The sequence below is a fragment of the Callospermophilus lateralis genome, chromosome 13 (assembly GCF_048772815.1).
Source record: "Callospermophilus lateralis isolate mCalLat2 chromosome 13, mCalLat2.hap1, whole genome shotgun sequence".
Classification (NCBI taxonomy): Eukaryota; Metazoa; Chordata; class Mammalia; order Rodentia; family Sciuridae; genus Callospermophilus; species Callospermophilus lateralis.
Genome location: NC_135317.1, coordinates 22,853,758 through 22,925,846, shown reverse-complemented (window position 1 = coordinate 22,925,846; position 72,089 = coordinate 22,853,758). Strand labels below are relative to the sequence as shown.

General features: G+C 45.3%; 1 long non-coding RNA gene across 3 annotated transcripts; it reads left to right on the top strand.

Annotated features, from left to right (window-relative positions):
* The first annotated feature begins 24,066 nt into the window (after window positions 1–24,066).
* On the top strand, window positions 24,067–62,034 carry LOC143379300 (uncharacterized). Of its 3 annotated transcripts, XR_013154500.1 has the most exons (8): window positions 25,950–26,467; window positions 27,366–27,431; window positions 28,506–28,583; window positions 58,113–58,229; window positions 58,324–58,402; window positions 59,343–59,506; window positions 60,779–60,979; window positions 61,773–62,034. It is a non-coding gene; the product is annotated as an uncharacterized LOC143379300 (long non-coding RNA). The 3 variants fall into 3 exon arrangements; XR_013154501.1 differs by lacking the exon at window positions 25,950–26,467 and adding an exon at window positions 24,067–24,903 and having other exon boundaries at window positions 58,113–58,402; XR_013154499.1 differs by having other exon boundaries at window positions 58,113–58,402.
* Window positions 62,035–72,089: the final 10,055 nt, after the last annotated feature.

Here is a 72,089-nt window from a genome sequence, read left to right as displayed (position 1 = left end):
ATGACTTCATGGCTGCAGCATGCTTGATGGCTAGGAAAGTTTCTGTACAAAAGTACAGAATGCCTAGCAGCTGGGAAATTTTCTCTGCAAAGTCACACAATGTCTAGCTGCTAGGAAAATTTCTGTGCAAAGACACGGATGCCTAGCTTTTGTAGCAATGCCCTTAATGAGGAGTTCTGTGCTAGAGTTTTATCAGCCTAGACCTTGATCTCAGGTACAAAAAAACTCTCTTGTTAGACAACCACAATATTTTACCAAGCTCTGCTTGTCCAGAATCTGTCCACAGAACAGTAACAATGGACTTTCTTGAGAGCTACACAAAGCCCCTAACATTGCACATTCAAACTACAGCATGTAGTCGACTAATAAGCTGCATAATGTTGCTAACTCTGTAACTGCCTAGTGACACATGGACAATAATGTACTATTGATGCCAGTGACCCAATGTAACCTATTGATATAAATAAAACTGGCAGCTGGGACAAGGAGCCTTTCTGCCATTCTACCTCTGCACCTTGCTTCTGTCTCCTTTTGTTTTATTTACACTCATTTGCATATATACCAAGAAACCATATATCAGTGTCAAATGATGGTTCCATTCTTTTTTTTTTTTTTGAGGAATCTCTACAGTGCTTTCCAGAATGGATGCATGGGTTTGAAGTTCCACTAGAACTGGGTTTTGCCTCACACTGGAACGGCACCAGACATGTTCCTCAGAGCAGCAGACATGGGGTGATTAGAAAGCAAAAGGTGAAACTCCAAAAAAAGAGAGCGAATCTTCACAGAGAGGAGAGGCATGGCATGCCCATCTTGCTTTCCAGTCTTGTTGGGTGTACCATGGAAGTTTTAAGAGTTCTTTCCAGGTTCACCTCTTGAGTGTTGACTGACACTAAGGTTTTTGTTCAGATTTTTCAAGTCTCCACTATGCATGTTACTGCCCTGAGGGGAGATTTTCAGGTCAGGTCCCTTTGTCCCACACTGACTGGTTCAAATTGGGACTTGTTAATAGAGATTATGGTTGGGGTTCAAACCAAGGAAATGAATGAAATCATTATAGAAAACTTTCCAGAAATAAAAAAGTAAACGGATGTACAAATTGTAGATGCATACAGGACACCAAGCATACAAAATCACAGTAGACCAACGCCAAGACACATTGTTATGAAGATATCCAATATACAGAACAAAGAGAAAATATTAAAAGCTACAAAAGAAAGGAGGCAGATTACATTCAGGGGTAAACCATTAAGGTTAACAAAGAATTTTTCATCACAGACACTGAAAGCGAGAGGATCCTGGAACAACCTATTTCAAACACTGAAAGACAATAGATGCCAACCAAGAATTTTGTATCCAGCAAAATTAAGCTTCAGGTATGACAATGAAATAAAAAACTTTCATGATAAACAAAAGTTAAAAGAATTTGCAGCCAGAAAACCAGCATTGCAAAGCATCTTGAGCAAAACACTACATGAGGAAGAAATGAAAATCACTTACCAAAACCAACAGTGGGAAGTACCTCAGTAAAGACAGAGGGTGGGGGAGGGGGGGAAAGCTAATCATGGAGAAACAAACCAAATTAAAAAAAAAAAGATATATAATCAAACATGGCTGGAAGTACAAACCATATATCAATAGTAACTCTAAACATTAATGGCATAAACTCTCCAATAAAGCGACATAGGCTGGTAACATGGATTAAAAAAACAAATGCAACAATATGCTGCCTCCAGGAGACACATCTGATTGGAAAAGACATACACAGGCTGAAGGTGAAAGGTTGGAAAAAAAATATACCACGCACATGGTCCTCGTAAGCAAGCAGGTGTGGCCATCCTCATATCAAATAAAATTCGACTTGAAGACTAAGTTAATCAAAAGGGATAAGGAAGGACATTATATACTGTTAAAAGGAACCATTCACCAGCAAGACATAACAATCATCAATATTTATGCACCAAATAAAGGTGCTGGGACATTCATATAACAAACTCTCCTCAAGTTCAAGAATCAAATAGACCACAACACAATAATTATGGGTGACTTCAACACATCTCTCTCACCATTGGACAGATCCTCGACACAAAATTTGAATAAATAAACCATAGATCTCAATATCACAATCAATAACCTAGACTTAACTGACATATATAGAATATATCAACCATCATCAAGTGGATATACTTTCAGTAGCACATGGATCCTTCTCAAAAATAGACCATATATTATGCCATAGGGCAACCCTCAGTAAATATAAAGGGGTGGAGATAATACCATGCATTTTATCTGAACATAATGGAATGAAACTGGAAATCAATGATAAAAGAAGGAAGGAAAAATCCTACATCACATGGAAAATGAACAATATGTTACTGAATGATCAATGGGTTACAGAAGACATAAAGGAGGAAATCAAAAATTCTTAGAGATAAATGAAAATACAGACACAACATATCAGAATCTATGGGACACAATGAAAGCAGTTTTAAGAGGGAAATTCATTGCCTGGAGGTCATTCCTCAAAAAAAGAAAAAACCAACAAATAAATGAGCTCACACTTCATCTCAAAGCCATAGAAAAGGAAGAGCAAAACAACAGCAAATGTAGCAGAAGGCAAGAAATAATTAAAATCAGAGCGGAAATCAACAAAATTGAAACAAAAGAAACTATTGAAAAAATTGACAAAACTAAAAGTTGGTTCTTCCAAAGAATAAATAAGATCCACAGACCCTTAGCCATGCTAACGAAGAGGAGAGAGAACTCAAATTGCTAACATACAGGATGAAAAAGGAAATATCAAAACAGATGCTACAGAAATACAGAAGACAATTACAAGTTATTTTGAAACCCTATATTCCAATAAAATAGAAGATAGTGAAGACATTGATAAATTTCTTAAGTCATATGATTTGCCCAGACTGAGTCAGGAGGATACACACAATTTGAACAGACCAATATCAATGGATGAAATAGAAGAAGCAATCAAAAGACTACCAACCAAGAAAAGGCCCCCAGGACCGGATGGGTATACAGCGGAGTTTTACAAAACCTTTAAAGAAGAATTAATACCAATACTTTTCAAGTTATTTCAGGAAATAGAAAAAGAGGGAGTGCTGCCAAATTCATTCTATGAGGCCAACATCACCCTGATTCTGAAACCAGACAAAGATACCTCAAAGAAAGAAAACTACAGACCAATATCTCTAATGAACCTAGATGCAAAAATGCTCAATAAAATTCTGGCGAATCGGATGCAAAAACACATCAAAAAAATTGTGCACCTTGACCAAGTAGGATTCATCCATGGGATGCAAGGATGGTTCAATATTCAGAAATCAAAAAACGTTATTCACCACATCAATAGACTTAAAGATAAGAACCATATGATCATCTCGATAGACGCAGAAAAAACATTTGACAAAGTACAGCATCCCTTTATGTTCAAAACATTAGAAAAACTAGGGATAACAGAAACTTACCTGAACATTGTGAAAGCTATCTATGCTAAGCCTCAGGCTAGCATCATTCTGAATGGAGAAAAATTGAAGGCATTCCCTCTAAAATGTGGAACAAGACAAGGATGCTCTCTATCACCACTTCTATTCAATATACTCCTTGAAACACTGTCCAGAGCAATTAGACAGATGAAAGAAATTAAAGGCATAAAAATAGGAAAAGAAGAACTTAAATTATCACTATTTGTAGGTGTCATGATTCTATACCTAGAAGACCCAAAAGGGTCTACAAAAAAACTACTAGAACTAATAATGAATTCAGCAAAGTGGCAGGATATAAAATCAACACGCATAAATCAAAGGCATTCCTGTATATCAGTGACAAAACTTCTGAAATGAAAATAAGGAAAACCACCTCATTCACAATATCCTCAAAAAAAATAAAATGCTTGGGAATCAACCTAACAAAAGAGGTGAAAGATTTATATAATGAAAACTACAGAACCCTAAAGGGAGAAATAGAAGAAGATCTTAGATGATGGAAAAATATACCCTGTTCATGGATAGGCAGAACTAACATCATCAAAATGGCGATATTACTGAAAGTTCTATATAGGTTTAATGCAATGCCAATCAAAATCCCAATGGCATTTCTTATAGAAATAGATAAACCAATAATGAAATTTATATAGAAAAATAAAAGACCCAGAATAGCAAAAGCAACTCTAAGTAAGAAGTGTGAATCAGATGGTATAGCGATACCAGATTTCAAACTATACTACAGAGCAATAGTAACAAAAACAGCATGGTACTGGAACTAAAACAGGTGGGGGGATAAATGGTACAGAATAGAGGACACAGAGACTAATCCACAAAGGTACAACTATCTTATATTTGATAAAGGGGCTAAAAGCATGCAATGAAGGAAGGATAGCATCTTCAACAAATGGTGCTGGGAAAACTGGAAATCCATATGCAACAAAATGAAAATGAATCCCTTTCTCTAGCCATGCACAAAAGTTAACTCAAAATGGATCAAGGAGATTGATATCAAATCAGAGACTCTGCATCTGATAGAAGAAAAAGTTGGCTCCAATCTACATATTGTGGGGTCAGGCTCCAAATTCCTTACCATAGCACAAGAATTAATAACAAGAATCAACAAATGGGACTTACTTAAACTAAAAAGTTTTTTCTCAGCAAGAGAAACAATAAGAGAGGTAAATAGGAAGCCTACATCATGGTAACAAATTTTTACTTCTCACACTTCAGATAGAGTCCTAATGTCCAGAGTATACAAAGAACTCAAAAAATTAAAAAATAAGAAAATGAATAACCCAATCAACAAATGGGCCAAGAACCTAAACAGACACTTCTCAGAGGAGGCCATACAATCAATCAACAAGTACATGAAAAAATGCTCACCATCTCTAGCAGTCAGAGAAACGCAAATCAAATCCACCCTAAGATATCATCTCACTCCAGTAAGATTGGCAGTCATTATGAAGTCAAACAACAACAAGTGCTGGTGAGGATGTGGGGAAGAGAGTACACTTGTACATTGCTGGTGGGACTGCCAATTGGTGTGGCCAATTTGGACAGCAATATGGAGATTCCTGGGAATGCTGGGAATGGAACCACCATTTGACCCAGCTATTCCCCTTCTTGGACTATTCCCTGAAAACCTTAAAAGAGTGTACTATAGGGATACTGCTACAATGATGTTCATAGGAGCACAATTCACAATAGCTAGACTGTGGAACCAACCTAGATGCCCTTCAATAGATGAATGGATAAAAAAGTGGCATTCATACACAATGGAGTATTACTCTGCACAAAAAAATGACAAAATCATAGAATTTGCAGGGAAATGGATGGCACTAGAGTAGATTATGCTAAGTGAAGCTAGCCAATCCCTAAAAAAACAAATGCCAAATGTCATCTTTGATATAAGTAGAGCAACTAAGAGCAGAATAGGGAGGAAGAGCATGAGAAAAAGATCACCATTAAACAGGGTCGAGAGGGGGGAGGGAAAAAGAGACAGAAGGGAAATTGCATGGTAAAGGAAAGAGACCCTCATTTTTAGACAAAATTACATATAAGAGCAAGTGAGGGGAAAGGGGAAAAATAAGAGAGAGAAATAAATTACAGTAGATGGGGTAGAGAGAGAAGATGGGAGGAGAGGGGAGGGGAGGGGAGGGGGGATAGTAGAGGATAGGAAGGGCAGCAGAATACAACATACACTAGTACCAGCAGTATGTAAAAAAGTGGACGTGGAACCGATGTGAATCTGCAATATGTATATGGGGTAAAAATGGGAGTTCATAATCTGCTTGAATCAAATGTATGAAATATGATATGTCAAGAGCTTTGTAATGTTTTGAATAAGTAATAATAAAAAAAGAAAAAAAATAAAATCTCTAGTTTTCCCATGGGAACATCAAAAAAATCATTGAAGTTTGGTGAATTATCACTATACAAGTTGTATAAAAAGTGAATTACCTAAAGCACCAGTGAAAGCATACAATGGAGAAAACCAGGATTCAAAATTATAGAAAATTTCAGTGTGTTTTTTCCCACCATTGCAAAAGTTGCCTCGCACAATGTGGTCTTGGTCTATGGGTAGTGTACAAGAACTATCAATTTCTTTCTGCAAATTAAAGTAACTGTATTAAAAGTTACATAAAAAACAAATAACTTAATCAGGAAGTGGGCTAAAAAACTGAACAGACACTTTACAGAAGAAGAAATGTAATTGGTCAACAAATATATGAAAAAATGTTCAACATCTCTAGCAATTAGAGAAATGCACATCAATACTACACTAAGATTTCATCTCATTCCATTGAGAATGACAATAATTAAAAATATAGGCAACAATAATTGTTGGCCAGGATGTGGTGAAAAAGGTACTTTTTCCATAGTGGATGCTTGTGGGACTGCATACACTATGGAAAGTTGTATGGAGATTCCTCAGAAAACTTGAAATGTAACCACCATTTGACCTAGTTATCTCACTCTTAAGTTTATACCAAAAGGACTTAAACATCAATGTTTATAGCAGCTCATGTCACAGTAGCTAAATTATGGAATCAACCTAGGTGTCCCTCAATAGATGATGGATAAAGAAAATGTGGTTTATATATTAAATGGAATATTAGTCAGCTTTAAAGAAGAATGAAATTATGGCATTTGCTATTAAATGAATGGAGCTAGAGAATATCATGTAAGCAAAATAGGCCAATCCCCCAAAATCAAAGGCAGAATGTTTCCTATAATATGTGGATGCTAATTCAAAATTGGGGTGGGAGGCACTAGAAAAGAATAAAGTTACCTTAGGTTAGGTAGAGGGGAATGAAGGGAGGGGAAGGGAAGGGATGTGGGGATAGGAAAGATAGTAGAATGAAACAGACATTATTACTATATATATATATATATATATATATATATATATATATATATATATATATATGACAGCATGACCAATGTGATTTAACAACATGTACACTGTGAGAAATGAAAAATTATACCCCATCAATATATGATATACCCAAAGCGCATAAATAAATTCTACTGTCATATATAACTAACTAAAACAAATAAAAAATTTAAAAAATATCACTGAATCTTATGTGGTCACAAACCTTAGAAGATATCAGGTAACAAGTATGTGCTTATCATCTCTAAGACACCTTGTTCATCCTCCCAGCCAGGCAGGCAGCTGAACTTCTTAGATAGTTGCTGAAATTAGATGACAGCCCTCAGCAGATCAGAGAGGCAGCTTGATACCCATAGTCCAGCAAACCCCAGATTTCATGGCACATGAATAGACAGAAAACAAATTCTAGGGTATATAAAAATGATGCCATTTTGGTTAGGTGACACTTTTATGTTCCTTTGAAAATGGAATGAAATCTTTCCTTGCAATAGAAAATAGAAGTATCATTTTTTTCTTTTCATTTTTTAAGAAAGTAGTTGAACACCAGTAGTCTTTTCTAAATCATGGAAAATGGACCATGGCTCTGGAAGAGTAGAGGAGAAAATTGAGTCCCTTTGTGACATTGCTGCTACTTCTGTGCATACCATGGTCAGCCTTTAGAAACCAAGGGGGTACACTTATGCTCTACAGGAGAAATCAGCAGTTTTCAAAGATTCTGCATGGTCTTGTATGGAGGCAAATGCAGTTAGTTCAGAGGTTTCAGGGAGAAACTTGTTATCTTCAGTGGTTGCTGTCATTTGGCTATAACAGGTCATCAAACCTTACAAAAATATTATATTGGCTGAACGCACACAGACAGGTTTACTCCCGAAACTCAAAGCTCAGAGAAAGAATGAACTCTGGGTATAGTCCATGTGAGTCTAGAAATTATCCCGTTTGCTCCTGGCTCTTCTCTCCTCTGTGTTTTGACATCATTTGCAGCTGGGGGCAGACAGCCCAGCACAGCAGCACAATATCCAGATTAGGATGAGGAGTCAACTCTGTTAAAATAATCTTCTTAGAAAAGAGAGATACTTACACAGAATCCCCCTGCAGTAATATTCTCATATGGCATTGGCTAGGACTGGACCACAGCTCCTTTTTCACAGTGACCACACACTAATTTCAGTGAAATTAATAGGAATGACTACTGCCCCTGACCAGCGTGGGCAGCTGAACTAAGATCATTCGTGTGAATTTGCAGGGACACAAAATAAAACACAGCCATAATTTTCCTTTACACAAGCTTCAGGACAGCTTTTCTGGTGATCAGCCTCAGGCTCCCCGAAAGGAAGAGCAAGAGAAAGTCATGAGAGTCTGAGAAAAGAGAGGGAACACATTCAGAAGTGAGTTTTTATTGGGGGGACTCTTGTTCTTAGAAAGCTGTATCCAAAAAGGTCAGAAGGGGCAGGACTACAAGGGAACAGATGAGTGTAACTCAACCCTAGGGGTATGCCCCACAAAGAGAACCTTCTTATTATCTGAGCAGGGGAAAAGACAGAATCATGAGTCATGACACTACTGTGCCAGACTACAGTGACCAGGCCGATCCCCATGGTGCATCAGGGCTAGAAGGTGTGGTTACTCAATGTGGCTCCCCACATATTCCCCCTTCTTTCTTTGAAAAAGCAGGTGATGAATCATTATCTTGAGTTACCGAATTCTTGTTCAGAAGGCATTACATCATATAATCACAACACAAGAAAGAATTAGTAGCAATGAGAACAATACAAGGATATACCATGCAGAATGTTCAAGAATGTTACAGGGGTTAAAGCCATTTAACTCTTAAAGTATTTGATCAGCTAAAGAAGTAGAATCTGAAAAAAATCAATCTTACTTTTTTTTTTGTATATCTTGGATATGATGATGTAACTCCAAAAGATCTAAGCTGTTATCATTATTCTGACAAATACCTAGCAAATGGTTTTTAACCTTCTCTCAATCCCATTGGGAAGCATTGTATTTGGCAGCAGTAACACGTACATATTTATAATCAGCATGACACTTAAGTCTTTCTTTGAATTTTTAAGCTAAAAGTTCATTAGCAATATTTATGACAGTAGCTTCTAAGGCATTTAGCTTAGTCTCAATCCTTCCTTCAATATTTATTTGATTATGAAGAGTGGTGGAAGTGTACTTAGCCATATTATTAGGAAAATATGCCTGTTGAATATTTTGAGATATGACCACAGAAGCTGTGACTGTGGAAGAAATAAATGAAACTAAGTTAACTACTGAAAATACTATGAGTCCAAGAGCATAATAGTTCTCACTAGCTGGGCATGTATTTGTTATGAGGGTTGAAAACCAGCATCAGCATACCATGGCTCTGAAATACTAGCTGGCAATAAGAAAAAAGAGTGCTAATGAAGTACTAGTGTTGCTTTCCCTCTATGATATCTGATGGTAAAATTACATTTATTACATGCTACAAGATATCTGTCATCTTATAACATTTACATTTCTGGTAATTAAAATGTAAGGAGATTAAACACAGACCTGTAGGACATAATAGGAAGCCTCCTTACAATTTTTCCCTACAAAGTCTAGTAAAGGCTAGTCAATAAAATATAAGAATTCTGAGGCATCAATTAAGCACCAGACATCTTTCTGAATGCCATCTTCACTGAGGGTCAAGATGTTACTAACAAATCCTCCAGGGGTCATGGCAGCACCCTTGCATAATTGTTTTTTGTCAGTTCTTGGAGACCAGTTCAAAATGTACCCACTATTTGTAGATACCTTATGCTGTACTGGGAAAGTATTTACACAATCCGTCCACTTAGGAAAGGTGCCAATTTCTGTCACAGAATGGTTAGGACAATGAGGTATTAGTGGATGTTCTGCTGAAATGACTGGCTTGTTATGAGAAAGTCCCATTCTAATAACTAATCTGCTATATGGCTTTGAGTCTCCAGGAACACTACGATTAGCTGGTCTAGGTCCCCCTACTGCTGTCTTTTCCTCAAAAGGCACTTTTAGATATCCAGCATGTTTATCATTGGGACCAACACAAAGGTAATTCATCACTATGACCAGAATAATTAAATCCAACCCCATGAATGTGAGTAATATGGATGTCTGTAAATCCTCCCATCATATATGAGTCATTAGTAAATACTGGATAGATTTCCCAGTCCACACTGCTGGGTGTACTAAAAGTGGATCTGGAAAATATGTCCAATAGGTTTCTCCCTGATTCCCCTTTACCTTACAGCTCAATAGAGCTAGTATCACCACAAATATCATCCTTGGAGATTTAATTTTTCCTTGCTGTCAATCATTTGTTCAGCCTGCAGCATCAGATTCTTCAGCTGCTTCCATGAGGATAGCTTCACAAATGGGTCTCTCTGCACCATCTATTTTCACCTCTTCCTTAGAGAGTTCTTCTTGACAGTGGGAGTCATATCTGGCATCTCTGGATCAGTCCTCAGTCCTTTGAATTTTGGTTTTAGGTTCTCCATGTCTGATGGCATGTTCAGGTTACCCAAACAGGATAAAAAGCACCTTCTGGAAAAATATAAGCATGACCTCTGCCCCACATAATCAATGGATCTGGTCCTCTCCATTGGCCAGTCTGAAAATATTTTCCCCAAAATCGTCATAAAGTGCCTGTTGCTGTGGAAGAAATGTGTTGCTCAGCTGCAGTTTGACCTTCTGAGTCACTGTTTAGAAAATTTAAAATGAACAGAGAATGATGAGGTTGTTTTGGAGGATCCTATATCCCCTTTTTTTGTTTTTATAATTGTAGCTTAATAGATAAATAAGCTCGTTCATCAATAACTTGACCTTAAGGGTTGTAAAGAATACCTGTTTTATGGTCAATACAAAACTCTTTGCAAAATTGCTGAAAAGAAGAGCTAACAAATATAAGCTAATGCATTATCAGTTTTAATCTGTGAAGTACATCCTAATACAACAAAGGCAGCTAAACTTATGAGAAATGACATGTTGAATATTTTTTTGTATGGACTGTAGCAAAGGTAAATCTAGAATAAGTATTTACTTATTCTGGAGGCAGAGACATAAAAATTTGACGGTCTTGCTCTCTAGTAATATTAAATTTTTTATGCAAACTAGAAGCATTTTAATGATGCGAAGAATGCGAACCGTGCGCACAGTCATACAAGACGTTTGCTGACTAACAGCAACCAATTTATCAATCTTATTATTACCTGATGTTAAAGGCCCTGGAAGATTAGTGTGGGCCAGCATGTGGCCTATAAATCATGGGTGTTGTTGCATTTGCACCGTTTTTTGAAGGATATGAAATGCATTGAATAACTCTTGTGATGATGTATACCCAATAGTAGAAGTTTCAGTATTCTTAGTAACTCCAACTGCATATAAGCTATCAATTTGCAAAATGACTTAAAGCACTAATGAGAGCTTGAAGTTCTGCTCATTAAGCAGAAGTATATGAGGTTTGTATTACCTCTGTACGAGTGTGAATATAAAAACCTGCTTTACGTGAGCTTGAGCCATCAGTGAATACCATTAGTGCTCTACTTATTGGCTGTGTATGTACAATTTTGGAAAAATAAAAGCAGTCACCAAGGCAAATTGAATAATTCTATCATGAGGATAATGACTTTCTATCTGATCAGGAAAATTAGCAAAAGCTATTTGCCAAGTATTAGAAGTTTGGAAAAGCCAATCATACTATTGAGCAGAAAATTGGGTTGATTATAATATTAGGTTCTGATCCAACCAGCTGTAAAACTCATGTTCTGCCCTTGATAACTAATTGAGCAACAAAATTATGAAAAGGAGTTAATGAATTTTGAGGAGAGTGGGCTAAATGAATCTACTCAATAACTGCCAATTCTTTCCATATTGTAGGAGCATAATCAGTGGGGAATATCAATAAATATATAGATTCTTGTGGATTAATTCTAGTAAGTTGAGCATTTATAATAGCAAATTCATCTTCTCTCAAAGCTGTTCTCACTTCTGTTGTGAACTGATGAGAAGAAGTTGGAGAAGGATCTCCCTGTAATATTTGAAATAAAGGACTTAAATCTGTGACTCAGTACTTAGCTTTAAAGATGGCATCAGCCAATTTATATCACATAATAGTTTTTGAAAACCATTAAGGGTATGCAATTCCTTGACTCTTATTTTTAAATTTTGAGGACAGATTGTGCGTCCTTCAATTACATGACCTAGATATAGAAAAGGAGATGTTCTCTGCACCTTTTCAAGTGCAATGCATAAACCCATTGCTGAGTGAAGTCTGTAATCGGGCAAAGATTTCTAAGAGTACGTCTGGATTAGCATCAACTAAAAGTATATCATCCATCAAATGAATAATATATGCATCAGGATATTTTCCCCTCACAGGCATGATGGCCTGTGCCACAAAATTTTGACATAGGGTAGGACTTTTACCCATTCCCTGAGGCAGCACTTTCCAGGAATATCTTTTACCTGGTTCTTTAAAATTTATTGCCAGGACACTAAAGGCAAACTTTTTACAGTCGTCTGGCTTCAAAGGTATAGAAAAGAAACAATCTTTTAAAGCCATTACTATTAAATGATAATCCAAGGGGATAGCTATAGGAGAAAGACATCCTGGCTCCCATGGGCTCCATAACAGGATTAACTGCCCTGAGATTTTGTAATAATCTCCATTTGCCAGATTTTTTTCTTGATTACAAAGATGGGTGTGTTCCAAGGACTGAGCATGGGTTGTAAATGGCCAGCCTGATGTTGTTCTTGAACTAGCATGTGGGATATTTTTTTCCCTGTTAAGAGCCTTTGACTAACCCAGATTGGCTCTTCTGTGAGACAATTAATTTCTTCTGCTGTTCTCTGGGCTGAGATAAAGTCAGGCCCCTTACCAAAAATTTTGGCTGGGTGTATTAATTAATCTCTGTTGGGAAGATTGGGTTATAGGCAAATACCCTTCTAGTAAATTTCCCTCAATTTCTCTAGGAATACATTTTTGATTAAGTCTCTTAGATGACATAATAGAATTTGGAGTTTTGAATAACAAACCTAGGCTGCTTAGAATATTTCAGCCCCACAAATTTCCAGGCAAAGTGTCTAAGACAAAAATCTTGAAAATCCTAGAGTTACTATCTTTTTCTTCCCAGTGAGGATACTGAGCACTTTGTGCAGGCTGAGGGATCTGACCTATCCCCTCCAAGTTGGCAGGTGTAATATGCAAAGGGCAGCTCTTAGGCCAGAATCTTCTAGATAGAACAGATATCTATCAGTCCCAGTATCTATGATACCCCAAAAGTTATGATTGATTTTAAGATCCAGTAGAGGGCACTCCTGCCAAGCTCATTGAGGCCAGGACACTTGTTCTGGGGACCAGGAAGTTGAGCTCTCACCTGGGCGTCCTGGAGCCACAAGGCAGGAGTACCAGTTGTGCCTATACATCTCTTGAAAGAGAGTTGAGTGGCGTGGTTGGACTGAACACTAATCTCAATTTCATCTCTAAAATTTGAGTCAATCACTCCTGGCAGCATCTGAATTCCCTCTTGAAAATTGTTTTGCCCCCAAATTAGACCTATGGTATTTGGTGGTAAAGGCCCAAAAACCCCAGTAGGGATCTGTTTTGGCCACATTAGACATTAGGTTACTCCCAAGGTTGGCTATAAGTGTACTTACTCAGTTTGTTTATCTTGAGATGGTTCATTCTTCACCTAATATTTGTCAAACATTATCAAAGTTGCAATAGTCTCGATATAATTGCTTGTAACAAAATAAAGAGCTGGGATTACCTGAATTTATGGATGTAAATTAATATATAGAATATTCTTATTCATCTCCAAATCTGAGAGAGAAATCAGGCCTGTATTAGTCAATCTTTCTTCATAAAAGACTAATATGAAAATTTAAGCCCCTTTCAGCATCTGCTGAAGTTGAGAATCCACGCTATATCCCAGCTGTGTCTACTGTTGAAGAAGCCATCAACAATACCAAGTATCCTTTTCTCCCTTTTGACCATTCCTCCTGTGTGTGTGTGTGTGGTGGGGGTGGTTGTGTTTGGGTGTCGGTGTGTGTGTGTGTGCGTTTTAGAAGGCACTACATAAAAAAAAATAAAGATGTTGTGTCCAATAAAGGCTAAATAATAAATATTTTTTTAAAAAAGAATTTAAAATGTCCATAAATGTTATACAAACTGTGAAATTAGATGCTTTCGCATCTAGTGACTTTTATAACTAGGACAAAGAATTAAATGTAGTTCTGCTGTGTATAAAATGATCAAAATAAATCACCAATATCATAAAGAAAGTTAAGTCTTGCCTATGTGGAAGCGATTGTTAAAAGTCATGAGGATGGAGGATTTCACTGAGAAATAAGGCACAGGGAGGAAAAGGAAGCTTCAGTTTTTCAATTGCTTATTATGTTTCAGCATTGGTTTGTTCTTTCCTAGACAGTATTTTATTTATATAGTATAAAAATTTGGAGGGAATATCTAGTAGAAGAACTGAAAGAAAAAAAAGAGGAGAAGGATTTGAAGAAGAAAGAACATGAGAGGAGAAATGGATAAAGAAAAATCATGATATTGTTTGTGATTAAGGCAAAAGGAAAGAGGGTGGGGGCAAAGGTTGGTGTACATGCTCAGATGCTGCATGAGGGGCACATTGAGGATGAAACCTGACGAAGTTGGTTATGGATGATCTTTGTGGTTCATGGGGAGTGAAAGTGGGATTTCAAGGTAGTCAGGATGAGCTGCTCAAATGTTCAAGTCAGCATTCAACAAAGATAGTGCCTTTTCCTTCATATCCCCTTCACGCTACAGAACAAGACCTACTTCCCCTCATACTTTATCTCTTGTAACTTTCTCCTTGTGGTCTTCTGTCTCATTTCCTTCCATGTTTCTCTCTCTGAAAAAGAGGACCCTTGGATCCTGGATCCTCATTAAGCACATATTTATAAAATCCATTCATATACTGAATGCTGAAAAGGGAACAATGAAGTATTTTCCTTTCTAGTAGTTCTGAATATTTTCTTTATGTCAGAGACTCTTCCCTTTATATATGTATAAATTGGTGATTTTGAAAAAAAAATGTCATTTAAATTTAATCTGTGAAAAATCACTAGTTCAAGACAAGTGTTAATTCTTACCTTGAGAGTTTTTGTTGATGTACATTAAGGTAGTCAGTAATTGATATATGGTTGGGTTATCTCCTGTTTTGCATTGATTTCATGGGTTTATCATGGAACTTTTTCTTAGGCAGATATACTTTATACTGATGCATTACATTTTCTTTGATTTTTCTTTCCTAATATTTATAATCTAGTGGGTGCTAGGTTTTTATATCATTTCTTTCTTGCTTCTATTGCCAAACTGCTTATTAAAATACAGGCTAAAAAAATAATGTTATAATAAGAGTGGAATGAGTCTATTGTTTTTCTGAAAATCTTTCTAAGTTGTTCTCTTGGTTTCTGTTTCAATTTACAGCCACAGAAACTAAACAAACAACACCTCTCTAGGGAAGACAGGGATGTAACACACACAATGCTTATGGCCCTGTGAGACACATTTAGATTATTAGACAGGTGAAGAAAGGTCTTAAAGGGAAAGGTTGATTTTTTTTCCCATTTCTGTCTTGCACAGTAAGACAATGACAGCTCTTTGTGTGATTTTATAGTGTACAAATGTTCCAGTAGACTAGTCACCGATTTAATCAAGCATCCAGATGTTTAATCAAACATTCAGATATTTTTGTCAACTCTATGTGAAATAATTTAATGCCCCAAAGTGACTTGTTATTATAATGTATAGAAGAATTGAACTATGGAAAGTATTGAATAGAACCCTTCCATACAACCTTAACAAAGAAATAGAAACTAACACTCACACACCCATCAATTCTTATGGTCATGCTTATTTACAGTGATAATTTGAACTCAACAAAATTTGTTTTGTTCACAGAATCTAAGGCTTTAGTATAAGGTGATATTTTGAATATTTCTTCAGTTGTATAAATTGGAAAAATAATGTGAATTAGTAATTATATTTTATGTCTGTCTTACTGTAAATCAAGTTCAAAGCATGAAATGTCACTTTAATTTCCGTAAAACAAATTACTTGTAAAACTTGTAAAAATGTTAATAGTATTTCTTAGATCAACAGATGTTGCATACAATACAGGATAGTAGTGCAAAGAAAAGGGAGGTCTTAGAAATAAAACGTCTAGTTTTGAATCTTGACTAAGTTATTATTCATAACTTGATCTTGGGTAGATTTCTTGACTTCCCTAATCTGGAGTTAATTCATCTGTAGAGCTCAGTGTCATTGTAAAAATTAACTATAGTGAATATAAAATGGCTAGCACTTTATAGCTTGTAGCTCTTATGCTTTTTCTAAGTTCTCACAATAGGTACAGTGCTTTAAAATCATGTGTTATATTTATCTGGAAAATAAGCCTCATAGTGTTCCTTTGCTCTCCTAAAGTATACATAGAATGTGCAACTATATACGGCCAATATAATTACCTCACTCTAAAAGTATACTTTTAACACTGACAACGTTCTTGGTACTATCTCAGCAAAGGAATTCGTGAGGAACAAACAGACATAAGTTCTGTCCAATTAGAAAACTAATTTAGAAGAAAGAATAAATAAGTGAATAACTAGATGAATAAGTACATATTTTAAAATATACTCTACTCAAAATGTACAATTATTGCAAGAAAGCAGAACTGAAATGCTTGCTTTGCAATAGACTGTCCAAAAAGAGTCTGAGTAAATGAAATATCATCTGTTTCTTGCAGCATTAAGTATGCTTAGCAGGTAAATTATGAAGAAATTTGCAGTTCTAGGCAAAGAAAACTGATGTGTGAACTGTATCAGGAAAGAGTTTTTTCTGCATTGACAAACTGAAACAAGACGGGTGGATTGGAACGTCAGAATAAAGGGAGGCAGATCTGAGATCCCAGTGGAGGCTGGGGGAGTGGAAAAGACAAGGCATCAAAGGCATTTAGAATAGCTCAGGTTGAATTTTTTTTTTTCTGGTATATAGGATTGAACCTAGGGGCATTAAACACTGAGTCACATTCGCAACCCTTTTTTAACTTTTTCTTTTGAGACAGGGTCTTTCTAACTTGTATAAAGACTCACAAAATCGCTGAGGCTTTCTTTGAACTCCTGATGATCCTGTCTCTAAATAAAATACCAAACAGTGAGATCCTGTCTCTAAATAAAATACCAAACAGGGCTGGGGATGTGGGTCCAGAGTCCCTGATTCAATCCCTAATAGCCACTCCCCCCCCAAAAAAAGACATCTGCTCTCTTATCTATTATGTAAATGCTTAGTATATTATAGTGACATAAATATTATCTGTTGTTGTTTAAACAGTATAACGGATACATAAATTTTGGCTTCTATCTCAGAGGTGAGAGTGTTAATCTGTAATCCAAATAGAAAGGTGGACAAAAGACAGGTGAAGTGTAACTTGCAGTTGGTGGCCCAGGTGGCTCCACAGAAAGATGAATTGGATCATGAGGTCTAACCTCATCAGTGGATCAATCCACTGATGGGTTTATAATTTGACAGGATTATTGGGAGTTGGTTAAAAACTGTAGGCAGTAGGGCATACATTTGTTACCAACTCCCAATGGGAGGGTAGGTCATTGGAGTTGATTCCCTAGAAGGGGACATCTCATTCCTCAGATCTTTCTTTCCCTCACTGGTTTTTTGTTGTTGTTGTTGTTGTTTTTTTTATCTCTATGAGATATGCAGCTCTGTTTTGAAGCCAGGCTCACTGCCTTGTTGATGTTCATTTTCTCCTGGTGTCTTTAAATATTCTTTCCCTTATACACATCTATATTCAAATTTCACCTTATAAGATTTCCAATCCTAGCAAATTAGAAGTCATCCTAATAATCTCGTGTTGATTTAATCCTCTCTTTAAAATGTTCTCTCCAAATACAGATACCTTCAGAGGCACTGGGGATTAGAACCCCAACATATTAATTTGGGGCAGGGACACTCTTCAGCTTATCCCAGAAGAATTTTTCTGATTATCATATCTCAAATGGGAAATGAAAAAAAGAAAAGTACTATAAAGGTAACTGATAAAACCATTATGTGCAATGTGTGGGGCTGGTTAGTTATTAAGTAACAAAGACATGCAAATACATACATACAGTACACAATAGATACAACCATTTTCATTAGCCAAAAGCACATCACCTTATTTAGAGAAAATGATAGAGCAAATGAACAAAATGTCCTGAGTAACTTTTATGTATAGACCATTGCTTTCAACTACTATCTCTCCGTCTTTCTCTTGCTTTCTCTTTTCTAGTCATGAATTTGAATTATCAAGAAAATATTTAAAATAGTTCAGAGAGTTAACCCTTCTGAACCACAGAGATCATTTCTTTTTTTTTTAATTTTTAAGGAAACATTAAGCATTTTACAATTTTGTCTCTGTCTACTCTATTTTAAGTCTCTTAAGAGCATCAAATATATTTTATGTGTCATGGACTCCAAGAGTCTTACACAGTGCTAGCTTAGTAAAGACACATGAGTGCTAGTAAATATTGGTTGGATAAAATGATGAATAATTTCAGATAAGTTAAGTGAGTCACTCAGGAGAATTATCAGGAGATTTCAAAACACAATTTTGATTGCTTTCAGGTGAGCATTTGATTCCCCTACACTGTTTACTTACATTGAATGTTTGAGTCATTAGTTTTCTTTGTGTTATGAACTAAAAGTGAAATGGAGAATAAAGAGAAGTCACTTGAACAATTAATCCTATATAAAGACATGTGCTTAGTCATCTTTTGTTACTTTCCGACTCTAATTATTATGATATTATTATTATTATTATTATTATTATTATTATTACTGGTGCTGGGCATTGAACCCAGGGCCTTGTGCATGATAGGCAAGCACTGTACCAGCTGAGCTATATCCCCAGCCACTTTCTGATTATTATAATTATAATTACCTCCACCCCACTGATCCCCGCACCCCCACAAAGACCCCCGCTTCACCATACTTGAGAGAGACGCTACATGCTTGTAAAGCAAGAGACTAGTGAGTGGCATCTTAACTTCTTTTATAGCATTCGGTGTCAGAAGTGACTTGCCCAGCGTAGACCGTCTGTGGAATACGTGCATTGGTAGAATCAACATTATCATGATGGCATTATTATTAAAAAGTAGTACGATTATTAAATAACATGAGCAATAAAATGTTAATGAGTCCCAAACAAAGCCACTAGGCTCTTAATTGTAATGCTGTTCTTTTGCCCTTGAAGCAACAGCGACACCTTCTGGAAACATCAGGGAACTACTACATAGCCAAGAGCTATAGGTTGTAGGAAGGGAGAGGTAAGGGCAGGCCCAGGAATCCTAGCATGGGCCTGAGGAAGTGTTGGAAGTATCTGTTCCTGACCTTAAAAGCTAGTGCCTAGAAGGGGAGAAGGGTCACATTCAAGCGACGATGCTGGCATCTTGGAGAGAGCAAGGGCATATTGAGGCTGGTAATGGGAAATAGGGAACTGAAGTGGCGGAGGGAACATGTCAAAATTAGTTTGGAACCCCAGGTCAAGGTGTAACATGTTCCCCTCCAGGTACTGGAAGTGCTACTGCCACTCAGCCCAGCTGCCACCCCTACTGGGTCTTGCCTAACTGAAGACCTGGGGGATTTGTCCACATCATGTCCCCTTCCTGGGGCAGCCTGAAGCCAGCTATAGGTCACCAAAGAGATGAAAAGGCCCAGACCTGAGCCCAGATCTGGACAGCTCCGCAGGGTCACCCAACTTCAGATCTCCCTGTAAGGGGGCTGGAGCATCTTCTGCCCAGTTCTGCTTTCCCTTCCCTTCACTTGCTGACCCCAGCAGCTCAACCTGGTCAAGGTCTGTGCCCTAGGACAGTCCTCCTCCCGTGGACCTGACACCTTAGTGAAGAGCCAGAGGGAAACAAGGCAGTCAGCATGGTCATCCCTCGATTTCCATGGGTTCCGCATCCCGGGGCCAGCCAACAATGGACTGAAAACATTCAGGGAATAAACCTACCCGTACTGAATTGGTACAGACCTTGTTATTTTCATTATCCACTAAACAATATTGCAGAACCATTAAGGCTTAGCCTTTGTATTGTATTAGGTATTGTAAATAATCTAGAGATGATTGAAGTATATGGGAGGATGCGCCCAGGCTCTGTGTAAATTCCACACCATTCTACACGGGGGGCTCGAGGGCCCTCAAATCCAAGCATCTGGGAGGGGGATCCTGGAACCAATCCTTCAGGGATGCTGAGGAAAAACTTATACTAGGAGGAACATAAACTAAGGTAAATTATTGAGCTCTAACAAGAATTGGATCAAGTGGTCAGGAAGGCCTCTCTGAGAAGACCTTGGGACTAATCACTGAGTGACAGGAGGCTGCCCACTGCAGGAGAGAAAGCCAAGCTGAGTGTGGCATAAGGTGAAGTTAGACGGGGGCCTGTTAGGTTCTGGATGTGAGGTGTCCCCCAAAAGCTCATGTTAGGCAGTGCAGGGATGTTCAGAGGGTGAAATGATTAGATTTTGAGAGCTGTAACTTAATCAGTGGATTAATTCATCCTCTCTCTCTCTCTCTCTCTCCTTCTATGAGCTGAGCAGATACACCCTTCCACTAGGTTATTCTTACCTCGGGCCCCAGAGTGAAGTTGGCCAACCATGAACTGAGACCTCAGACACTGTGAGCCAAAATAAACTTCTCCTCTAAATTGTTATTTTCAAATATTTTGGTCACAGGAACAAAAACGGGACTAACAGTATCTTTCCATGAATGAGCTTTCAGGCCATGGTCAAGAGTTTGAGCTTTACTCTAAGTGGGCTGGAAGGCTTTAAGTGCTGAGAGACCTGATCTAATTTAGGTTGTGAAGATCGCCCTTGCCATTGAGCAGAAAGTGACTGGAGAGAAGTTAAGAGGAGATGTAAGATCTCTGCCTTAATCCCCAACACTGCTTCTCTGAGTGTAAGCTGCAGCCTCTTATAGGCAGTAAATCAAATTTTATTTTTTATCATTTGTAAGTTGTAAGTCCGGCTGCAGCAAAATAACCCGGGGGTGACCAGCAACTTGTGTACTTTGATACAGCAGGAGTGGGAGCCGTTTATTGTAGGACAGGAGGGGTATATATACTTTCCACACAGCTTATCTTAATTAACATAAACTAGATACAGCAGTCAACCAGTAAGGAATCTCCACACTTAATGGCTCACTGGCGTTACTTCACAAACCACTCCCTCTGGCAAAATGCCAGGCACCATCTTGACTTATTTACAGACCCTAACATTTCCCCCTTTTGTTTAATTTAAATAACGACCATAATGGTTTTTACACAAACAATCTGCTACAAGCAGAAGGGGAGGATATAAAATGCCACAATACCAAGTCAATTGATGGCTCCATGCAAGAAGCCCTTGGAAAAATTATACCAGCAATGACACCGTTAGCAAAGATACCGAGTTACAATTTGTTGTGGATTACAGTTTGTTGTCTCAGTCCAGGTAAATCACAGTCCAGGTAAGTTCTGCAGGCAGCTAGCTTAAATCACAGTCCAGGTAAGTTCTGTAGGCAGCTAGCTTGATCCGAAGTCTCGTCCGGTTCTCAGCAACACTGGAAATTCTTCCACCCTCATCCTCATGGGCACTGGGACAAAGACAGGAACTCCGGCAATGCTGGCTAAAGAAAATCCTGTAGCATTCCACTAAGAAAACAACCTTCTGAACAATTTAGTACATTATCTCAAGGTTTTTTTACATTTGAAATAAGCCTTAATGGTGCTCATTATTCATCAGCCTCCAGGTGTGGGAGAACCATTGTAGCTTAGTTATTGGCATTGAAAATGACCAAACATCAGGGACACCGGTAGCGTCTTCTGCCAGCTGTAGTAAGTGAAATAGCCAGATGAGAATAGAATAAAATAGAAAAAAAAATTTTGGACCTGGCACTCTGTAAGAATAAATACTGTTTCATGCCACTTAATGTAGCTTAAACTATTTTTGTATATATTCCAGATTAAAAGCAGACTTCTTCCTATAATTTTTTCTCACCAAAGTTTGAAAGCCACTGGTCTTGTGGTGATTGGTTAGGTGTCAGGACCAGAAAAAGGTGTCTCAAGAAGGAGCTAAGAGCAGCACAGAACAGAGGGAGTGTAATGCCCCAGAGTGTTCAGTGGGTCAGAGACACCCCTAGTTGCAGGACAGAACAGGCTAGACTTTGAGAGACCAGTATGGAGGTTGGAGCATGCTCAGAAGGACAGAGAGCAACTAGAGTCAAGAGCTACCTCAGATAGTTTGGGCTTTGATGCAACATCAACCTCAGCGGAGGTAACATGCTCTGTTTTGCTTTAAAACAACAAACAAAAAGAAAAATCCAGACCCTACCACAAGATGGCAGACTCACATCTAGAGAGGATCCCAGGAGTTGGCAAGCTCAGCAGGAGCATTTCCATGCTTGGCAAGTGCCATGGTTCCCCAGGAAGTTGAAATGCACCATAATAATGTCAGAGCCTTGGAGACCTGGAGGCAGCGTTGGTGCTAACATTCTGGGGAAATCTGAGCCTGCATGGCAGCGGCCATGCAGTCCACGGGGCAGGAGTGCCGCCGCATTCTTTTAAAAAATCTTTTCTTAGTTGTAGATGGACACAACACCTTCATTTTAGTTGTTTATTTGTTTGTTTGTTTGTTTAATGTGATGCCATGGATGGAACCCAGTGCCTCTTGCATGCTAGGCAAGCCCTCTACCACTGAGCCACAACCCTGAGCCCTGCATTTTCTTTGAACTGAAAGTTCTCTGGACACCAGGTGGGGTGACACAGGCCTCTAATCCCAGATTGGGAGGCTGAGGCACAGGAATTACAAATTCAAAGCCAGACTCAGCATCTTAGCAAAGCTCTAAGCAACTCAGTGAGGCCCTGTCTCCAAATAAAATATAAAAAAGGGCTGGGGATATGGCTCAGTGGTTAAGCACCCCTGAATTCAAAAAAAAAAAAAAAAAAAAAAAAAGAAAGAAAGAAAGAAGGAAAGAAAAAGAAAGTTCTCTGGACATACTGGACATATAAGTCCAGGAAACTTTGGATTCTGTAATCTCTTTTATTATGATTTAAACTCTGTTCCTTAAAAAGGTATGCTGAAGTCCGAGCCCCCAATACCTCAGAATATGCCTTTATGTTGAAACAGGGCCATTGAAGATGTAATTAGATTAAGATTACGCTGTAATCTTAACCAGCAGTGGTGGTTCCAACCCATCGGGCTCTCCCACCTGTCCCAATATGCCAATCAAAGTGAGGAGCCGTGGGAAAGTGCAGGAGAGGAGATGGAGTCAGCCTGGCCACGTTGGAAACAATGGACAAATGGGTCCAGTGACCTGCCTGAAAGGGGCTGAGAGAAACTTTGAAGTTTTATGAAAAGAGGGACATGCCCGGACAAGACCTGGGGGCTTGCATACCTGGGGATTTGCATGGTTGGAAGAGCAAGTCATTGTTATCTCAGGTGGCTCTGGACAAGTCCTTGTCATGTGAGGGACAATCTGGTTCCCAGGAGACCACTGCTCCTGCTTAGGGGGGCAGCTCAGTTCCTGCCGTGGGGTCGGTGCTTCCCTTTAGTGGAGTGAGCGCATCATGGGGTAATCTGTCTGCTCCTGAAATCCAAAATGAAGACAGATGCCAAGCTCTAGCCTGCTTTCAGTTACCCACTGGGCATGTGCACGCCTCAATGATGAGTCAGCGCCTTAGCAAAAGCAGTTTCTAGTTCTCTGTCCTAGGGTCATGTGAGGGCAGAGGCAGAGATTACGGTGGTACAGATAGAAGCCAAGGACCATCCAAAGATTGCCAGTTGTCACCAAAACTGGACAAGGCAAGGTTCTCCTTTACAAGTTTTAGAGGGAACATGGCCCTGTCGATGTCTCGATTTTAGACTTCCAGCTTCCAGAAATGTGAGACAATAATTTTTTTTTTCATTTTAAGCCACCCAACTTGTGGTACTTTGTTATAGTAGCCCCAAGAAATAAATATACATCTCAAGAGTCACTCTGAAAGTCAGAGGTCAGAGTCAAATGTTTCCTCTTCTATGCAGAAGCTAGAGAGAAATGAGGAATTTAAAAAAAAAAAAAAGATATGTGTAATATGAATTGTAGTGCATTCTGCTGTCACATATAACAAATTAAAATTTTTAAAAAAAGAAAAAAAATGGGCCTGGAGGAATCTCATGACCACAGAAGGGAGATCAAATGGAGTAGAGGAAGAAGCAGGTGGCGGAGGGAGAGAGATGACAAAGGGAAGAGGAGCAGAGTAAGATTCACCAAGCTGTATCATGTGCATGTCTGAACATATCACAAGGGATTCCACTTTTATGTATAAATATAATACACCAATTAAAAATCATATCATAAAAAATTAATATCCTGTTTGCAAAATGTTATCAATTGTGGGAAGTGGGTAAAGGGTAGATGGGATTTCTCTCTATTATTTCAAATAACTGTATATGAATCTATAATTATCTCAAAATTAATACAACTTTTTTTTTAAAGGCTAAAATTAAGATTTCAAAGGCTAAAAGAAAAAAAAAAATAAAAGAATAACAATTTCCCTAAAGTGTCCCAAAGGCCTAAGAAATCAATGGTTGGAGACTCACTGACCTAGAATATTACTTAGAAGAAGTGATCCTAACAAAAATATGTGCTGGTCCCTTTTCTACCCTATTCTTTTGTGTCTACTTATTCCAGTCTACATTCAGGTATCCCTGAAGAAAGGAAGAAGTTGAACACTCAGATCATATTTCAGAGAAAAACCTCTGTAGGGCTCAGACGAAATTAAAATTCCCAAATTGTTTGTTTGTTTGTTTGTTCGTTTGCTTCTCTTTTCCTAATTGCCTGTTTTTCTAGATCCCGATTCCTCCTGCTGAGAATAGAAACTAAGAAACTGCATGGGCAGGCACCAGCCGGGGTAGAAAACCAGAATTCGTGCGTGATTCTCTATCCCAGCCTGGCTGGATCTCCATAGGCATGTTTCCTGCCTTTTGTCCCTCTGTGCCCTCTTTCCTCTCACAAAAGTTGTTCACACCCCAAAGAGCCCCTGAAGTAGAGATTTGGGGCATAAGTCTCCTGTCTTCCTCGGCTGGCTTGAGTACACCTGTTTTCTTCCACCAACTTCCCTCTCCTGAGTGTTGGTTGGAGGGTGAGCAGTGGAACCTTTGATTCTGGCTGGGTACCATCTAAGGTTTAGTTGTCTGTGACGACTTCTTCCTCTCTCTCTCGTCACCTGCCAGTCAGTCAGGCTGACCACCCATTTGTCTGGCAACAGAGAACTCCTCAGACCCTCACCTCACCACCTAATCTGCGTGGAACAAAGGGCCCGAGGGCAGTCTTCTCTCTTTTCTGGAGAGTGTACCCTTGTGAATGGCAGCAGAGAATCCAGAGCTGTCATCCCTTGGATTCCAGCAGAATGAAATTAAGTGGGAGGGCAGCAGCGGGTTCCAACACACCTGACAGAACTGAACTGTCTTTCAACTAAAATGCCTCTGGCTCATCCTTCTGTCAGCTGAATAGGGCATTAACACCAATTGCCACCAGTAAAACTAGGAAGAACAGCGGATGCTAAAAGCATGGTAGTCCCAGGAGAAGAGGAGGGTGTTGCTGAGGACAGGTGGCACTCAGGACTCCAGGGAATGGAGGATGGTGGCTGCCTCACCCAAACAAATCCATTTCTTCACCCAGGTTTGATAAACAGCTTAGATGCTGAGAGTGTATTTCTTTCTTTCTTTGTCCCTTCTTGGTGGATGGGTGGGTTACCATGAAAATTCAGTAATTCAGGAAGCTGAATCTCATTACTGATGGGGAACAGGTCCATTTGTAGGATCAGAAATTTTGCCAGGAAGGTTACCAAAAGAAATGTGGAGGTGGCTTCAGGTGGTGACGTGAAGTCCAAAGTATCTACAACACCCAGTGTTCAGCCTTTGGAACACCAGCTCTTTGCCCACACTCTGAAATGAATCGCAGGTAAAGCTCGCAGTTCCATAAGACATAAGGAGATCCCCATCGTCTTGTAATTAGGAACCTTGCCAACAGCCCAGAACAAAGCCAGAGCTTAATTTTGGATTTAAGCAGCACAAATTGCTTAAGGAGGTTTGGGAATACTGAGGGACTTTGATAATTCCCTTATATTGTACTTATGTCTGTAGTTACAGGAAAGAAATGAAAGCTCACTGGAAATTACTAACCTGTAGTCCTAATTCCCATACCTTGAGACATTGGGAGGTGGTGATGGACAGACACACATCCCACCATCAGAGAGCAGCACAGAACTTCAGGGACCTCTCAGGGAAGCCAACTTCCTACTTCCAGTTGACAAGTGGACTTCACCAGCTGCCCAGGCAGATCTAAAACACTGACCATGTCTCTGGACCCCAAGTCAGTGTTCTTCAACTAAATTTCTGTTAGCCACCTTCAGGCTGCATGACCTTGGGCAAATCACGGAACCTCTCCAATCTTTGTTTTCTTATTCAAAAATGAAGATGAGGACAGAAGCTCAGCGTGAGATCCCTCTCCGTAGACAGGACTTCCTTTCTGTGAGTGGGACCCCCTCTGCAGAGAATAAAGACATGACGTAGGCCCCAGCATTCCTGAGTTCCTGATAGAAAGACAGTAGCCAAAATACACAAACTTTGGGTCTTTTTTTAAAAGACCTTACCTTGCCGAGTGTGACATGGTTAGGAATGCCAGGCTGCTGGGCAGCAGATACATCAGAATTGATTCCATCAGTTTTGCTATCAAACTTCCTGAGAAGAAACTTGGCACCACTTCCCTTTCCCCACCTCCAGGAAGCTCCACCCGCCACTAGCACCTGCCTAAAGGCAAAAGAGAAAGCATGGCGGACACAAGGCACCCCCCCCACCACTGTTCCCATTGCTCATCTTCTAGCCAGACTTGCACCTTAACCTAAAATGTAGGAGCAAGGAGAGTTACTTGCTCCTCCTCAGTTCATTTCCCTCTGTAAAATAATCCCAATAGTAGCTTCCATTTAAAACACTTAACAATAAAGAAGCATTATTGCTGGGTCATCTTTTATCCCAAAGCCAGACTGAGAGTGGATTCCCCTTAAACAGAGGAGCTGGGAGTCCCCTGGCGTAGTGCCTGCCACAATAGGCATCAGCAAGTGTTTATCGACAGAATAAATGAATGAATAGGGAGCATTCATGATTCAAATTATTTAGCAATGTAATCATTTATTTAAAAAAATCTTACTTGAAGCCCAAATGAATTACATAGCCAATCTGGTATCTCTCATTTTACTAGAGATTCTTGAGGTCCCTCTTTGGAGCCTAAGAACAGATAGAAAAACCACAGATATAGAACTATATAGAAGTATGAATTAAATCCAGGGGCACTTTACCGCTGAGTTACATCCCCAATCATTTTCTTTTCTTTTCTCTCTTTTTTTTTTTTTTTTTTTTTTTTTTGAGACAGGGTCTTACCAAATTGCCAAAGATGACCTCCAACTTGCAATCCTCCTGCCTCAGCCTCCAGAGTGCTGTGAGTACATGAATGTGCCACTGTACTGGCAATATTTTTATTCTTATATTTTGCCTTCTATTCTATATGAAAACATCTATTTTTTTTTTAGGCAGGGAAAAAAGGTCAATTGAGTTTGCTCAAAGAATATTATCTTGTTTATACCTCATACATTTACATCAAATTGGAATGTCATTTCCAGAAATTACCATGCAATCACACACATTTGTATATTTTATCATTCCTTGAAGCTATTCCACCTACTTGCTTGTTAGTGGAAGTAGTTGCAAAAACAAGCCTGAAGGCAAAAGGATCCTATAATGGATCCTGACTGTACCAAGATGGTATAATACTGTATCGATCTAAACCGGGAACAACCTTATGGATCCCATAGATTCCAGGTGCAGCCAGGACTCTCAAGTAGTTTCTTAGTTGGATAAAAATAATTATGTATTTTTGTGTGTATGAGTAGGAAGGTAAAAATATATTCTTGTGCTACTTACTGCATTAGGAAAGGGGTTTCTACAACCAATGAATTTTAGTGTTGGAAGGTGTATGAGTCTGTCAGAGCTGCTATAACAAAATACCACTGCCTGGATATTGCAGAAATTTATTTCACAGTCCTAGAAGCTAGAAATCCAAGACTGAGGTACCAGCAGGGTTTGTTCTGAGGTTTCTCTCCTTGGCTCTTAGAAGGTCATCTTCTCATCATCTCCTCACAGGGTCCTCCCTCTGGGTATGCACATGTCTGCCCAAAATTCCCCTTCCTACAAGGACACGGGGTGTATTGGTCACCCTAATGGCCCTGCTTCAACTTAGTGACATCTTTAAAGGCCCTATCTCTAAATAGTCACATTTTGGAGTGCTGAGGGTTAGAGCTTGACTATATGAATTTGGAGGGACACAATTCAGAAATTAAAGATACTTAGTACTAAGAGAAGGGAACTTAGAGACCCTCAACTGTGTCTCATTCAATGGCACAACAGGAGATCCCTGATGTTTATGTATTTCTAAGTAACAAATTCAGTTTACAGACTATGATTTCCTTTGTAAAATGTGGTAAATTTTTATTTTATTTATTTATTTATTTTGCAGTGCTGGGGATCAAACCCAGGGCCCCATGCATGTGAGGCAAGTTGTCTACCACTGAGCTATACCCCCAGCCCTAGAATGGTAAGTTTAATAAAAAAAAGTGATCTTGTTGGATCCTTATGAATGGTTCTTTCAAGTGAGACAACGGAGGAGATCTGGGCTGGGGATATAGCTCAGTTGGGATAGTGAAGTCCGGTTGCTCCTGCACACCAGTGTCAAAGCAGACTCAGTGTGGCCACAGCCCAGTCTATATGTTGATCTGTAGCCTAATTTTTGATGTCACTTGCAAATAACTTAAATCTCTGGAGGTTATATCTGAGATGAAGGTCCATATATTTTAAATCACTTAGAATCCCACCCAAGGAGAGTCAGTCCAACCATCTCTTTATAAGACACCTTCCATCAGTCAGTGAGTAACTGAGCCACTGCAACCTCACTGTTGCTACCCCCAGAGCAAGTGACATGTTCCTCCCAGAATGATGTTCCAAGGTTCCATGACTCTTTAAAGGGCAGTGGAGCAAAACTCTGTTCCTGATGCCATGAATGTTTCTCAGCATTTTCCATTACCACGGTGCCTGTCAGTATTCTATTTTAACTGGAGAATTTGAATATGGTATAATTAAATAATTATCAAAAATAAAACATATACCATATACCATCATTACAGTAGAACTGAGAAATGAGAAAGAGCGAGAATCCCCTACTTCTTTAGAAAGATATGGAGCAGACTTTGATTCGGATGAGAATACATTTATATTTCTGGTGATGATAGAGAATGTTTTAGAAAGTTTAAATAAGATTTTATTTATTTAGTTTTTTTTCCAGTCTCTACAAAAGAATTTAAAATAGCTTACCAACAATTTAGGTACAAAGAAATAGTAAAGTCTTAAATACAGGAGGTTGCCCTGTGGTCCCCCAAATAAGGCAGCTTGGTGGCCCTTGGTGAAAACACCAGGTTCTAAGTTATTTTCTGCCAAAACAAATAAAATACCTTACCCAAAGTGTATGAATCCATCTCTACTAGTGCTAGACTTTTTTACAGTTTGCACATTTTTGAAAACAAGTAAGAGATACATGTGACTAAAATTCAAAGGACCAAGAGCCAAGAAATGTATCTACCTTGTCACATGTCCCCTCCCCAAAGGCAAGAATAGCCAACCTCCTGCCTACCCTCTGGAGCTACTCCATGGTCTATGCTCAAATAGCACAGAGGAGGAAGCTGCCTCTCCACCTCCTTTCCTGCATATTATTTTGGTTGCATTTGTAGGAACCAAATTCCAGTTAGTTTGGAGATTTCAAGCATACACACCCTGTCTCCCCTGGGCCTGAGCCTAGAGTCCACAAACACAGAGACTGTCTGGCTTGGCCATCACTCTTGCCTTGCAGAGGACTTGGCATTCACATAAATGCTGAACAGAATGACTGAACGGATGAATGTGCTACGCTCTCTTTTCTCCTCAGTTCTCTGCTCTGCTCTGTCTGTGAGCCCATCTGATTTAGCTTTCACATCTGTCATCTATCAATGAGATAATATTTTCTGCTGCATAATAAAATAACCTTCTCCTTTACCCGTCTTTAAGTTTCCCATCTTAGTTCTTGTAGGTGGCTGCACTCGGGGGTGCTATTTGCTACATTTTGATAGACCCTACAGTCAACCCACCCCTTTCAGATGATTTCCTTCCTTCTTTCTACTAAGGCTTTGTTTTACGTATGAATTATGCATTCCCACCTAGAATCTTGGCTGCTTTTTGACCTCACTTTGGGCTGAAGTCTTAGGGTCATGGGAATTGGAAATCTGAACTGCATGGAATTTCCAGCTGAAGGAAACCAACCTTAGTGTGGAGTCTTGCAGACCACGTGGCTCGACTCCATGAATGGGCTGCTTTGTTTAGTGACTGGCAGGTCTGTGAGGCCCACTAGTGTAATTAACCAGCTCACTCACCCCGTTGATGAGCACCTTGTCAAAGTGGCCGCCACCTGCCAGAGGGTTCTTCAGTCCTCCTACTAGATACCATCAGCCCTCTTCAGGGACCAAACTCACATCACAGAGCTAGCACTGGGGAGACCTTGGGCTAGCTTCTGGAAGAGGTGTAAGGCCAAGCCTAAGTGTCCATAGCCTCAGAATGTCTATTGAAGAGAATTGGATGCAGCTATTTGGTTGGAAGACAGGACCTGAGGCTGAATTTGGGGAGAAAATATCAAATGTGAACATCCTAGAATGGAGACAGGCTGACACTCTGCAGGGCAAGCGAGGTCTCCCCGTGCCCCAGCTCCTGGCCTCCACTGCTGACGCCTCCACGTAACCACCTCAAACAAACCACTGAGTTTTTTGGTTTCACCCCCTCCTGGAATAGTGGTAACTCTTAATGATGACATTGTTATTTTAAGCTTTCAGAATCAACACAATCTTCATAATTCACTTTATTTTAAATAAAGTACATAATAAACATATTTTTATCAGGTGAATATATAGTATTCTAAAGTAGTTAAAAAGTGGGATCTCTATATACATTCCTTCCCTATATATTGGGATGATATATTTTACTTTTTGTGCTGTTTCAGATTTAGCACTTTCAGAAATATTTCTGAGGGTTTTTTTGGTGTTGTTTTTTACTGCTTGTGTTTTATTAGGTTTAATTCCCCCCATCTCTCCCCTTTCCTCCTCGACCCTCTCTGGTTAGTTTGGTCCACCAAAACATGGTTGGAAAACATGAAGGAAACCCTGCTCCTTAGACATCAGTTCACTGAAATCTAAGTCCGAATGTATTCATTTTCACAATTTCAACCAAGATCGGCAGAATGCCAGGGATAGGTTGTCTGTGTTCCAAAGTGAGGAAGATGTCCCATTCAACAGTGAGTAGATAGTCCTCTAGGGCATTTGCTAACCTATCAAAATACATTAAGATTTGCAGACTCTTTTAGGAGGGCCTCTGCTGGAGAACTGATTCTGCAGTTCAAACAAATGGCCACCAGGTGGGGCAAGTGGTACAATCAGGACCAAATCAGGCTGTAACAAAGTTTCTGTGCAACCCTGAAATGTACATTTTATTTTTCCACTGTAGGATTCCCTGTTAGACAATTGACCCTAAATGGTCTTAGTACAGGCTCTCTAAGTAACCTCATTTACCAAAGCTTTGAATAAGGGAAAATAAACGTGAACTTGGAAGTGTGATTATTTGTGCACCTATCTTCCCCATCACATAGGACACCCCTGGAACATCCTTGTGTTCTGAATGGATTGGTGGCACTTAGGAGAGTGCTCACCCTGAAAGGAGCTCAACAAGTACTTGTTGGATTGAGATTTTTGAAACCAAGAATAACCATCTTGCGGCAATCAGATCCTGACTTGATGACACCCTCCCTGATTGAACTCTTTTCTGGGTCCTTCCTTTTGGGGTGTGTCTTCCTGGTCTGGCAGGAGCTGGCATGCCTCCAGGCCTTGTGCTCTGAGAACCTGCCAGCCCAGAGGAGTGGAAAGAATGTGGAGCTGGCAGGGAGAAGTCCTGCTCTGTGGGCCTAGAGCTAGCCATGTGGGCACTAGTCAAAGACAGAGGTTACACTGTGCCCCTTTGGCTTTCAGCATGAAGCCCACCTGTCCAACCAGTGCACAGAAAAAAAAAAAGAAAAGAAATCAATAATAAATAGCAGGCCCAACTGACTGACGTTGGAGGGGTTTGGATGAATTACAAGCAAGTTGAACTCCCAGCTGGGTGAAGGGGCCACAGTTTCAGTGAGGGCCTTGATTAAGAAGGAAGAGGACATTTCCAGTTGGGATGGGAATGTATGGGAAGACCCTGATGACGCTGGGGATCTCAAGCCCCTAAATTCTGATGAGTCTTTGCTGGTGGAATTATTTGCCCCACTTCCAGCAGAAGCAGCTTCCCCAACCCCTGGGACAGGACCTTCTCACCCCAAGTGGGTCAACCTTGCCAGTTCCTCTGAGAGAGCATGGTAATGACCTCTTCAGATGCCCACCTGTAAGACCCTAGGGATTCTCCTCAGGACCACTGCCATCTCTCTTGGCTTCTAGGCTTGTAACTATTTCTGGTTCCTCAAGTCCCCAGAGAAAGGTACCAAGCGTGATCCATGATGAGGTGTGCTATTCTGCAAAAGAATGACTTCCTTTTTTTTCAGAGATGGAAACCAGGGAATGAATGTGGGAATGGGCATACTTAGGGGAGGAACGTGAACTTGGATTGGCCAAGTTTACTCCTGTGGGCCCCCAAGAAGGGATTCTGGATTTAGCATCACGGCTTAGAGAGTGGGCAGAGTGCTGACAGTGTGCTTGGTTGGTTGGCTGGAACACGAATCAAAAAGACCCACTGTGAACTGAAAACACTCATCTCCTTGGGTTTCCTGTAGATGAAGGGATTTCAATGCTTTGGAAGATGGGAAGGTGTGATACCACGGAATGTATATTTAGTCTTTCTCTTGTTTCCTGGCCTGAAACTCTGAACATACTTAGACTCTCCAAAGTGATAGACTCTTTCCAAGTTAACGAGTCAATGAATGGCGGGAAGTCCCTTGGCAACTTCAGGATCATGAATGGCCAAGGATTCAATCAATCGCGCATACGAAATGAGTTCTCCATAGACGCGCAGAGAGCTTTGGATACCTGAAGTCCCTGGAGAGTGGTGAGCCAGAGTGGGTGTGGAAGCTCGGCCCCTCTTCTCCACACCTTGCCCTGTGCGGCTCTCCATCTACATCCTTTATAATAAACTGGTAAACGTGCTTTGCTGCGTTCTGTGAGTCATTCGGGCAAATTAACTGAAATTGAGGTGAGGTTGTGGGAACTTGATTGGCAGCTGTGGGTCAGAAACACATCAAAAGCAACCTGGAGCCTGGGAGCAGCAAATGAAGTGTGTATTGTGGGTGGGTGTGGGGGGGACACAGCCCTCAGCCTGTGGGATCTGATTCTATCACCAGGTAGAAGGTGTCAGAACGGGTGTCCACTGCTGCAGAACGGCTGGCTGGCTGGCTGGCGGGTGGGAGAAGGCGCCACACCAGTCAAGGTCACAGAAGTCTCCTGTGGTGATTGAGCTGGGAGAGCTGAGGAAACACGGCATGGGAGTGGATTTGTCATGTGAGACCTACTCGCCCACACTGGGAGGGTCCAGAAGGTGTACCTTTGAGAAATGAGTTGTGAGGGGAGCCCCGGCATGCTGGGAGAGCTCTGTAATAACTCTTTTCTGGAGACCAGACCTTCCAGGGGTAGCCACAACCACTCAACTGACAGTTCTAAATGTAATGGAAGTAGTAGATCCGGGTGGCAGGGACAGCACTCAGTAGCCAACAGTGAGGTGGACCTCGATGGACAGCACTCTGGAGAGTCTGACGCACCCACACTCGTGGCACTCGCTAGATGGTGGTGGTGCTGCCAGAGACGAGGTAGATCGGAAGCCTACTAAATCCTTCCTTGATCTCTACAAGCAGAAAGGTTTCAGGTCAAGGGAACCAAAACACAAATGGCACATGTGCAGTTACGACCCATTTAAATGTGTATTTATGTTTAGCAGACATCTGTGTTTTCCTTCCTTTCTTACTTCCTCATCATACAACATAGGATAAAATGACTTTATATCAAAATTTCAGTACTGTTACTTTCACATAAATGACTTGGAAACTCTCAGCGTGGCTGCTAGAGAAGTAAATCAAAGGGCTGCCTAAGCCTGAATCCAACTTAGGTCTTTAGAAGCAACAATTGAACCTCTTTCTCTTGCTCTACCAGGATAGGAAGGATACAGCACTATTTCCAACCAGTTCCCTAATTAAAATACCTTCAGAGTTGTCATTGTTTTTTAAAGTAGTTACTCAGCTGACTAAATAAGATTACATAGACTCAGCATCTCTAGGAAACCATAACAGGTAGAATATGGAGTTAGAAATGTTATTTTTAGCCCATATATTACAGCAAGAGATTAGCACTTGTGAAATTAGATTGTTGAAAAACTGCCTCATGAGGTTACTGAATTTCTTTATAGACCCGAAGATACATGAATCTCTGCACATGACAAAAAATGTGTGGACTTTCAAAAAATGTGACACATTTTTTGTCAGGACAGTCATTTTGCATTAGATTCATTGGTATCTAAAACTCAAATTCAAATTCATTATGTGTTTGTGCCACTGGTGATTTGAATGACTTTGTGATCAATCTCAATTGCATAGGTTTAAAAAAAGATTGTTTATATGATTTTTGTTTGTTTGTTTAGGTATGGGATTAAACCCAGGGATGCTTAACCACTGAGCCACATTCCCAGTTGTATTTATTTTATTTTGTTACAGAGTGTCTGTAAATTGCTGAGGCTGGCTTGGAACCCCTGGAATTAAAGGAATCTGTCACCACACCCTGCTAAGTTTACAAGATTTTTTTTTTTTTTTAATCCATGTCCTCATAAGACTAAGCCTTGATAAACAGGTAAAAAGTCCGATAGATAGGCACAAACTATTTTTAAAATAGTTTTCCTAAAGATCAGATTATTTTGAAGTTATAGAAATCATATTATTCTTTTTGTTTCTTTTAGTAACATCATTGTTTGGTGCATTACAATTGTTCAAAATAACGGCCTTTGTTATTACACATTGGTACCTTCACATAACCTAATTTGGGTTATTAGATTTCCCAGTACCTTCTCTTACTCCTCCCTCTCCTCATGTCTGGAAATCACTTATTATCATCCCTGAGAAGGACATGAAAAAAGGAAATAAATTGCTGGATGACAGTTCTTCAGTGCCAAGGATCATTCAAAGTATCACCTACAGTGCATTGCTCCAAAATTGGGGCCAGAGACGAGGAAGCTACTCTGGTTAACTGTTGCAGGGTTTGATCAGTTCAATGGATTTTGGTCTTTGTTATATTTTGCCTGTCCCAGATAAAAGTTTTTCAAATGGACAAGCTAACCAGAAAAGCTGCTCCAGTCCCTTCTGTCCAGTCTAGTCTTTCTTACTCTAAGCAAATCATCCTAATGTTCCTCCCCAGCAACTGAGGAAACAAAGACTTATGATAGACATGAAAGAAAACTCCATTTTTTTATATCATTTGATACTCACTCCATGTCCATAAACTACTAAAGTGTTAGGGTCTGTAAACAAGTCAGGATGGCGCCTGGCATTTTGCCAGAGGGAGTGGTTTGTGAAGGAACGCCAGGGAGCCTTTAAGTGTGGAGATTCCTTATTGGTTGACTGCTGTATCTAGTTTATGTTGATTAAGATAAGCTGTGTGGAATGTATATATACCCCTCCTGTCCTACAATAAACAGCTCCCACTCCTGCTGTATCAATGTACACAAGTTGCTCCTCACACCCCGGTTATTTTGCTGCAGCCGGACTGTGGCACTAAAGGTTTGCAATAAATCATCTCAAATACTATTTCATCTGTGCTCATAAAAAGTAGACACATTTTAATTGTTGGAACCTTTTACCTCTCTTGGGACCGAGGCCATTATTGGTTGGTGGCTGAGGTGGCCTCATGGGTTCTTCCAGAGCATTTCCGTATACATGACCTGGCTGGATTGGTGTTCGCAGGCTTTTAGCCTCTGCATGGGCTTTTGACCTTCGTGCTGCCTAATGGTTGAATCTGAAATCTTCCTAGGCCCCTTAGTGATAGTGACGTACCTGCCCCTTCTTCGTTCTTCCTACTGTCTCTTCCTACTCCCTCCTTCTATCACTATATAAACTTGTCCCTGACAAAATAAAGTTGAGACTGTTGCACCTTCTTGGTTGTCTCCTCTCCCGACTCAGTGTGATTGTGGGCCAGGTTGGGTGGCAGGCCAGGTTGAGATACTTACCCTCTAGCTCAGCCCAGGAGAAGCTAGTGTGCTTCACTACCTCTGTCAGAGGGTGGTTCCCACAGCTGGTGCCTTGGAGAGGACAGGCTGATCCTGCCTGCCTCCCGTGTACCCTTTGTCACAGGGAGCGACATTAATGTGAGACCAAATCAAATCCAGGGATAGACATTAATAGAATATCTCAAATAAGTATTTAATAAAAAGGCTAGCAAATTCAGGGTCTTTAATGAAACTTTAATAAAATTTATGAGACAAGGAAACTGAAAGCACAATATTTTCTTAGGAACTTTTCTGTTTGGTGTTATCTTCTTTACAACATAGAAGCTTTTCCTAAGAATGCAGGGAGTATGAAATTTCTAAGGCTCTCTTGCTGTTTTCTCCATTAAACCCCTGTCTTAAGAATCTTGAATCTATATTAATCTTTGTAATTTTCTGGCTACCTATATAACATGTTTTTCTCAAGCATGCAGTGAGGTCGCTGTTTCCAAGAGCTCTTCAATTCTGAAATATAAGAAGTGTGTTTCCAGGCATTGAAACCCAAAGGCTCACCTAGACACAATGGAGTGAGCAGAATACATAAAAATCTCTCCTGACAAATCTGAACTCTGCTTTTCCCAACCATGTGAAGTCTATTGGAAGAAGATTCCAAGTAATTTGGCACGTCGAAGCAAAATATATACTTTGATATTCTTCTCAGGAGTTAGCCATGTTATGTTGCAGGAAGGCAGATTTTAGTGCTGAATTTCTGATTGTATCCCCCCAAAAGTTGTTCCAGGCATATCATGCAAGAATGTAACCTCCAAAAAATAAATTATAAAGGGAGAAAATTAGACTTCAGAAGGCTGGATAATATTTGCATGTTCATGCATTTTACCACACATCAGACCTTCTTCCTTCTTCCTTGCTCTGATGTGAAGCATGTGCTTTCATTTTTCATTTTGGCTTAACATGTTATCATTTAATAATAATTCAGTAAATATACTTAGAACAAGAAAGTCACCTAATGACTCATGTCTTAGGGATGGTTTCAAAAAAAATTAATTGTGCATTTTGTACCATAGAGTATTCCCAGTGTTTCCTAGAATTGTTGCAACTGATGCTGGAAGCTTCGAAATAGAGCAGAAGGCATAAGGTCTGTGGCTTGTGACCCTTCCCAAAGTATGTAAGATCGGTAGACATTGAATGCAAACAAAAAACTATGCATCATTGAAGTTTTTCCTGTCACTAAAATGCTAGCAGAGCTCAAGGAATTGTGAGTCCCTTTTTCTATAGTACAGGAAAAATAAGAAATTTCAAGACTTGAGTTACCTACAATTTCTGAGAACGTACCTTGGTACTTAGAAGGTTCTCAACTTAAAAAGAAATGTCATCATTTTCCATAGCATTTGGAAACTTTCCATAGGTTGGAAACTTTACTCTCAGAGGTCATCAGTTCTCAGATATTTATATGTTTTGAATACTTAGCCAATCTGACTTTGGGATGCATCTTCCAGTTGTTGTCTCAGTGATTTTGTTCATGCCTAACAACTGATGGCATCTTAATTTTGGTAAAATAATGTAAATGTTAAGGTGAAATTTAGAAATAAGAAAGGAAAAGCTGATATGGGTAGCTACTGGGTGTTTTGTCTCCCTTTTTTTTATTTTTGTAAAGTGAAACAAAAGATAAACCAAAAGTTTCTATCTTAAGTTAGGTAAAATCAAAGAGGAGAAAAAAGAAGATAATATAGCTAATACTTCACTGCCACCTGTAATTTCTAAAACAACTAAGAGCATTTTTATTAAAATTAACTTTGTTGACATGTATATTAAATTATAGAGTAAATATTAAATAATTCAATCTATATTATATTATTTAAATTTACTTTGTTAAATTGTATTAATTTAAATGAAATTTAATGAATTTTTAAATATAAATCATACTATAATTCAAGTTAATAAACAATATCAGTTAATAAAATAAATGTAAATCAAACAATACTATTAATAAAAGAAATTTAAACAATACTAATTAATAAAGTAAATTTAAATTCGATTAATTTATATTAAATGATAATATAATTTATATTTAAAAATATATTAAATTTAATTTAAATTAATTTTAATAAAAATGTTCTGAGTGGTTTTAGAGACGACAGGTGTCAGAGAAGTATGTGCTATGCAATCTGCTTTTTCTCTTCTCTGATTTCACCTACTTAAGATAGAAACTTTTGATTCATCTTTTACCTTAATTTATCAAAAGTTTGTAACTACTACTATTTTAAGCTTTTCATCTTTCAAAAACTGTTGTTAGCTTATTTCTCTCCCCAACTTGTTTTGATCTACTGTTGTATAAAATGTGTTTATAAGAATTATTGTAGAGCCCCCAATAGTATGTAGATAAACAGTCCAGATATTTAATGATGCATTCTTACTAATTAACTTTTGCATTGGCAATGGATCATGTGATCCCACTTTGGGGTTGACTCATAAAAATACTCTTCCTTCTGGACATATTTAACATCTGGAAAACTGGATTAATGTGAAGTGACTTTTCTGTAGAAGTGGAAATAAGCAAAATGGATAGGGGTCATAGAATTGGGATTCAAAGCATCTTAGAATTTATCCACTAAGCTTCATGTTTAGGTCCTCCCCGTTGGAATTTTCCCTTGGCAGTTGTACAATGTTATCTTGGATAAAATAAATATTCTCAACTTTTTGCAACATTATATTTGGTTTTCATGTACTCTAAATCTGAGACCTCCTTCTTATGGGTTGGATTGTTCTTGTTTCCTGTAATTACATGTATCATTTTTATCTTAATGCCATTAAATTTAAGAAATATTATTCTTTTTTTAAAAAAAGAGGTTGGAACTAATGGTTCAAGAATGCTGCTCTGTACAGTTGCTCACAAAATTACATCAGAATTGATGACTGGTGATGATTAACTGCTACATTGGAACAAAATTCTATAAACAAAAAGTGCTACAAAAAACAAAACAAATTTTTAAAAAAGTACTATGGCAAAAAATCACAACAACAAGAACTCAAAAAAATAAAATAAAATGCCTAGTACCTATACACTTACATACACCCGCTTTTTTGCTTTCTCTTACTGACACCACCATGATCTTTATGCAACAACTGCTCCATTTTGTCCTTTGGAATGTCCAGAATGCTCCCCATCAACTGCAATACTTCAAGACGTTTGCCTTTTGGTGCCTTGAAATGACCGATCAAAAGGTTTCTCATGAGGACCTTGTCTAGTTTTCCTTCTGTGCCTTTGACCAAAGTGGACAATTTCTGTTGTGCATGGTCCAACATTTCTTTTCGGAGCTCGTTTTGTTTTTTCAGTTCTTCCATCTCTTCTTCCTTGAGATCTAAGTCTTCTCTCAGTTTGGAAGCAGAATCCAACATAGCATTTGCTTCATGCAAACGTCCCTGCAATGATGATACTTCTCCTTCTAGCTTTTCGGCCTTGTTCTTCCATTCAGCTACCAACTGTTTTTCTTTGGCTAGTTCAGCAGAATGCATAGCTTTCTCTTCTTCTTGGGAGTGCTCTAGGTTACTTGATGACAGGGCACACTGCCTTACTCGTTCCTGGCAGAGCGAAAGCTGCAGTGCATTCTCATCCCTCTGTTGAGAGACCAGACTCAACTGTTCCTGCAGGGACTCTATCTGCACACTGGCTTGATGACTTGCCTTAGAAGATGTAGCTAGCTTCTCCTCCAAGAGTGTGACTTTCTGTCTCAGTTGAATCTCTTTGTCTTCCGCAGCCAATATTTCCTGGGCGTAAGACTCTTCTGATTCCAAGAGCTGACTGCGTAGCCTTTCTAGCTCCCGGTTTAGGCGTAATTCTTGGTCCTGTAAGTGTTGAACCTCTTTTGTTCTTAGGATTTTTACTTTGGTCTCTTGAAAAATATCAGAATTCAATGTTTGAGCATCTCCTCTTTCTCCAGGCAACTGGGCTTTTATTTTTTCAATAGTTGTCTGCAAGTTCTTAATCTCCTCCTCTTTGTCTAAAAGTAACTGGCTATGCGCAGCATTCATCTGCTCATATTGGTACTTCAATTCATCCATTTCCTCCTTCTGCTCCTGTAAAGACTGAAGTAGTTGCATTTTACGCTGGTTTTGATTTTCAATTATATTCAGATGGTCTTCAATTTCATCTTCCAGATGATTTTTGACTATATTCAGTTGAGATACCTCCAATTCTAGTTCTGTGATAGCATCAAGAGCTTTAGGCTCAGCCACTGGTACAGCTTGATTTTGCTGTTCCCTAAGTGTTTCCAGTTCGAATTGCAGATAGTTGTTTTCTGCTTTCATGTAGGTAAGATTTCTGTCCTTTCTTTCAATGACTTGCCTTAAAGTTTCATTTTCTCTTAAGGCCTGAGAACACTTATCTAAATCCTTTTGTAGTTCTGAATTTTTTTCTTCGAGTTTTTCAATAAAAACTTCTTTCTCATTTAGGACTTGTTTCAATTGCTCCTCGTCTTCTATATAAGATGCCAAAATTTCCTCCATTTCTTTTTCATCAGCAGTCATTTGCTCAATATTCTTTTTGAGTCCTGCTATTTCAAAGTCCTTCTCTTGATTGAGTTGCACTACACACTCGTGTTTCAGCTGTAAGGCAGAGGTATTCAAATGATGTGCATTGGAGAGTTCCTGAATAGTCTGCCTGTGATTATTTGCTTCTTCCAACAGTCTTTTTTCTGCCTGGTGAAGTTTGGCTTCTATCTCTTCTTTGTCTCTTTTTAGAGTCTCCATGATAGTGTCTTTTTCTTGAGAGATTTGATTGTTAGCAGCAATAGATTCTTCCAACTTACGCCTTACATCTTCACGTGCTAAAATCAACATTTCATTTTCTGTTTTGAGATCAATAGCAACTTTCTTTAAATTTTCATTGAGCTGTTCTACTTCAGAAAGATTTTGCCTTAAGTTGCCAATTTCTGCTTCCCGTTCTTTAAGCATGTCATCCTTACAATGACTGTTAGAGTCTTCATTCAGAGAACTTCGGTACTTACTCTTAAATCCAGACAGCTCATCTTCAATTTGTCTAATGGGATCCTTAAGCCCAAGGTTTTCCTGCTGGATGTTTAAACTATTTTTTTGTGACTGATTTAGCTGATCTACTAAATCTTCTACTTTACCTTCAAGCTTCTGCTTGGTTAAATGCAAATCACTGAGGCTCTGTGCATTCCCAGTCAACTTCTCCTTCTGCACATGCAACTCTTGGGATATGTTCATTTGATCATCCTCAAGTTGATGAACTCTCTTTTTTTCATCATCTAGTTCTTGTTCCAACTTCTTGATGACAAGGTCTCCTTCATTTTGTTGTTTGGATAGCTCATCTTTTATCAAAATCATGTGCTTTGTAGCTTCCTGATTCGGATGATCCAGTTCTTCTAACTCAGCTATCAGCATTTTCTCTTCATTGATAGTCTCATTCAGTTCTTCCTCCTTTGCCTTCAAGTGAACTTGTAAGTCTAGTAATCGTACATTCAAATTCATGTCTGTTGAAGCTCTGTTTTTCATGACTTGATGGTCACAGCTCAATTTTGACAGTGACATCTGAAGTTCCTCTTTTTCTTGACTCAATGATGACTTTTCTTTTTCTAAAGCTTCAACATGCATTTTAAGTTTCAGATTGTCTTCAGCAAGACGGTTATCCTGGTTTAAGCCATTTAGTCTCATGATTTCCTTCTCAGCATCAGCCAGGGCTTGTTTTAGCCTGAACACTTCTTCCACTGCTGAACTCTGAGGAAGGATTTTTCCCTTTTCTGCCACAGTAGAACTCTGCTCCAAAACTGACATTTCATGCTGATGATCATCTATGTCTGGACTTTGGTTTGGTTGAAGAGTCTTGATAGCATTTTGTACTTTGCAGATTTCACTTGTGTCAGAATGATATTTTCCCTGAGCCTCAGCAATCTGCCTCGAGTGACCAACTTCAGGTTCATATCTTGCAACTTTAATTGACAATCTGCTTGTTTCTTGTCGTGATAAAATTATGTCACTAAAATCCATGTCATCATCACGGAAGGCGGAAAAATGACTACTGATCCCGGAACCGAATGGAGCCAGAGCAGTTGTTGTTGGTACGCCACCAGCTCCTGAAGGTACCCATTGAGCAGCTGCCTGTAGTTGAAACACTTGATTTTGCAGTACAATCTGTCTTGCTTTAAGATGGCGGCTGATCTCTACCTCTTTCTGTTGCAGTTGATATTGGTAACTTACAGACTGATGGTTTATTTGCAGCTCTGATGCTTCATGCTTTTCTTCCAGATCAGTACAATACTTTTTCAGTCTTTCATTCTCACATCTTAGTGTGGAATCAGTAGTTTCCATTTCCTCTTCCCAGCAATGATGTAATGCTGCTTCTGGGTCTCCTAAGTCATCCAGAAGTATTTCCCTGGTGAAGCTGGAGATATGGCCAGTGAGGGAAGCCAAGCTGCTCCCCACCTGACCCAAGAAGTGGCCCAAGCCTGAGACCAGGCCTCCAAACCAGGACGACATCGCCGCCACTTCAGTGATCCATGGGACCAGCTCCAAACACCGCGTCCATCACCGTCCACTTCTCTGCCCCGAACGTCCTCCAGCGTTGCTAGGGTCAATTATGACCCAAGCGCTCAGAATTCCTCACAGCGCGAGGTTCCTGGGGCTCCACCAATACCAACCATCCCTCCCTGCCTCTAAACTCAGAAGCCGGTCCTGGGCTTTGACCGGGGGCTGGCAGCCAGTAGCACACTCACCCCCTGCAGGGCCTCTGCTTCTTCCCTGCACTTGCCTGTCAGCTATTGGCTCACAGGATTGGGCAGGGTTGGCTGGGAGGAGCTAGAGATACAGGAAAGTGTCCTAGTTTGAGTCCAAAGGAACTCCCAGGAAGAATCAATGTTGTAGTTGAAATCCAAAGGTAGTTCACTGGACAGTTCCCTCTTGTCTGGGAGAGGTGGATTTTTTGTTGCTTTCAGTTGCATTCAGTTGACAAGGTGAGGTCTCGCTCCATTACAGAACGCAATCTATTTAATTAAAAGTCCCCGATTCAAAAGTAAATCTCACCCCAAAACACCAGCGTAATTACCAGAGTAATATTTGGCCAATATGTGAGCATCATAGCTAACATATACAATTAATTTTAAAATCGGAGATGGCAGAGGCATCCCACACGTTCTATAGTCTCATGTCCAACTCAGGAACAAGAGATTCCTTTCTTCCACATCATTTTCCAGGCCTGAATCGAAATGACTCTCATCGTGGGGACTGACTCCAGCCACTCCAGAACATTCTCTCTTAGAGCCCTGAGCAGCTTTTCCCAGGCCTGGTGCAGACCACGCAGAACTCCTGAATCGGGGGCTGGGGGCGGCACTGAAAAACCAGCCTCTATCTCAGAGCCAAGCCTGTCCAAGGAAGGAACATGGCCTTTGTCCTTGGAAAAACCCACAGAGCACTCCTAAGCACATCCCCACCCTGCTAAGTTGTTTATCTACAAATAACAGGAGATATCTGCTGCCCCAGGTGTCCCTGACTCAGTCAGGCTAGGAGGGACCCATAGCAACCCCCTAGCAGCCACCAATCAGCATGAGACAGGGAAATACCTGGGATGCCAGATGACCCTCCCAGTAGTTTATGGTGGTTGATAACATGTTGGGAATCCATGTAGTTCAGCACGTACACCCCTCATGGCTTAAACCAATCAGTTCAAATGAATACCCCTTTTGTACTGACCAATCACCCGACCCAACTTGTTCCCGCCAGTGAATGTGCTAATCATGTTTTAGAGTTGTTATTTGATTTTCCCGCGGTGTGTGATGATTTGCTATGATGTATGTGAAGTCCCTGTCCTCTCCAAAGAATGTATAAAACTACTGCAAACCTGGGCTCGGGGCCTCTCAGCGTCACCAGTTGCTGTGTGTGCGCGCAGAGGACCGAGCTAGCTCGCAATAAACACCTCTTTGCTGCTTACATCGATCTTGGGTCTCTGGTGGTCTTTGGGGGTCCCGAATTTGAGCATAACAGCACCTCTCCTGTTGGACTTCCTTCCCCTGGTTTAGACCCTGAGAGGGGCAGGGAATCCAGAAAGCTGCATGTCTGCTGGAAGGTGAGCCTGAAAGGAGGCCAGTCCTGAGGCCCGGGAGGACTCCACCCTGTCAGGTCCTGAGAGCCCAGACTCATTATGGTGCCCCCTGGTGGGCAGGGAGTGAACCACGGTTAACAGAAGTCTCTCAGAGAACCAGGACCTGCTGGCCCCACCCGGTGGGTTAGTTTAGTCTTGTGTGGGGGTGTTTGAGAACTGGGATAGAACCCCGGTGCACTGAACCACTGAGCTCCGTCCCAGCCCTTTTTACTTATTTATAGTTTAAATCATGAGACGGGGTCTCACCAAGTTGCCTTGGGCCTTGCTAAGTTGCCTATGCAGTCGCACAATGGCCTAGGACCAGAATGAGGGCTGAAATGCACTGTTTGCTCTGAGGTCCTGAGGTCACGTTGGCAGAGTTGGTGACCCACCTCTGAGTCCCATCCCATTTTTTATACTTTGACTAGAGCTTTAGAGAATCCCAAGGGCCTGCTTGGATCTGTTCTTCCCAAAGCATACACCCAGTTGCCCACTGGCTGAGCCCTTGAAGTCTCCCTGCTCTCATGTGTGCGCCCTCCCCAGCAGCTGGATGGTGACATCTGAGGGACCCTGAGCAGTCTTCCACGTGCCAGCAGAGGTGGCTTGGCTGACGTCAGGTGCTCAGAGGGCCTGCCTCCCAGCGGTAGGCCAGGGCGGTAGGGAGCACATCTGAGACACCCTGGGCCTCTCCTCCAAGCCCACTGCCCCACGGAGTCACTGCAAAGCCCAGAGCCACCTGATCTGGGAACCTCTGTCTGTCCTCCAACATCCCTTTGTCACTGCTGTCCTCTCTGGGGTCGGGGGACCAGGTGGCACAGACAGTGCCTCATCTTCCCAGTGTTCCTGAAGCTCCTGCCCAGGCCAACCTACTTCAAAATCCCTCTAATCTGACGCTTTTCAGACGGACCCTCCTCTCCACCTCCAGGCAGAGGGAGCGCGTCCTACCCCAGCCTTCCAGCCCCTCTGATCTGACATGGGTAGGGCGTCACGGAGTCCTTAGAGCGTCATCACAGCGAGCAGAAGCTGCTCGAGACTGGAGCCCCTTGGCGACGGGCCAGACGCAGGTCTTCCATGGCCACATGGATGTGGGAAAGTGCATGCAGTTGTGAGGGACTTCACGTGTGGTGGCAGGGCTGTGTGTGACTTCACGTGTGGTGGCAGGGCTGAGGGACTTTATGTGTGGGTCAGGGCTGAGGGACTTCACGTGTGGGGGCAGGGCTGAGGGACTTCACGTGTGGGGTGGCAGGGCTGAGGGACTTCACGTATGTGGCAGGGCTGAGGGACTTCACGTGTGGTGGCAGGGCTGTGTGTGACTTCACGTGTGGTGGCAGGGCTGAGGGACTTCACGTGTGGGGGCAGGGCTGAGGGACTTCACGTGTGGTGGCAGGGCTGCTTGTGACTTTACATGTGGTGGCAGGGCTGAGGGACTTCACGTGTGGGGGCAGGGCTGTGTGTGACTTTACATGTGGTGGCAGGGCTGAGGGACTTCACGTGTGGGGGCAGGGCTGAGGGACTTCACGTGTGGTGGCAGGGCTGTGTGTGACTTCACGTGTGGTGGCAGGGCTGAGGGACTTCATGTGTGGGGGCAGGGCTGTGTGTGACTTCACTGTGGTGGCAGGGCTGTGTGTGACTTCACGTGTGGTGGCAGGGCTGAGGGACTTCACGTGTGGGGTGGCAGGGCTGAGGGACTTCACGTGTGGGGTGGCAGGGCTGAAGGACTTCACGTGTGGTGGCAGGGCTGAGGGACTTCACATATGTGGCAGGGCTGAAGGACTTCACGTGTGGTGGCAGGGCTGTGTGTGACTTTACATGTGGTGGCAGGGCTGAGGGACTTCACGTGTGGGGCAGGGCTGTGTGTGACTCTTGCACAGGGACATTTGCCATTTGGACCCTTTCCCCATGACAGCACTGGACACTGTACTTCATGACTGTGTAGAGGACAGTGAGTCCAGGCTGGACCACGTTCCTGTTTTCTCTTTGATCTTAGAAGTTATTAAAGCATTGTCCTGGGTCCCTGTGGCATATGGACCCCGAGTGCTGGGCTTCTTGTGCCTAATGGGAAAGTCTGTCCTGGGGTTCAACCCGGATCTTCAGGGAGTAGCTCTGGGGGTTTTTACAGTGATGGTCCCGTGTAGCCAAGACTGACGGAGTATGAGGGACGTGTCAGCATGCACACAGGGTCCCCCGATCCCCATCAGTCCTCCCCGCGCTCCTCAGTGTTGCCTGTCGGAGACTTTCTAAGTGTGTGCGGGTTCGTCTGGCTCCTGTGGCTCAGCACGACACCGAGAGACTTGCCCATAGCACACGTAGCACAAGCTCTTGTTGAAAACCCTTCTGGGCCACGTTCCATTGTGTGGACACAGAGAACTTTGTGCATCCCTCCTGCTGTCAGCAGACATTTGAGTTGAGTCGGAGGGTTCTGTCAAAAAGTCTGGTGAGCGCATCCTTGTACGTGTATCTTAGTGGGCAGACATGCTCATTGCTCTTGGGCTTATACATAGAAAACACATGAAGTAGGTATTTTTGATATGTATTTTCAGAATTGGAGTTAAGATTGTTTCCAAAGCGAGGTTGAAGATATTTACTCTCCCTTTTCCTGAGATTTGATTTTTTAGGATTGTTGTGACAGGGGTAGTAATGGTCACTGAACCAGGCTCTGCAGTCTCAGAGTGTGGTCCTAGGACCATTGGTGCCATGGAAATTCGAGAAATCATGGCACTGGAAAGAGACAAGCAGATTGGGAGGCGTGGAAATGCGAGATCTATCCAGCCAGGGCAGGCTCAGGGGCGTCTTTTCCAAAGACAGAGCACTGCTCTCTGTCCTCGGGACTCTCACAGTGCGAACTCCTGGGTTTCCAGACTTTCTCGGGGGAGTCTCCTTGCCGCCCCCCCTTTTCCAGCAGCTCTGCTTCCCGCCGTAGCGGCTGAGCTGCCTGATGACAGACCACAGCCCAGGAGCTCTCAGCTATCAACACAGGTAGAGCGGGCACCTTGGGAAGGAGTTGTGCTTCCTTTCCCACCTCTTGATGCTCAGGGAACACCTGCAACCTGCAGCGGCACCGTCCTTACCACGTTGGTCTCCTCTCCTGAGTAACACGTGAGAGGCTGTCTTTTTGTTAACCACTGTTTTTAGGAAACTCCTTAGGAAGAGCAAGGAATAAGCAAGCACCTAGCAAACAGCCGCAGTCACGCCAAGTATCATCTTAATTCCTCTTACCCAGGAGAACCACCCTCCAAAAAGGGTTTCTGGATCCCATTTTTCCAAGTCTGCACAGGCACATGGGCAATGCTTACCACATGACCTCTGTGACCTTTTCTATAATCTTCCTGTATCCTCGGTTTGTAAACAATAGTTACTCAAGTTCCATGTCGTTTTCTGGTTTGATCCAGTTACTGGATACATGGGTCACACAGAGGGAGGTTTGGTCTCCTTCACCATGTGCCATCTGCCAGGAGGGGCCAGGTCTTGTTGGCCACCTGTGGCTTCCCTTGGAAGTGTTAGGGGCATCTTTCATTTTATTTACCAACTGATAAAAATGCAGATAATACTCAAATACTACCCCACAATCTCATCTATGTTTAATCCAATTTACTCGATTTTAATTGTTAATTTTAGGTTATCCATAAACCAAGACATTGGACAATTGTAGGTAACAGTTCTAGCCTCTGTTCTTCCAGAGAAAGACCTAGAAGCAGTGGATAGTACACGTCAAACATTTTATAGAAATCAACACTCTACTGACTGACCACTTAGAAAAATGTGTGGGTTAGTAATTCTAAAGACATTTTTATTCTTATCTGTTTAACCAATTTAAACTGAACCTTTTAAAAAAATGTTTAAGACATATGGACTAAAAACTATTTGGATTCATTTATCAAATTTAAGAGTGCTCATTTATCTATAAGCCAACTTTGATACTACACGTGATATATATATATAAACACAACATACACACAGATGTACACAAATATTTAAAAATGATCAGGAAACAGATTTTATAGCTTTTCTTGAATGATTGACCTCTGCACAAAGACAATAGGAAAAACAGGATTAAAAACTTCAGTTGGGCAAAACAAGACTAATTGGAACAAAATGTACTAATTTAGGCTCACAGGACCAAATGTGAGTTTACCGTAGAAACCTTGAGACTCAACAAGACAGAGGTTTTGAATAAAAAATGACATGGACATAATTATTCCCAAGTTGTTATTGCTGTCCTTCAAATCATTCCTTATTTCTCCCCCAAAATCAAATCTGAATACTCTTTGGCATTGCCCCAGTTCCTTCCGTCAGTGGCAGTGAAGGATCTGGGCGGGCGCAGGAGCGGGAGCCTTGGCACCGGCTCTGATTCCTCTCTCACCCTCCTTGTTGGCATCAGCTGGAGTCGGAAGTCCAGGAGTGTTGGCCTTCAGGCCGCCTGAAGTTTGAGTCAGAATACTTGGACCCAAATAAACAACGGTATTTTGTCATCTTTTGAGTTTTTATTTTTTTAATGCTTGTTTTAGAACAATACATGAAAGTAGAATTTTGACCCTTAATCATTTTGCTTTTAGTGAAGACCCAGAAACAAAGCAATCTTAATCTGTCTTTCCATTGACCAACAATTTAAAAAACACATTTATAAAGTATATCCCATTTATGTTAAATCTGATTTACCCATTTTTAACTTAAGTTTCCCATGAAAACCAAATTTAGTTAACATTGTAAGCCATTCTTTTCTGTTCAAGAAAAATCCTAGAAGCAATGGACATTGTACTTAAACATTTTTATAGAAAACAATACCCTTCTCTGGCTAATCCCCTGGGAAAAAATGTGTGGGTTAGTCACTTCAAAGACTTTTTATAAAATTTTTGTCTCTTTAACCACTTTAAGTCACATGAGCTAAAATGTATTTGGATCCATATTTTTAATTTTATGAGCACTCTTTAATGCCAATTTTTGGTACCAGGTGCATGATATGTAGACACAAGCACACATGTAGACACAACTTAGAATACACAAGTGTGCACACATGTACCTGAAATTAGCAGAAAACAAAGATTTTATAGTTTTGTGGGTTTTTTTGGCTAGGTATGACTTCCACAGGTAGGATACAAAAAAGCTATATGGGTTTATTATACAGACTGTCAGATTCAGTGCTTTCGAGACTAAAATAGAGCTGTGAAGTTGAACCCTGGGAATAAAGTCTTGACAGTCATGGTGGATGCCAAGGTTCAGCTGGCTTCCTGAGGCAGATTCACTGCCCCATTACCACTCTTTATTTTCCTGCTTGGGACCCTTCCTCTAGTGAAAGTTAACCCTTGAACAACTGGCTTCTGAGTAGACACAGCGTAAAGAAAAACAGAGGGCAATAAACTTCAGTTACACAAAACAAGGCTAATTGGTTCAGGAGAAAAGGTGAATTTACCATAAAAAATAAACTTGGGCTCAGAAAAATATGACGACTACAGAAAGGGCACACACACAGAACAGCTGTATCAGACCAGAGGGCACCTTCAGGTCAGATCAGGGTCAGCCCAGGTATTTAAAGAACGTGGGAGTCTGTGAAGTCCCAAGAAAAAGAAAACTTGCCCATTTGGGCATCTCTCCATTTTCCTTCCCTGGGCGGTATGGAGAGAGAGGAGGAGATCATTTAGGGAGGAACTTGCTGAAAGACAGAACCCTAGAGGACAAGAAAGGAGAAAACAGGCTTGAATGTCCCCTAGCAGCTTGGACTTCAGGTGACACCTTGTTTTTCTTCTTCTGTTCCCCCCACTTCATTGTCCCAAGGCACACAGAAGAGGAGGTCACACAAAACGCCCCCTGGCCGTGTCCCTGAGGGAAGCTTAGGAACTAAGAGGCCGAAGGCGCACCCATGTAAACCTCGGCCCAGTTAGAGGTGCCATCCCAGGGGTGAATTGCCATTTCGCTATACAAAGTCACCGGGAACTGCAGGTGAGGGCTCATTTGGACTCTAGCACACGCCGTGAAGCCGCAATAGTTTCACACTCACACACACACTCAGGACTTCTAAACACTGTCTTCCACTGGGTTCCCCATACTGATAGCTCCCTCGTGGGAGCCCCTGATACTGATGGCTCCCCAGCAGGTGGCACGGAGGTGACCAAGCTCCCCTTCCGTCCTACGGACAGGCCTGACTGAGGCCTCAGGTCCCAGGACTTATCTGTATCCTGACCACTGTGGGTGCTGGTCCAACTCTCCAGGGAGTCCCCCAGGCGAAGGAGACCCCAAAGCTATCGGGTGCCGTCATCTCATTTGATTTGAGGGGCACTGCACACTCCGGCATAAGCAGCCAGCAACACCAGTGGCGCAAGGGGCCAGGGTGATTGTCACTTCCGGTCAGGGAACCAAAACATTGCAGGAAACAGATGGCAGAGAAACACCAGCAGCGCTGGGAGAGGAGAATCCAGACTCTGTTTCCCTCCAGCAGGCCCGGAGGAGAGCAGACTCCAGCTCTGAGCCCTGACCAGGCTCTCACAACATTTATAGGTCATTTGGCGTCATCTTGGACCCGTCCTGTCACTGGGGCTTTTGTCTTTTTAAAAAGTTCCCAGTCTGTGTGGCTGAAGGCCTTGTGGGGCCCCCAACATAGAGCACTCCCAGAGACAGCAGAAGGGCCCTTCCACAGGCTCCTTAGACCTGGAGGCCTGGCCCAGGGCTGTTTGCATATCAAGAGGGAGAAGGCAGACTCCAGGGGCAGTCATTTAGGCCCCTGGAGGAAGGCTGGGCGGAGGAGAGCTGACCCTTGCCGGCCCTGGTTTCTTAGGGTGTCTGCAGTTTCCTCTCACAGCCAGGTCTGGTTTCGCCGTCACTTCACCTGTGACATGTCTCAGAGCTGGGGTGGCACAGGGGGCACAGATTGTGTGAAAGGGGAGAGACCTTCGCCCGAGAGGGTGCCTGAGCTCTCCTGGGATCAGTGAGGTGCAGGGACACTGGGTGCTGCACACAGACGTGTCTCTGCTCAGACTTCAGAGCCTGTAATGCAGCGGGAAGACTCCAGGCAGCTCTGGACCCCGACCTTCCAGGGGGTGAAGTAAAGATCTCCACTGAGCTGGGTGTGGTGCCGCAGGTCTGTCATCCCAGTGACTCTGAAGGCTGAGGCAGGAGGGTCACAAATTCGAGGCCATCCCCAGAACTTAGCAAGACTCAGTCCCATGGAAACGGGAAAGGGTCTGGGAGTCCGCCCGACAGCAGTCTCCGGTGCATGGCTCTTGGCTTAGAGGTGGTTGATCCCAGAGATGGTGACAGACCTCCGGGGTGGGAAGCAGGCCAGATGGGGGTCTGTGAAACTGGGCTTGGCAGGCAAGCAGAGGCATTTTCCACTTAAATTCCTTTGCTACCTTGTGTTTGTCAACAGATTTTCAAGATAAGTATTTCTCTTTTAAAACCTTTGCATTCATACAAATGTGCTCAAAATAGAAACATGACTCAAAAACCAAGAATATTCCAAAATATTCTAACACAATTATTCACAGACAACACGAGCCACCCCCCAAGCCCCTCAAATGTGCTCAGCACCAGTGGGAACGGATGTCCTGTGGATCCTTCCAGATCTGGGATCCTTTGCACATATGCCAGTGTGCCACAGCCGTGTGTGTGTGTGTGTGTGTGTGTGTGTGTGTGTGTGTGTCTCATGACTCCACAGCTGCTTGTCACTGGGCAGCACAACGACACCCATACCATGAGCAAGCACAAGTTATCAACTCTGCCGCTAGACGTGTGGTGGTGGCTGGTACCTTGTCCCCTACCCCTGTCACCAGCACTTTGCATTCCACACTTCCTATGCTGTGCTGCTGGTTCTTGGGCTACAGTCTCAGAAACGGAAGCCCAGGTCAGAGTTCTGCCCGTCTTTGCATCATTCATGCATATTTCTGGACCACCCTCCCCAGACGTGACAACCTGTACCCCACCTTCTCAGCAGCACTGAGCAAGGTGATCCTAAACCCTGGGGCAAGATAGGAGGCCAGGCCGAGGGCAGACTCCTGTTTTGGCTTGTTCCCCTTTAAGGGGGAGACTCAGACACTTCCACTGTTACTCATCTTTCTTCTTTGGAAATCTGCTCCTCCACTGTCTCATTTTCTCTTGTAGTGTTGACAATCTCAGGCCTGGCAGCCCCAGCTAGGCCCCTGACTCCTGGGCATACACATGTCCATGCACAGCGGTGCTTGCTGGACCTGAGAATCATGGTGGGGGTCCTCAGGCTGCCCCCTCCCAGAGTCCCCTTGGCTGTCATGAGAGAACGCACCCCGATGTGAGCAACACTCAGCTTGAAGAGGACCTTTCTATGGCTCTGCCGAGGGTCCCAGCCCGTGAGCACGCCCTCTGTAGAAGTCAGATGCTTAACAAAAATTCAGTGTCTTTCCATCCTGCTTCCTCCCAGCAGGCCTGGGTGTGGTGTGGTGTGAGCCGTGGTGTGAGGTCTGGTCATGTGAGGTACAGGGGCCAAATCCTGGGAGCAAGGGATATTGCATGGTGAACCCCAGTAAAGCTCAGCAACCCCCAGGGGCACAGGGAGACCTGAATGTTCCTGGTGAAGGTTTGTAGTGTGAATTAGGAACAGTCTCAAGGGACATCTCTGACGTCTCAGGAAATGTTCTGGGTTAGAAAATGGATCCTTCAACCCACCCCTTCAACTCCTGCAATGGAAACTGCCCAGTGGAGAATGCTCCTGCCCACTCTTCCTCTACGGGGGGGGGGGGGGGTCGAGGGCACAAGGGTCGAGGTCAGTAAGTGGACTTGGTGGCCATCGTTCCTTGCCACATCTGTCCTGGGAGGGCTGAGGCTTCTTGCTCACTTGTCATCACAGGGTGGCCACAGGACATGCCTGAGATAGGGCCACAGCAGCACCTGGCGTCACAGTGCCTGCCCCAGAGTTGGGGCTCATCTTCACCCTAGACCAGTGGCCACTTCAATCCACAGGAGATGGAGGGAACCAGGAGGGTCCCTTGGGTCTGCCCCTCCACTGGCCTGGCAGCCCAGGACCAGATGGATCCTCAGCTGTGCCTACTAGAACTTTGAAGAAGAACTAACGCCAGTCCTCAAATTATTCCACGAAACAGAAAGGGAGGGAACACTCCCGATTTCATCCTATTGTGGGAACTATAAAGTGCAGGGTCCACCTTCAGAATACAGTATTTAGGCGTAAACACAAAGGGATGCAAGAAAAGGAGGAGAAGTAGAGTGGAAAGTCACAAGCAGTCACCCTGGAGGGCAGGAGAGCCCAGCCCTGGAGGGCAGGAGGGGAGGGGGAAGGACGGCCGCCAACAAAGATAGACCCAGCAGTCAGGAAGACGCACGTCCCATGGCACTGACCCATGGGGAACCAGGGAGGGACCGGGCACTCAGGGAATGAAATCGATTGTTCCTGCTGTGGGTGTGCCTGCTCCCCAGACGCCCAGTCTCGCAAGATTGGCAGTAAAAAGCCTTGATTTGTGACCCTTGTGTCTCTCAGTCCATCCTTTGGGTTTGGGCAGGTGAGTGTGTCTAACATTATGAGGCCAATATCCTCCTGATACCCAAACCAGGCGAGGCACCTCAAGGAAAGATATCCCCAGGAAGGCATTTCAGACCATATTCAGAAACACACTAAGAAGATCATACTCTTTGATCAAGTTGGTTTCATCCCAGGGATGCAAGGTTGTTTCAACATGCATCAGTAAAGATCATTCACCACATAAATAGAATTGAGGAAAATCAAATGATCATTTCCATCGGTTCAGAAGAAGCCTTCAACAACATCCAGCACCCACTCATGTTAAAAATGCTGAGAAACTGGGGATAGAAGAAACTTAGGTCAACATTATAATGGTCTGTACGTCAAAGCCAAAGCCAACATATACTGAACAGAGAAAACTGAAAGCATTTCCTCTAGGATCAGGAGCAAGGCAAGGATGCCCACTCTCACCACTTCCATTCAACAAAGTTCTGTAAACTCTAACCACAGCAATCAGGCAAGAGAGGGCGATAAAAGTGAAATAATAGAAAAAGAAGTCAAATCATCTCTGATGACATGATCCTGTATCTAGAAGACCCAAAAATATCTCACTGGAAGTCTTTCAGAGCTGATAGATGAGTCCAGCAGTGTAGCAAGATACAAGGTCAACACCCCTGAATCAATACATTTTCTATACTCCCAGAGTAATTCTGCTGAGAACGAAATCAGGAAAATCATCCCATTCATTATAACCCCCCAAAGCAACCACAATAGCAAAGTAATAAATCTAACCAAGGAGGTGAAGTAGTCTATCCTTAAAATAAGAGAACCCTGAAAAAGAAATTGAAAAAGTTGGAAAGACCTCCCCTCCCGTGCAGGATGAGTGTCAGTGTGCCATACTACCAAAACCAACACGCAGTTCCCATCAAAGCGCCCACGACCGTCTGCACAGAACTTGATAAACAGTCCTAAAGTTGACAAGGAAGACTGAAAAGACCCAGAACAGCGGAGCCATCCTGAGGTGGGTGGCGAGGCAGGAGGCGTCTCAACACCCGATCTCAGACTGTGACCGAGAGCACAGTGACAGAACCAGCATGGCCCGACACCAAAACAGACGTGAGTCAGTGGAATGGAGTAGAAGACAGAGCACACTCACACTGGTCCAGCCCTTGACATTCAACAAAGGGCCAAAAACATACGCTGGAGAAAAGACACCCTTTTAACAAACAGTGCTGGGAAAGCTGGGCATCCACATGCAGGAAAATGAGGGGATCCCAACTTCTCACCTGCAAAAAGCCAACTCAAAGTGGACCAAAGACTTAGGATCAGACCAGAAACACTGAGAGTGCTAAAAGAAAGTGATGGGCCCAGGAACCAACTTATTAATAAGACCCCTGAAGCTCAAGGAAAAAACCCCCAAGAATCAATAAGTAGGACAGCATCAAATAAAAACCTCCTGCACAGCCAAGGGACCAAGAGCACAAGAAAGCCCAGAATAGAGAAGCTCTTTGCCCACTGCCCTTCCAGACTACATGGGTGGCTCAAAAAGCAACACACAAAACCAACAATCCAACCAATAAATGGGCAAGAGGACTAAACAGAGCTTCTCACATACAAGAAGACGTACAAATGGGCAAGAGACATGCAAATAAATAAATAAATAAATAAATAAATAAATAAATGGAAAGTTCAGCATCCCTAGCAATTAGGAAAATGCAAATGAAAAACTACACTGAGATTTTTATCTCACTCTAGCCAGAATGGCAGTCATAAAGAATACAAATGACAATAAATGATGATGGAGAAATGGGGAAGAAGGTACCCACCTACGTTGTTGGTGGCACCAAGCTATTCCACACCTCAGTACTTACCCAAAAGAACTAAAATCGGCATACTATAGAGATAACAGCCACTATAATGTCTGTATCAGAACAATCCACAATAACAGATTATGGAGCAAGCCCAGGTATCCATAGACAAACGTATAGAAACACAAATGGATAAAGAAATGGGATATATGTACACACAGTGGAGCTTTCCTCAGCCATCAAATAGAAATCACAGCATTTGCTGATAAATGGATGGAACTGGAGAAGAGCATGCTACCTGAAATGAGTCAGGCTGAGAAAGTCAAAGGTCAGACATTTTCTCTCATTGTATGGAAGCTAGAGAGAGAGGGAGAGAGAGAGAGAGAGACACAGAGAGAGAGACAGAGAGAGAGAGAGAGAGAGAAATTGAAAAGGGGGATCTCATGAAAACAGAAGGGAGACTGATAAGAGTAGATCTCAAGGGGACTGGGGGAGGGAGGGGAGGACCTGGAGTGCCGGGGAACCAACGGTCCCACATTCAGCCTGGTTGACTGTGCCCCAGTGGACCCGTTGTGTGCACCGTTACAACGTACTGTTTTAAACATAATGATACAGAGGGAGATCAGTAGAGAAGGCTCAGGGGAGGGCAGGGGAGGAAAAGGGCGGATTGGGAGGGAGACTGACGGGACTAGGTTGTGTGCGTGCACACTGCTTTGCCTCCTGTGAGCAGCGTTCAAGGGCTGCAGTCTGCCTGGAAGAATCGGAACGGAAAGCTGCTAGCACTTCACGCTCATCCCCCGCGTTCACGTAGATGGAGGGGCAGCCCAGGTGTGCACCTGCAGGTGAAGGATAAGAAACACCTGGGAGCCCGGATGGACGTCATCAGCATCAAGACGCCCTGGATCCGACCCCAGTGCAGCAGGGACGCCCAGCAGGCGTCACCTCAGTGAGGATGAGTGCTCAGGGAGTCTCAGGAGTCCTTCAGGCTGATCCAGGAGCTGAGGCTGGCTCCTGGCCTGGCGGGGACACTGCGACCTGCAGCCTGGGCTTCAGAGAGGCAGGGAGAGTAGGCTCTGGAGATCTAGCGGTGGGGCCTGCTCTTGCAGCACTGCAGCCCGTAAAACCATGCAGTGCGGGTACCAGGCACAGGAGGTGCTCTCACGCCAACAAGGAACCGGAGCAGAATGAGACAAAACCCCAAAGGCTGTGGGGTCCCTGTTTGTGCCACAGGGACTGCCTCCTCAGGGCCCGCCTGGTTTTGTTCTGCTTCGGCTTGTTTTGTCCAGCGTCCAGCAGGGGCAGCCCCGGCCTGCACACGTGCCCTGGCCTGAGCTGCAGGTCTGAGGAGGCTCCTCCTGGGGGCTGCTGTGGGCACAGGCTCTCTGCCAGGTCCCTGAGGGTCTCGGCCCGCGTCCTGCTCTAGTGAGCACCATTGCCCGGGATGCTACATGGAGCACTTTCTTGCACAGAGGACAGCACGGCTCCCGGGCCGCCTCAGTGAGTTACAGGGGAAATCCACAGGAAGTCTGCTGAAGTTATGGTCGCCTCTCCTCTTTGGCCGACGAACGTAGAGTATTCACACGGAGATATTTCTTCCAAATTATTCTGAAATAACAGTGAAAGTGTAGAAACCTCAAGGCAGGTGGGCTACTCCTTCTCTGGAGCCAGTGAAATGTCCCAGTGCTAATCTAATAAGCCTTCGTCCTACCCAGAAGTTAGGGCAGGGAAGTCACGCTCGCCCCGCCTGCCCGGCCATTGGGCAGGGTCCTGGCCTCCACCCAGGATGTGATGACCAACACAGAGGACTCTCAGAGACACGGAGGCTGCCAGCTGCTGGCCAGAGGCCCCCCCACTGTTGCCTTGGGAGCTGTTGGGTCTGGTCTCTTGGGACGGAGTCCCATCACTCGTAGGTCCGTGGAGCTTTCCAGTAGATCCCTGAAAAGCAGCACACCCTGCTATGAGAAAGGCCCCTCTGCAGCTCACAGCAGGCCCCAGAGGCTTCGCCCAGCACCCCCCCCCGCCTTCCCTCAGGGACTGAGCCACCCCCTGCACCTCCCTCCAGAGTGGGTGCTTCCTCTACTTGCCGCGTTCCCACCACGAGTGGTGAATTCTCCTACCTGTTGAAACTGGCTGTGATCCTGGTGTGTGGTTAGGGCCTGAGCCGTCTGGGAGAAGCTCCTGTTGATGCAGCAGGTAACGTGACTAGACGGTGAGAGCTGTGACCTGTCCTCCATCCCGGCTTGAGCCGGGTGGTGCTGAAGGCAGGTGGACTGGCTGGAGGTGGTGGCCCCGGGCTGTGCCCTGGAAGGGTGCGTCTCCCTTGTGCCCTTCCCCTGGGCCCCTCTGCTTCATGGCTTCCATGTCCTGAGCTGCTTTCCGCCATGATGTTCCACCTCACCTCCAGCCCAGAGCAGTGGAGTCGCCCATCCGTGGACTGAAACTCTGAAACCATGAGCCAAAATGAACTGTTCCTTTAATACTTGCTCTTGTCAGGTCCTTGGGTCGCAGTGACAAAGAGCTGACTAACACCTCTTGGGACAGTGATCACTGGGCTTTGAGCACGGCTTTCCCAGGACAGTGGCACAGTGAAGGTCCCTGGAGTGGACTCAGGTCAGCTCACGCTCCTAAGTACCCGGGGGATCTGGAGAGCCTGGTGTGAAGGAAGCGTGGCTTAGCTCAGACCGCGGCACTGTGTCCCGTGTAGGAGTGCCACCATCAGGACCCAGGTCCCTGCTGGGTGGAGGAGCCAGTCACTCTTCACGGTCTCTTTCCTCTTAGCCAAGGTAAGTGACAGGACTCTGGGGGACTTTGGTCACCCTACATGCAGCCCATGCCTCCTGAAGTCCCGGCAGTGGCTCTCAGTACCTACTGTTCCACAGCTCAGGGACGTGCATCACTGGAGCCCTGGGCTTGAGTGGCTGCCCAACCACGTGGAGGGGGACAGAGGAGGAGGCCAAAGGACACTCCGTGGAGGGTGTGCAAGCGGGTGGGAGACAGGACAGGGAGCACAGGGATCCTGTTGGGATGGGAAGGTTTGGGTACAGCTCAGGCTAGGGGGAGAACTAGGGGAGCCCACGCACAAGTGGTGACATGAGAACTGGAAATGAGTGGGGGCTTCTCAGGGTGAGAGGGGTGGGGTTGTGCCAGGCAGAGGAGGAGCAAAGCTGATGCACAGTGTGGGCCCAGGAGTCTCCTGTGGCCACTGGAGCTACCGTGGGGAAGGGCAGCTCAGATAAGGCGGTGGGCAGCTGTAGCCACATGGCGACCACTGGTGCTGTGTCCCCTGGACACCCCCGTCTAGCTATTCCAGGTTGTCTCACAGAGAGCCTTTGAGTTACAAGGACACGCGCCCCTGTCAGTGTTATGGAAATTCTTGGGGATTAACGGCTGCCCTCAGAGCCAGGGGACGGTGCATCAGCCTTACTGATTGCCAGAGGGAGTTTGCGTGAGATGAAGTCAAGAGTCTCCGTCTAGAGTCCTTAGATGTGAGGTGTCCCCCAAACTCACGTGTGAGACGATGGAAGGTTAGGCTTGGGTTCTGAGAGACTTAACCCAGTCGGTGAAAGGATCCCTGATGGGATTAGCTGAGTGGTGACTGCAGGCTGCAGGAGGTGGGTCACTGGGGGTGACCCTTGGGAATACATATTTGGGAGCTGAACCTAGTCTCTCTCTGCTTCCTGATCATGTCCTGAGCCACTTCCCTCCGCGACACTCTTCTGCCAGGATGTCCTGCCTCACCCTGAGCCCAGGAATGGAGCCAGCTGTCTGAACACCTGAACCATGAGCCCCAGGTCAACTTTTCCTTCTGGTAGCTCTTCTTGTCAGGACTTTGGGTCGTAGCAGTGAGGAGCTGACTAAGACCTCTCCAAATCTGCTACAAGCTTCAGGTAAGAACTTGCTGGAGTCATGACACGGCAACCTGCTTCTTCAGCTGTGCATGGAAATTCTCAGGGGAGAATATGGTGTACTCCTGGCTTAAGTCCCTAAAAACATCCTGCATTGGTGGCAAAAGTTCCAGGTTTCCGTGTGCCTACTGAGGGGTGAATGGCTGAGACATCTTGCTCTTGGTTCTTACTGCAGATGGGTCTCAACCGTGTCCCACGAGTTAGATTTAGCCTGAATAAGGAGTAGCTTAGAAGGCCTCAGAAGCCATTGCTGCTCCAGGGCTAATGATCTACAAATAAACAGGTGCCTAAGGAGACGCACTTAGGCGCTTTTCAACTCTACCCACTTGGGCTTTGTGGCACGTAGGGAAGGCAGGGCCATGTGTCTCTCTTGTGCCTGATTTAAGTGCTTGCTGGATATGACAGAAGGATGCCCACCTGTTTGTCCTTCTGTGAGACGAGTTGGTGACCTTACGACTGTGTTAGTCAGCTTTAAGTTGCTGTGACAGAAATACCTGACAAGAACAGCCTAGAGGGAAAGTTATTTTGGGCTCATGGTCTCAGCGGTCTCAGTCCATGGACAGCCAGCTCCAGTCCCTGGGGCTCGAGGTGAACATCATGGTGGAAGAGGGTGGTGGAGGCAAGCAGCTTAGGTCATGGCAGAGAGGAAGCAGAGAGAGACTGTGGAGCCAGAGCCAAGGTAGGGTCCCTAAGGATACCCCGCCCCCTGCTCGGTGATGGCTTCTCCCGGCCATGCCGCACCTCCTGCAGTCACTGCCCACGAGCCACTTGAATGACTGATCCACCAGATGAATCATCTGCTGCTGCGGTCCAGCCCTTGCAGTCTAGTCGTTGCCCCTCGGAGCGGCCCTGATCTTTTCAGGGGGCGCCTCATATCCAGACCCTGACCTTGGCTCGTCCTCTCACTTGGAGTCTGTAAGCTAGCTCTCTTCGGGCGCACCAGTCTGACTGACTGAAACCCCAGACATCTCTGTCGCTCACAGCTCTGAGGGGTCCTCAGAACCAGAGCCTCTGGCGCCTGCAGCCTTTGCCCCAGACCTGGGGGCTCGTGGGCCTGCCCTCACTCTGCGGCCCTCAGGCTCCCGAGCAGGGCTGCTCCCAGGGGCAGCCCTCTGCCCCGCTACCCTCCACAGGCTGACTCTCCACTTCCCTCAGTGCGGGGCCACCCCGCCCCAGGGCCTGCCGACAGCTTTGCACCCTGTGCTGATCTCGCAGGAAAGCCATGCGGCTCCAACACAGTCGCCTCCTCCACAGCAGGTGACAGGCGCTGGGAAGCGCAGGCCCCAGGGCCTGCCTGTCACTCAGGTCTTCAGGAGCCAGAGTGACCCTGGAGGTGTGGTGCGATGTCTGAAGCAACAGAAGGCCCCACCCGGGCCCTCCTCAACTTGGTGAAAATGTCACAAAGCCGTCACTGTGACATTCCTCTCTCGGTCGGCTGGGCCCTCTGACTCCCGTGTAAGTAAAGAAATCTGCAAACGCATGCAGCGCTATTGTCCCGGAGTTACTCTGTTGGCTCTGGAAGCAGCTGCACCTAAGTTAGCCATCGGCCTCAGGCAGGGAGGGACACGGGTTGGTCCCCAAGCGCAGAATCCCACAGAGCCCAGACGGAGCCTTAGGAATGGGTCAGACAGGCCTCCAGCTTCTCAGTGCTGAGGTGAGGGGCAGAACCATCCAAAGTCCCAGGGCTTCCGGAACGACACTTTTGCCCTCTGGAATTTACACATGGGCACTGACAGTTGGGCAGCCCAGCAAGCTGCCCCGGGGTTGTCGTCAAATGGTCTCCGTTTCTGATTGTCCAGCTTTCTACCCAAGGCTGCCTCCCATCATGGCTGGACCATCTTCCTGGTAAGGAGACTGGGTGGGAAATGCCAGAACTTGTTTGCTCTGCAGAGTGTCCTGTGAGGTGGGACAGAGTCTGCAAAGTGCTCAAGGCGTCAGTCCTGCTCCTTAGGCAAGAGTCCTCACCCTCACAGCAGAGTCCAGCGCTGTCTCTCAGACAGGTGACACAGCGCCCTGACTCAGCCTGAGCCATGGAAGAATCCTGTTAAATGGTCTCCTTGTGAGCAACACTGACTTTAAAAGTTGAAGTCTTAGTATATGGAAATGTCTTTCAAATGTTCACATCAAAAGATGATTTCATCTTTATAATCAATAATTTAAGAAATTGCCAGTGAAATCTCTCTCTCTCTCTCTCTCTCTCTCTCTCTCTCTCTCTCACACGCACACACACACACACATTGTCTTTTAGCTCATTGCCCTGGGGGCTGTTTGAAGACCCCATCTGAGGACCAGTGATGGGCCGTGCTGAGTCTGGCCTTGCAGGACAGAGGACTCCAGTTAAACTCAACCTGGCCACTGACCAGCTCTGAACATCAGGTGGGCTGCTAAACCTCTCTGAGCCCCAGGCTGCTTTTCAGCAGAGAGGGGTCCCTCCTCCTTTGGGTGGTGGTGAGGGTCACAGGAAGCATGGGTGGGTGCGGGGCCCATGACAGACACCCACTGAGAGCACTGCTGGCTGAGCGCTGGTGGAGCAGGATTCGGAGCCTCAGTTCTGAGATGAGCTCCGTGATCTCTAGGACTGACTGTGGCTTGGGCAATAGCTGCTTCTGGGCTGTCAGCGTGGAGTCCTTGGGCTTAGGGAGAGCCCCCAGAGGCCATGCCGCTCTCTCTGACCTGCAGGGGTGCCCCTCAAGCTCACCCAGGCTCTGCCATGCCCGAGGTCCTCCACCGAGGCTGGTCTGGCGATGCCCGTAACCCAGATGAGGCTCTGGTGGCATCCCCAGGTGCGTTTGTGCCCGAGCAGGCAGAAGCATCGACCGCCTTTCACTGCTGGTGAAAAGCTGAGTGTAGAAGAGGCAGGGCCATGTGGTCTTGCCCGTGAGTCGCCGATGGTGCCCAGAGCTTCCGGAGGCCGCTTTCCCTTCCTCCCAGCCTGCTCCTCCCCCGGCCCAGCCCAGGTCCACAGACATCTGGCAGCAGAGCTTCCCTGTGGTGTGGGTCAGAGGCAGCAGCTGACATCCAGCTCCCAGTGGCCCCTTTGCCCCATCCCTGCCCGCCCTGACCACTGAAGTCGCATCGTGCCTGGAGGAGCACGGGGGAGGATTTGCTCCTGCTGGACGGCCCTGGCCTCTGCACACTCCCTGTGAAAGCCGCTGAAGACAAGGGCCAGCAGCGGGAAGAGTTAGGGTGAGCTGCTCAGACTTGCAGGACATTCCAGAGAACTCCCTGAGTCCCGCCCGGCAGCGTGGCTTCTGGTTCCACTGCTCTGGTGAGAACAGGAACGAGGTGCTGTCTTTTCTCCGGCAGTGGAACCTCAATACCAGCGTCCTGCCACACATACACCTGCCTTCTTAATTGTCACTCCTGGTGTCCCTGCTTCTGAGGACACACCCTGCCTGTGGTGAGGGCAGCCAGCTCTCCAGGGGCAGTGGTGAGCCCACCGTGGCTTCGAGCATAATTTTACCCTCCAGAGAATTCTTTTTAAAGCCTTAAGTCCATCAAACAATGCACAAACTGGAAAAAGCTGTGGAAAATATGTTAATTGCTCTGTGGAGAAGCCCCTTCAGGTGAGAATCAAGGACAGGGACTGGTTCCGGCATGCCAGGTAACCTCCCGCTCTCGCTGCCTGAATGGCCACCACTGGAGGATAAGAAGTGCCGTTCCGAGTAGGGCCTGCTGGCTACCACTCCCATGTGTCCTGCAGAGGGAATCCTAAGGATCTCAGGCTCTGGCTCATGCGGCTGGGCTGACTACCTACACTTGCACAAGTCGGGGTGGCTGAAGCCCTGCGGTTGGTGAGCCCGGGATACTCCAGGTGCCACCAGGGAGTGGTGCCCTCCCGTGTGGCTGGGCTCAGGACACACACCAGCTTGGGGACCACGGCTCTGACTTCTTTGCATTAGTCCTCCTCTAAGGAGGACGCACTTGATGACGCCAGCGGGACTCCCGGGGACGGCCACCAAGTGCTGGCACCCACTGAGTCTCCTTGTCCCCTCACCCTGAGTGTCCTGGACAGCATCATGACAGGGCCTGTCTTCAGCCTGTCGGAGCCTCCAGCACCCCACACTCTGAGGGGATGTGCTGCGCCTGAGCTTCCCTGAGCAAAGCAGGTGGACCGTGAACCGATGTGCCCAAGGCTCAGGCACCCTGAGGGCTGGGAGCCGCTGGACGTGGTACAGGACCAAGGAGGGCGAGAGCAGGTTGCCATTGAAAACACCCCAGTCAGTCACCCAAAGAGGCCTCAGAAGAGGGGACAGAATCTTCTTTTCGGCAATTTGTGTGATTAATTTTAGCATCCTAAAATACCAGGGCCTGGTTTCTGTACCTGACTTGGGCTCCTACTTGTGCCTGAGCTTTTGGGGTTGGATTCCTAGTTGCATGAGCTGTAGACAGGGGCTATCTGGCTCACCTGGGCCAGGGACTCAGGTGAAGAGGGGGCTCTTCCAGGGTGGTCTCCAGCGGTGGTATGTCAGTGGCTCAGTCGGTAAGTGGACACCAGATCGGACAGGCCTGTTTTTTCCTGGCAGAGGGAGGGGTGGGTGGCCCTGTGCTGCTCCCTCTCCCCAGGCCTCCCGGCTCTGCTCTTGGCGGGAGTTTCAGTGACAGAGGCTCTTGCTGTGCCAGCTGGAAGCATGCTGCTCCGCTGGTTGTCTGCCATGCCTGCTGCAAGGCCACCGGCTTGGCAAACCTTGGTCAGAGGCGGATTGTGGATGCGAGGGGCCATGACTGGTGGTCCCTGTGAGGACTGAAGTGCGTTTGGAAAGCCCAGTTCATTAAGGTACCAGGACACTTTCCATCATTTCCCTTGTGTTCATGTGGGATGCGTCACCTCCAAGGTTATCTGATGGATTGCTTCCTGCCGCCCCTTCGAGGAGGGCTGGCCTTGATGGCATCTCAGTCCATGCACTGACCTCACCCTTGGTCTGCCGCCTCCCTGGGTGGGGAGCACATTTCTCCACCACCACGCCATTTTTGGAAGGAAAAACTTAAAGAATGGTTCTCATTATTTAAAGGTCTCAAATTGCACAATTGAAGAAGCTAAGAGTCACACTCTCAGGGCCTGGCCTGGTTGGAAGAGAGTCTGCATTTTATGTCCCTTGGTCATTGGAATGTTCTGGATGTGCCGTGGTCTGTTCCAGAAAGCAAAAACCTAAGTACTGGGGAATGTTTGGGGAAATTATTGGAGCTTAGCTCAGTATTATTTAGTGAGCTGGGGGTGTGATGGTGTGGTCAGATGTTTCCTTGAAACTCAGCTGAGGGCAGTCTGTACCTCCAGAGGGTTTAGGAAGGACTGGCATTTCCTGCCTCTGGTGTGTTGCTAGGCCCTTGGCTCTGGCCTTCCTGGCCCAGAGCGGGCAGGCCGTGGGGAGGGTCATGCTGCCCAGGCTCCCCTGGTAGGACACCTCGGGGTTCCACGTCCCTCCATTACCAGGCCAGTGCCTCCTGAGCCCAGAGCACTCCTCTGTGTCTCTCTCGAGACATTTACTTTCATATGTCAAAAAGTTGCCAAGAGTGACGGTCAGGTTAGGGTGGGTGACTTTCAAACTGCCACAAGGAAGTGGCGACTCTGAGGAGCAACCTCTGACCTCTGACCTCTCACCTTAACTCTGACCCTGGGTTTGCCCCGTGGTCTGCGGCAGGCCCAGGCAGTCAGGTCTCAGCACCACTCTGTTTCACACCTGGGCTTGCAGAGGCCAACAGGACCACACGGAAGCACAGGCCTTGCCAGAGAGGGATGTCCCTGGCACAACCCCCTAGGAACACCTTCGTCATGTGCCTGTGTCAACAGGACGGTGTGAGGGGCCCAGAGGGACCAGCATGGACGTGGAAAGACCTGGTTGTTTTCCTACAGCCTTCATTAACGTTTAAAGTCATGGAAACCTCACACAGGCAAACCACCAGGTCTTTTCAGCAGGATTTTTCTGCAAGGAGGAGCCCTAGGGCAGGAGGGTTTGGTGAGCCCTGCCTGTGCTGTCAAGGGCGGGAGAGGACACCACAAACCTCACAAGTGGGGACCGCCAGGCCATGCGGTCGTTCTCAAAGGAGGGTGTGAAGGGCGTGGCTGCCAGTGCTGTGATCAGCCCCCCAGGAGCAACTCGGACATGCTGCAGTGTCCGGAGCGTCCAGCACCTGGCGCCCCCCCTGCCAGGCACCTGGCTCCTGGCTGTCTTTCAGCACCCACTATAATTCTGCCTTATTATGCAACCGTTGCTTCTTCATCTGGGACTTGGCTTGGAAGTGCAGCAATGTCAGCTTTCTGTTTTCTTTTCTCTGGTGGAGCCAGAGGCTGTCGGCAGAGGCTGGGCTGGGCGTGGCACGACTGAGGTCAGTCTCTTTCAGAAAGTCCCAGCGCGAATGCCTATCTGGGTCCCCAGAGCAGGAGCATTTGGTCTCATGAGGCATATTTGGGGCAAGAGGACTCATTCTGCCCAGACAGCCCCAGGCCTTGGGGTACTGGGGTTCCTAATGGTGTGAGGGCCAGTGTCAAAGGGTGAGTGACCCCAGTGTCCTTCCAGGTGTGCAAGGACAGTTGTGCCTGCATACGGGAGCTGGGTGAGCAGTTAGGAGGAGACGCAGCCTGGTTCAGTTTAACGTTGAAAGTCCGTTCAGTCCCCACTCAGAGCTGCCCGCGTGTTTATTTCTGTCTCTCTGTGTTTACACAGGAATGTTGCCAACCCTTGGGTGGCACAGTGACCTGCTTGTGCACAGCTGGCCTGTGGGTGGGCACGAAATGCACCTGAGCAAGAGCAGACGAGCCCCACACGCCTGCTGCTTGAGGTTTGGAGGACCCCAGGATGAGAGGGACACTTTCTCAAGAGTCAGAGTGACCAGAGTGCCCCTGGCGCTGGCAGGGAGTGGGGTGGGAAGAGGCCTCATGTGGAGTCTGAAGACGTGTGTAAGAAGTGGCAGGGCCTGGGGGCTGTCCCCTGCCGGCCTCTGCCTCTGCAGCACAGGGGTTAAGTACCGCGGCCTCTGCACGGAGCACCTGGGGGCCCAGCACTCAGTCATGGAGAAAAGCCGCCTCCAGGGTTTTCTTGGTTCCAATGTTCTTTCCTTCTTTCCTTCTTTCCTTATTGGGCTGGAAGGAGGTCAGCATGGTGTCCCCGGAGAGGCCTGGACCCAGTGATCTTGGGCTGTTTGAATGGGTCCGGGTCTCCCTGGGAAGGTCACAATGGTGCAGAGGTTTTCACTGAGGGGACAGTCACAGAGACAGTACTGACACTAGAACTTCCTGAGCCAAGGGAGTGCCCCAGGACCTGCACCATCCCTGGTCTTCTTGGAAGAGAAGACCTGGGCTCACTGAGCCTGGGGAAGTCCTTCAAGGGGTCATCCTTCTCAGAGGCCTGCTGAGTGGTGAGGGGGTATGGCCATCCTCAACCAGGCCCACCTGGGACTCCTGGACACATGGGGTGTCTATCAGAAGGGGAGGATGTCGGTAGCCCGTCCTCCCTGCTGGCACCACATGGCTGCAGGCCCACATCAGTCCTGCAGGTCCACACGGGCAGCTCAGGTGCTGGGCAGAGGAGGGAACCTGGGTGGGATGGCTGCTCACGTTTTCATGAAGATTGAACCAGACTTTGAAACCTGCATGGGTCACCTAAAGGTGACAGGAAGCACAAAGAATCTGCCAGGTGGTGTCCGGAGGCAGGAGGGGACAGTGCTTTGGGACAGCTGGGTGGAAGCAGGGCCGAGCCAGCCCTGCCAGGCCAAGGTGGAGCTGCAAGGCCCACAGTAAGTGCGTGTTTGTTCCCTGCTTGCCGCGGGGTGGGAAGGGAAGGGACCCAGGGCCAGCACCGGGGCACAGTGAGGTCAGTGGTGGAGATGGTAGGTTCAGGGTCTGCCACTGGTGGGTTCTGTGGCTGGGGACAGCCCTCAGCACTCCCAGCCCTCTTCTGGAAATGGCACCGACCCTCCTTGTGGGGACCCGAGGGTCAGCCCAGTCCATTGAGAAGATGCAGCGTGCTTCAGAGCCTGTGAGAGGGCCCACGAGCCGTTTAAAAAGCCAGACTATTGAGGTCCAACCACGTCCCCTCCAATCCACCATCCCCCTGCCCTTGGCAGCTCCGAGCCTCCTGCGTCTGCAGGTCTGCCTGTCGGGATCTCATGGAAACGAGTCATATAAAGTGTGGTCTTGGTAACTGCTGGTTCTGGAGCTCTTTCGGAGCCAGTTGAGTCTTGGAACGTCCGGCAGCCCACGTGCTCTCTCAGGTGTGGAGCTGAAACATGGGTCTGAGCAGAGATGGGGAAGGCAGCTGGGTTCCATCAGCGCAGGCTGTGGGCTTGTATGGCAGTTTCATGTTGAATCATAAAAACAAAAACAAACAAACAAAAACCCACAACACTTTAAAAAGAAATGTGAATCAATAAAATTTTTTGTTTTGAGTAAAAAATATATATGAAATCTTTTGAACTTATTTATACTCTATTTCACCTATGAATACGACCTATATTAGATAAAGCTACATCTGTGCGATTATCACTGTAGGCTAAGGAGAACTGAAGGGGATACCCAGCCACTCAGGCGCGGGGCTTTCCTGCCTTTGCAGGGATTTCTGTGCTGATCAGAATGGCTGCTGAGAAGACGGAATGCATACACACTGGGCTGCCCCCTGCACCCCGGGAAGAGCAGGGATGGTGGGCCTGGGTCCCCATCAAGGACCGGCGCCTGAGTCAGTGTGGAAGTGCATTGCTTCTGTGCAACAGGCCAGCTCTTGCTAAGGTCGGTCAGGCAGTCAGGGAGGAGGCCCTGGTGGACAAAATCAGGACTCACCCAGCAAGGGGTGCCCGTCCTGTCCTGGCTCCAGCAGGCTCAGCAGAAAGGGCCTCCCTGGCAAGACTGAGCCACAAGCTCCAAGTCTGGAGAGCAGAGGCTGGCTCTTCAGGCACGTGGCCTGCGGGCATGCTCGTCATGGTGGCACCAGGTGGTGCTCACACCCTGATGACAGTGGGTTTGCCCGACACTTCACCCCTTTAAATTCTAGCTAAGAGGCCCAGATGCTATTATCAGACTGATTTCATAGGCAAGGGGCTGAGGTTCCTGGAGGTTGATGAGCTTGCCTTTGACACACAGATGGTGAGCACTGAGCCAGGGACATCCAGGCCTCACAGCCAGGTTTCCCTTGTCCCTTCACATCCTGAGGCTAGGGTCCCGCTGGGCCGTCAGCAGGTTTGTCAGTGAGATGCCCTCCCTCTTTGCCTCCTCCTTCATCACCAGGCCCCTGGCCCCAGGGCAGCTGCAGTCTCTGCCCTCTGAGCCTCTGGGCCTGTGCTAATGACCTGGCTGAGCTCATTCTCTGCTCACCTGTCTCCACCTTCCTCCTTGAACAGTGGACCAAGGGCACAGGCCGCTCCCTGCTGGCTTCACTGTGTGGCGTTTTCCTGTGGATTCCCTGACTGTGCCCCAGGCTTCCTCTCCTAATCATCCCCACAGCCCGAGAGCTGGCTGGCGGCTGTGAGCCAGGGGCCTCTGTGACAGCTTTGCTCGTGCAGAGGAGGGGTGAGCCCACCAAGAGCTGCCCCTCGCTTTGGGGCTGACTCCTTCAGGCAGGAGCACGTTTTTGTCACCAAAGAACACACAAGATGGCTTCGATGGTCTCTCGTCCACCTGCTCTGGGCAGAACAAGGGCCTGCCGCAGGGCTGGTGGGCCTCCTAGAAGGTGGGCCTCCAGTTTTCCTGGTAATGAATTATCAGTTAGTGATCTTTCCCAGCAGGACTGTTTCCTTTAAGATGTCTCAGTACTGGCCCAGATGTCCCAAGACATGGCCAGTGGGAGGACAGATGCCTCCCCTGCCCCAGCTTCTCTGGGTGTCCAGGTTCTCTCCTGGCCAGGGCGTGGACGGGGGCTGTGGAGGCTGGATCTGAACTCAAGTCTCCTATTGCCACTAGCACGCAGTTGTCCCTCTCAGGAGCAGGAGGCCTTGGTGACTTGCCCGCTCCACCTGCAGCTCATCTGCAGAGCTTCTTGGAGCTGCCGCCCACCTGCCTCCCACTCACGTTCATGAGGACAGGTGAAGCTGTCCCACCACGCAGCCAGGTGGCCTGCGTTAGCTCCAGCTCCTCAGGGCCCCAGTCTGTGGAGGAGAAAGTGTCACCACCCTTGGTGCCTGAAAACGTCCCTGTGGGGGCTGACAGAACCCACAAGCTGGCCGCCACCCAGTGCCCCAAGTCCAGTCTAGATCTCGTGCATTTTCCCCTCTTCTGTGAGAAAAGCCACATTGTCATGGGATCCAAGGGTCAGGATAGGACAGAGGAGCCCCTGATGCCACCGAGAAGAGCACCTGTGTCTTGAAGGGTGTCGTCATGGTCCTAGCGAGACCCCCTTCACTAGCTGCTGCCTGCCGAGAGCCAGCTGCCTCGGGCAGACCCCTGGATGAACTCCAAGGACCACGTGGTGCCGGCCTGGGACCAGCTGCTGCGTGGAGAGTTCCTCCAGATCAGCAGACCAGGCCTGAGCGTCCTCCCTGACGAGCACTGACGCCCGTGGGAGCTCACGCCCTGTGGTTCTCTGTCACCTCTGTCAAGATCTGTGACTCCATCCTGTTGAGGCAGCACAGGGTGGCTCTTGGGGTCATCTCCTAGCCTGCCTAGGACAGTGGGGGCATCGGGACAGTGTCTGTGGATCCACACAGGCTCCCAGGGGCCCATGCTCGTCCTCTGCCTTTGCTGTGGAGAATTCTGGTCTGCAGCGAGGCCAGGTGGAGTCTAGTCTGCTGCCTGAGCCGCTCCTGAGGATGAGGTGGGAAGGAGTGAGGCTCCCCCTGGCAGGGGGCACTCCCTGTGGGATGGGTGCAGGCCCTCCTTTAGTGGCTCCCTGAGGAGTCAGAGGCTGAAGGCCTCGTGCCGAGGAGCAGCTACATCTTACCAGAGTGGACTCAGCTCTGCCATGCTGACCATCTCCTCCCTCCCGTCCCAGTCTCTCTTGCCGTCCCTGTGATGGAAGGGAAGGTCAGGAGCTCGATCCTGTGGGCCTGCATGTAGCCCTGGGGCCTGGAGAGCGGGCCAGGGCCGTCGGCTGGTTGTCTTTGAGGGATTCCACCTGGCACCTGCCCTAGGCCCTCTCTAGGTGCACGCTGTGCCCAGCGGGTTCTTAGGACCCCCTTGGAGGCAGTTGAGGTGACAGCTGCATGCTCCGTCCGGCACGCTGCATTTGCTTGGCTCTCCAGTAGCGACAGAGAATCCACCTCAACCACCCGATCTCTTCTCCCTGGGCTAAAAGTGCCCAAATATTCAAAGCCCAAATATCCATACCAATGCTGAGCACGGCTTGGAGGTACAAGGGGATCGGGTGACCTGAGTGAGACTCTGTGCTGAGAGCTGGGCCGTCCTGAGCAGGCAGGGAAATGCTCCCTGGGGCTCGGTGCAGGCCTGGGTGGCACCTGGCAGTGGTGGGAGCAGCCTGCCAGGCTCAGTCACCAGCAGGCTTCCTTGCAGGCCCTGTGTGCCACGTGCCTGTGGCCCATGGACACCCATAGCAAGTCCTGGGCATCCGTGGGGACCCTGGAGCCCTGCTCTGGTCATCCTTCATTCTCAGATCTCCCCACCCACAGTAGCTCATGTAAAACACCTAAACCTTCAGCCCCCATGCAAACTTCCCTCCCTCCACAGAGGGATTTCAAATCCCTTGTTGATTATTCCCAAAGGGAAGGGGTGCTGACAGACGGGAGGTCACCTTCTTGCCAACATTCTGCACGGCTCCCTGCACCTACACTGAGGGTGTTGGCCTTGGACCTGTGACAACAGAAGAGGCAGGTCCCACCCTGTTTCAGGCGGTTCCTAGGCCCCAATTATATCCCTGGCTGCCTCTCCAGAACCTGCCCGTTTGCCCACCCTCCGTAGCTTCCTGACTACTGGAGTTCTAAAAAGGGAATTAAAAATAGAGATGAATGAGAAGAAGTAGTGGCGAATGGCAACCTACCAGGGGAGAGCTGGTGGCGACGGGCACACCCACCTAGGGGAGAGCTGGTGGCGACGGGCACACCCACCCAGGGGAGAGCTGGTGACGACGGTCACACCCACCCAGGGGAGAGCTGGCATAGTAGCGCATCCCCAAGGCTGAGTGGCAGCAATAGCGTCCCATGCAGGAAGAGACAGAGGAACAAGCATCCCCTTTTGCCTCAAATGAGGGAGCATTTGCCTGTGTTTCCAAGGACAGAGCAGGCAGCATAACGGTGACTGTGCCCTTCCTGGACGCTGGAGGGGCTCACAGGCACTTAGGACACACAGCCAAGTGCAGCCCTCAGGGGTGGCAGCTCACTCTACTGATTAAGCCTGAATTGGCACCAAGTGAGGTGCAGGTTTGAATGTTTTCCCCAAAGCAGCAGTAAAATTGCACTTTTTACACCCTGGGGCCTGAAAGCGCGTGTTAAAGATGCACACTGTCCGTGGAGACGGCAGCTCAGACAGGCTGCAGGGAGGAAACCCTGGGGAGTCGGGGGGAACCCAGGAAGTGGAGAGCCTCGCACAGGAGCCCTGAGGAAGGGGCTCCACGTGGTTCTGGGTCCCCTGTACCTCCCAGAGGTCTCACTGGGGACAGTGGCCAATGTTTTCTGAGTGTCTGCCCATGTG